Consider the following 72,089-nt stretch of genomic DNA (forward strand, 5'->3'; position numbering starts at 1 on the left):
AGTCACAAAGCCAGTAAGTGGCAGAGCTGGAATTAAAACCTAGTTCCTCTGACACTAAAACCAATGCTCTCTTCCTGTCACTGTCACGTGTCTGGTCCAGTTGCAAATTTTAGCAAAGATTATTTAAGGCAGGAAGAAGTGGCCTCTGTGACATGTATGAAAATCAAGACAAACAGCTCGACTCTTTCACTTCCCTGGGGAAATGCATCAAAACAGACATTCAACATCAACATAATTCCTGATTGACATAATATATATATTTTTTTTAATATTTGAACCCATTTAGAGCATTATTTGGCTGCCATCTTCCAACTCCCAGAGTCTTCCCATAATGCAGGCAGCTACATGCGGTGCTGAGGGTAAGGCAGAAGCCCAAGAATCCTGACTTGGAGGGCTCCCACGCCTCTCCTCATCAGCAGCTACAAGTCGCTGGCTTTGAGCAGGAAAACATTCATTAGCTTTTAGTTACCAATTCAAACCAGGGACCTCCTCCTTCTGCCCACACAACTCCAGGGAAGTCTGAGACAGGAACGGAGAGACCAGATTGATGGGGCTAATCCAAAACACAAATAATGTATTTCCTCCCAAATATGAAAACAACACTTGAAGCTAGGGTGTAATAATAGGTTTCCCCAGTATGACTGCTTCCATAGAAGAGTTACAAGTGTCCCTTGATTATACTTCTAAGAATATCGAGTCTGGATTTCTTCCTTCCTTTCCTTTTTCTCTTGCTTTTCTTCCTTCCTTCTTTCCTCCTCCAACAGTCACATCCTGACCTCCTCCTTTGCCCTAGCCCCTGTGCTGGGAACTGGGGATACTGAGATGAATGAAACCCAGACCCTGTCTTGTCTTAAAGCCTGGTGGGAAAGACTGGCAAATAATCCCAAAGGTGTATGCCAGGCACTGGCATGAACAGACTTATGCTACTGCCCCCTCAGAAAGATAAGGAACATTCAAAATAGTGTGGGGAAATCATTCGTTTGTTTGAAATATTGGAGGTCAGGGTCAAAAGAAGCATCCCAGTAGGTATGATATTTGTATACAACCCTGCAAATCTGGGCCTCAAAACTTGTTGGGAAAACATGCCTTTGATGGGATCCTATGGTATGAAATCCTAATAAAAAGAGATGAGAACAAAGCTATTTTCTTTTTCCCTTAGAGAGCAGAGTGGGGAAAGATAAAGACTCTGGTTAATGATTGCTGCTTTTCTTATTCATTAAATTCGTTAATATTTTTATCGTTGTAATTTTCAAATTACTTTTGAATGCATTATCTTAATTTTGCCTGACAACAACCCCATGAGATAGATATTATTACTTCCATTGCACTGGTAAGAAAATGGAGGAGCAGAGAAGTAAATGGCTCTCTTAAGGGCTCACAGTTAGCTGAGAGAAGAATGGGCCTCTCAAATCCACCTCTGCCTGCCTGCAAAGCCCGTGTCCTTTCCTCTAGCCCTGCAACGCCTCCATACATGCCAGGAGTCCTGGGAAAGGAGGAATGTTATTCAACTGCAGTCTCCCAGGCATCACACGTAGACTGGAAGGTGTGTTCAAGAGGCTCTGGGGTGTTGAGAAGACAGTAAAGTGAGTTTTAATGGAAAAGATTGTTCTACTTATAGTGGCTCCAAAAAAAAAAAAAAAAAGTGATTCACTCTTCAGGCCTGACATGTTTTGAGAGACAGACATGCCTGTAAATTTGGCCAGACTCGTGGGTGCCAGATGATAATTGACAAAGACCCTAGGGCTTGGCGATCAAGCCAGGACTTCCTCGTGTTCTTCACTGGGCTCTCCAGGGGCCAAGTGCAGTGCATAATTAAGTCAGATGGTTGCAGAGGGGAAGAGATGGGTCATTTTCTCTATGGAGAGGTTTTCTTCTTGGCAAGGTGCAGAATGACACACTTCAGGCAGCAGGAAGATCATTTCCATAAAAGTCGGCAAGGAGGGAGGGAAATCGCACAGTTACTGAAAGACAAACAAAGCCCAAATACCATAAACAGAGTATGGAGTTCCCAACCAGAGGCACAATTATCTCTTACCTCAAACTTGGACAGAACTCAAGAGGGCATTATAAGAGATTTTCTCATGCACATGAGTAATTGCCCCACTCATTAAAATGTTATAGATGAGCCTCACTTGGAAAGCAACAAAGCGTGAATTCCAATGCTGGACCTGGAGGAGGCTTAAAGGGGCCCAAGGAAGTCCTAGCAAAGAATTTCAAGGCAGCCCAACAATCTTCTAGGAGACAAAACAGTGGCCACAGCGAGAAGAAAGATGCGAAGAAGAAAAGATATCACCCATCAAACACCAATAGATGCCTGCCATTTCACTACCTTCTATTTAATGAAAACACAAATCCATAAATAAACACGGGGTTATTTATGTCCATTGCAATGAAGGAAAATGCATTTTTCAATCTCACTCAGTGTTTATTTAACCACCTGGGACTCTTTCTTCTTGGACCAAAGTCAATACCTTTCAAAAAGAAAGAGCTGATGGGATCAATAACAATGTAATTTAAGGAAAATGTGATTCCCATGGGATTTAATAGCATGCTGGAAGACCACACTGATATTCTTAACCCATAAGTTTGGGGGTGCCATCTTCTCATCATAGAAGTTTTCATGATATTTTGAGGCTGCTGAGCCACCCAAGAAGGGCACAAACATGAACTTCAAGTCTTAGAAGGTCTATTCCAGTAGCTCGATAGATCACATTGTGAGCTGATCCTGGAATTTAAATAATCAGATTTGAATTTTTTTTTTTAAAGATTTTATTTATTTATTTGAGAGAGAGAGTGAGAGAGACAGAGAGCACATGAGAGGGGGGAGGGTCAGAGGGAGAAGCAGGCTCCCCGCCGAGCGGGGAGCCCGATGCAGGACTCGATCCCGGGACTCCAGGATCATGACCTGAGCCGAAGGCAGTCGCTTAACCGACTGAGCCACCCAGGCGCCCTCAGATTTGAATTTTTAACTTTATGTATCATCCTGAAAGCACTGTGACTTGGTTGATAATAGTAACATTCACCATGATAGGGTAAGAGTAGCATGGATAGAGAGAAACAAAAATTAATGAGTTCAATAGAAGACCTGCTAAAACTGAGACATCCACTGGACATGTCTAGGTGGGGGGCCATCCCAATCCCATAGACAACTGATTACCAACATTTCAAAGAGCAGGAACAGAAAAAATACAGTCACAAATTAGAAATGATAATTACTTTCCTCTGCTTTCCTATGTGAATGTGTTACTTGATTCCTGCTTCTTTGCTGTTATATGTGCCATTTGTCATCAGATGTAGTAAGTTTACTCCTTTGTACCACAGCACAAAGACTTTTGAGTTGGAGCAAGCGTCCACCCTGGAAAATTTTAGGCATGTGACACAGACTCACCTTATCCTTAAAGGGCTAAACAAAGTAAATATTATAAAGAGGTAACACATCTCCATGGGATCTGGTGGGGTAAGAGACATCCATTCAGTTACTTTGTATAAAGGACTGATGACTTTTTACCAACAGTGATGACTCACCTGAATATAAACCAAATATACCTATGGCAACCCTCAAAATATGACAGAATGCCCACAAGTGATCGTTCCAGATCACAAGTAGTTCTATTTTGTTTTTTATAATGTTTCTTCTGATTTTAAAGTAATAATGTCCATTGTGTCATGTTTGGCAAATGTAAAAAGAACAGCAAGAAAACAAAATTACCTTCAACCAAGCCAGAGATAACTACTTGTAATAATTGGCTGTATTTTCTCCCTGTTGATTTCTACTCATTATAAACATATGTATTTGGGGGTATATGACACCATTCTGTACATACCATTTATATCGCTTTTTCCCCTTAGCATTATATATTGGGTATTATCCCATGATATTAAATATTTTAATAACATGATTTTTATTGGCTAAACAACACCTTATGATATATCATAACTAATTTAGCCAATTTTTCAGCAATGGAAATTTGGTTTGTTTCCAGTTTTTTGTTAGTACAAATAACAAAACAAAAATCCCTTTTCTTAAATCTGGTTATGCTCCTGTGTTAGTTGGATCCAGACAGGATGGCAGATGCAAGAGGAGTTTATGAAAAGAATATTTATAAAGGCATTGGTGGGTTTAAGGGAAACCAACAAAGATGGTGAGGCAAAAAGGGGTGGAGCCGAGAAACAGTGGGGAAGCCACCACTGACCAGGCTTAAATAAGCAAAGGAAGGGGGTTCTGGAGCTACCAGAACCCAGTTAGATCTGTAGCAGAAGGAAGAGCCACCTGACAGGGGATATGGCCTCCGGTGAGGAAGGCAGCCATTCCCAAACCATGTCTCAGCCGGGAGGGAGCCAGCCTACCCTCTCTTTCCACCTGCTCTCTGACTGCCCTGGCTTGCCAACAGGAGAATCCAGCAAGCAGACAGAGGGCAAAGGAGCTGGGCTGATGTCCACTGAGTTCAACCTCCCTGGACAGAGAGCAGGGTGGAGAAGGTGTTGGACATAATCAAAGAGACAAATAGAGAATACCCAGTTCAACAACTTTGCTTATGCCTTTCTAAGTTAGAGCTGTGAAGGTTTAAAAGACAGACTATGTGGCCCGTACCTCTGGAGTCTCACTGTCTGAGTTCCAGATGGCTGCAGAGCAGCTCAGCTCATCTAAGTCTGTTTGTTCCAGGTCTAGGACTGGGTCAACCCCTCCTCCAAGCCTTATTCTGCTGCAGCCTCCACGGGGACTTCTAACACTTGGTCCCTGAGCTAGTGCTTACTGGGGCAGCCATTATATTAGCACATTCAGGAAGTTCTGGAATTAGGCTGCTCCTAGGCCAATTATACAATGCATCTACAGGGTGATCCCTATCACAATTATTACACAGTTATTAAGCTTAGATGACCAAGCTTCTTGCCTGGGTCCCAATTTTTAGTGCATATTCACTGTTATAGAGTGGAGCCCTTCTCTTAACACTAGCTAGTGGTCAGTGGCCTTGATGCCCTGCCTAATTTTGGCCAGCACCATCTTCCTGGAGGCTGGTCCCTGCTTCCTTTCTAAGCAGTTGGCTGATGTCCTGTCCCAAAATCAACAGACCACCCATAACCATAACTGTACCCATGAACTAGTAAAATCACTACTTGCTACAAACACTTGCTGTTACACTCTGCTACCAGGTTGAATATCTTTGGCTATGAAGTCTAGCCCAGATGGAAGCAAGCGTAAATTATTTTTAGGTAATGTGTTTGGGGTCAGTCTTACAGTCTGGTTATGATTCTAGCCATAGCTCAACACAGCCTGAATCTTCTACCCACTGAGGTTCCATTATGTCTGGTAGTCGATTGTGTAATAACTGGTTAAACCCTAAGGTTTACTAACTGTGAGAAAAGACAGTAAAAATCCAGGTAGTGTGGCTGCTGACTTTTGGCAATGACATCATCTCCTTTCCATGGCCTCTAACCCTCAGGTTCAGCAGATGGGGTTTGAAGGTTCTGCTTTAGGACCTGGCAAGTCATGTGGAAAACTGTCTTCCCCACTGCAGAAAAATACTTCATTTTTCTCGTCTGATCTATAGCAATGAACTCTTTTCCTAGTTCCTTGGCCATGAAATATGCCTCCTGTATTATTATAGGAAGATTTGCCTCATTGGGGTCTACATCCTGATTGCCTTTGAAGTCAGCAACATCAGAAGTTAATTCCAAGCAGGTCCTTTAGGTCCTGTGCATGGTTTGGTGCTTTATAAATTGCATTAGAGGTTAGTTTAAGCTCTTGCAGCCCAACAGACATTATACTGTGTCTATTTCTTTGTCTCTTTATTTCCAACAGTACATGTTCAAGTCCTGTCTTTGTTTTGTCAGGTGGGTCCCATTAAAATCTTGTATTAAACTTTGCCTCTTTTGAAGTCCAGACCTCATCCATCTGTTTTGTTTTTTTAATGATTTTGTTTAGAATTTTTTCAAAGTTAATGGAAATGTTTGAGGGATGGAAAGTCTGGTTAATTGATCTTTCAGTTAACTGAAGGTTATTGTCAACCAATATTTTTAGATTTTTGTGTTTCATTTCATCTCACTTCAAATATTCCTCCTGTTTGTTTCAGCTATCCATCCTCCATTGACCAAATTTCCAAATTTCTCTCTTTCTTAAATCCTATTTTAGTCCCTTCTGCTCCCAAAATTGGGATTAGATGCCCAGAAATTAGATTCAAGGGGGACTGGCTGAGGAAGGGAAACTATAGAAGAGAGGCAAACAAGGAAGAACCCCAGAAAGAACATATGCCCAAACCTGTGAATCACACCTGATAATCATGGACCATATATAAGTGTCAAATCTAAAAGTATACGACTAAGATTATAAATAAACAGCAAGAGTTTAAGGCTAAAGACAATGGATCATAGAGAAAGCAAATGGAAATGAGCAAAAAGGATTCCAAAATACTGCTGCCAACATTGATAGGTATTTGACCACCCTTACCAGGATGCTTCTCAAAGGTTAACTTGTACAAACAACATAAAACTCAAGCTTGCTGAATGTACTGAGAAATATCCTTTGCTCACAAATTTTACACAATGCTCTTTACCACCGTATATAATTTATCTAGAAAATGCCAATTCCAGCATTGCTGCTTAAAAAGAAATGTTCAACTATACATAAAAGAAACTTTTGGTAAGTTCCTAAACAGATGAGGCAGTGAAGTAGAACTAGTTCCAGCATTTGAAGGTTGGAGGCATGGGTGGTTATACCCAATTCCTGAAAATAATTTACTGAGTTCAGTGGGACCCCTGAGTCAATACTAAACATGAACCAAAGTATATCCTACCTTAAATTTGGAATGAAGTAATTTAAAAATAGTGCTCGGAAGTTCACATTATCTAGAGGATGCTTAAAGTATTATGGAGGAACTGTCAAGGTGTGGGGGAATGCAAATGAGGGAATGGATATTCAGTTCCAATACCAGAGAGAGAGAGAGAGAGAGAGAGACAGGTTTAACCAAAGGAATTTTAAAACCTCAATGTGATCAGAACAGAGATTATCCAGCCACCCAAGGAAAAAAAAATTGAGGGTAGAAAGACAAAAGCAAACTTGATGAAGACATTCAAGATTAACAAGATAAAAGGGAGGGGGGGATGGGTTAAATAGGTGATGGGGATGAAGGAGTGCCCTTTCTGTGATGAGCACCGGGTGATGTATGGAAGTGTGGAATCACTCTATTATACACCTGAAACTAATATAACACTGTGGGTTAACTAACTGGAATTTAAATAAAAACTTTAAAAAAAAGATAAAATGACTGCGAATCCAAATGGAACAGAAGTGTACAACTAACCAATCTGGGACATGTTGGAGGAAAATCCAGATGAAACCAGAATGATTTCCTAAGCACCTTCAGTGCCGAAGAATCAAATGCATATTGAACCTCTGGGTTCTTTGAAGTATATTGGTTGTACTCTGTATTTACGAACTGTCCTTATTTCAGAATGAAGGTTAGGTCATCGTCAACAAATCTTTTTGTCTCCTTCATAAAGCACTGCTCTAAATATCATTTATGTACAGATACTCGAACAGGACACACCTGGCTGTGATCATCAAGATTCTGGTGCTCAGAAAAGAACAAAACCAGATAGAGAACACTTATTATAAAACACTCTCTTAAGACTCTTATTTTTAAGTTAGTTAAATAAATTCTGTCTCAAGAGGGAAAAATCAAATGGGATAAACATCCCTTCTTTCAGATCATATGAGCAGTTACATGATCACATTCTCTCCTCTGTTCTTTCTAGATTGCTGGGAAATACAACCAGATGATCTTGGTCTTGACAAATATATGTACCCTGTATTTATCCACAAACTTGAGCACAAGTGTGGTCACATGTTTATGTCCCCAGTTAATTGTTTGAGCTCCATCTGCCCTGGTTAGTACCAGTTCCAGCATCTACCACCATAGGGACCCATACCCATCATTCCCTTTCTTTCCCAGAGATCAATCCCAAGGGATTAGGCAGTCTTTTCATGGAAACACCCAAAAACACTCAAAATCATATTATATTCCTTATTCCTAGACAGCCTTGTAAGGGAGGCTACCTCCTTCTAAGTAATATTTCCCCAATAATTCCAATATCAACCCTTCTAGAGGGACTACTCACAATGACTCACTAGAGAAAAAATATATAAACTTAATCTCTTGAAAAACCTTCTTTAAACACAACTCTGATTATGTCACTCAGGTTTAAAGGCTTCATCCCAGTTGTCTACAGAATACAGTTCAAGATATTAGCTTGATGTACACACTCCTCTACAGTCCAGTCCCTGTCTATCTTTTCAATGACAGGTTCTGCCTTTCACATATAAGAAATCTTCAGTTCAACCATGCTGAACTTCTTGCAGAGCCTCAGGGAAGGAAAGGCTTTCTCATGCCTCTGTGTTTTTCTGCTTGGTGTTCCTTCTTAATAAAAATGCCTCACCACCACCTTCTACACCCCTACTACCATCTTCTGCTCCTTCTCCAACTGGAAAATATCTATTCATCCTTCATGACTGAGCTAAACAGCAGTTTAGGAAGTGTTTCCTGGTCATCGGAGGCAGAGTCTACATGATATACAACTATTAGACAACTCAGTATCATATTTATTCTACTTACTGTAAGCACCACAAGGTATTAATATTGTGTAACTGAAGCCCAGTGGAATGTCTGATCCAAAGACCATGTTCCATTAGTATTTGGGGAAGTGAAAGGATTCTGAAAATTATGACATATGAAAAAGAAGTGAACAAAGTGGGCCTGAAGAAAACTCAAGGAAGACATCAAAGCTGTTAATAATACAAACAACCGCAGGTAGGTTACTATTTGGGTGTCTGGTATGAGTTAGGCACCCTACTAGCCATTTCAGAAACATCTCATTTAATTCCCTACAAGTCCCCTGTGAAAGACATGTTTATCATCCTCATCCCCATCTCAAAGAGGTAGAGGAAATACTCAAAATCACAGAGCTTATCAGTTGCATGGCTAGTGTTCAAAGCTGGGTGCCTACTGCCAAAGTCCAGTTCCTTCACACTGTAGCATCCTCTCCCACATCCTGGCTTTAGGGTCACTGGTCTTGGCCTCTTTGTTCTGCTTTGCAATTAGCTAGCTACGTGGTCATAGACAAGTCATTTCCCCTCTACCTGGATCTCTTGACCACTCCTTTCTTAAAACCCTCTCTTACCCTAGAGAGCCAATCTACAACAAGTTTTACTTCTTCTACTTCCTGACTATATCTCAAATCTGACCAGTCCTCTCCATCTCCATTACCAAAACCCTAGTCCTCTCACCTGAACTTGTGCACTAAGTTCTGAATTCATCACTGGTGTCCACAGCCACTCAGTCTGGCCTCTAATCCAAGAATTGTGCTATAGCCAGATTGAGCCTTAAAAACACAAGCTTATCACAGCCCCCCATTTGTCCTTCTAATGAAACCAAATCCTTACCATGGCACACAAGACCCCTGGCCCCCACTCCAGTTTCATCCCACCTCCCTCCCCACTGTTCCCTGAGCTCCAGCCTTTCATTTTCTCAGTCTCCTGCACTCCCTATGCATAGCCTTTGCAGGTGTGGTTCCTCAGCCTGAGAGGCTCCTCCCCCCCCCCCCCATCTGCTCTCAACTCTTTTGACCATCTCAGGGATTGCTTCACTGGGGATGCTTTCCCTGACCCCCAGGTCAGATAGGCCCCCGTCACACTTCCTCATTGTCCACTCTTTTTTCCTCCATAGCATGTATCAGTGGGTTGATGAATGACATGCTGCTGTGGTAATATGGCCAGGATCTGTCTGTCTCCCTCACAGGCTGTAACCTCTAAGATGGCAACGCCCGTCCAAGTCCACTTTTGTTCCTGTGTCCCCAGTACATGGTATGGGGCTTGCCAAAGGTTAAGTGCACAATAACAATTTGTTAACTGAATGTTGAATAAAATGTATGTCAGTTTCCTCACCTGAACAAGGAGAAAATTCAACCATGTGATCTCTAAGGTCAGGACAGCCAACTCCTTAGGTCACTATGTTACATTCCTTGTTACTCTGCAAGTCCTAACCAGACCAAGATGGAGGTAGATTTTAGCTCAGGAGAAGAAAGTGCTTTCTAATAGGAGAAACAGCCCAGCAATGGAATAATTCCCCACCGAGTAATGGAGCTAATCAATTAACAGTTACTTGACCCTCTGCCAGGGATGCTGATAATTCCTGTGTCCAGTGAGAATGAGAATAAATGACCTCAACATCCCTTTTAACCCAGAGTCTGTGACTTTGAACCTGTGTGAAATAACCAGACCCGATTCTAAATCCCAGGAGATTAAATAGTAAGCTCTTTAAGATTAAATAGTAAAATCATTTAACCAACCAGGTGATTAAATAGTAAGATATTTTATGCAAGATCCTCATATATTAAAATGAGGCTCTTAACCTCACAGGGAATTGACACATTCTATTTTAACATATAGTAAACCACCTTGGGCACTCGGTAAAAATACAAATTTCTCAGACTCCCAATCTATAGATTTTGATTCAGCCAGTCTGGCTATTTTTAATAAGAGCGTCCAGGTGAACCAGGTGAGTTAGAAAATTCTTTCATAATGAAAGAGCCCTGAGATTGAAGTTAGAAGACCAGGGTTCCAACCAGAGTTGATGGCTAATTAGCTCTAGGACTCTAGAGAGCTATGTGATCTTTCTAAGTCCCATGACTTTAGCATCATCTTGGAAAGAGGACCAATAGTTTTAAATGGCCTAACATGAGTTCTTAATGATGGCATATACTACACATTGATCCTAATCTCACTACCTCTGCAAAGGATTCTAAAGCCCTTGTCTCAAAAGCTTAGAATGAATCCATTTAATGTTTGGCTTCCTTCAGAGAAGGGAGGCATATTTTACTTCCCTCAAAAATTATGAGAATTTTGGCAAAGATAAACTCAGCTACCTCAGTGACCAACTGTCAAAACAATGTTCGGGATTTCAAAAGCTTCTCCCCACAAATGAGCCTCTCACAACAGATGTGGGATTATAAATGACATCCATCTAAGGTAAAAACCTGCCTTTATTTTCCCTTCCAGTCACTATTTTGTTCAAGAGTCTATCACATTTGGGAAATGCACTTAAGAGGCATTCTTAAAGTAGGAATGCAAGAGCCTATCAAAATCATCTTTTTCTGCTTCTATTCTGGAAATTTGTACATTTTATTCATTTTGGGACATTGGAAGGGAATAAAAGTTGGCATTTTTCTTGAAAAGCCGAGGCAGTGGGGGGCTCCTGGGTGGCTCAGTCGGTTAAGGGTCCGACTCTTGATTTTGTCTCAGGTCATGATCCCAGGGTTCTGAGATCAAGCCCCACATGGGGCTCTGTGCTCAGTGCAGAGTCCGCTTGTCCCTCTCCCTCTACTCCTCCCCCCTCTTGCGTGCACACACACACACTCTCTCTCAAATAAATAAATGAAACCCTAAAAAAAAAAAAGAAAGAAAGAAAAACCTAGGCACTGGGAATTCAAATCCACTTATCAGAGTCCACAATCTTAGCTAAGTTTCATTCATTCTCTCAAGCCTTCATTGACCTCCAGACAAGTGGCTGGTTGCCACAGATGGAGAAGTGATGTTGACATGGTCCTGGCCTTCAAGGAGCTTATACTCTAGCATAGCTTCATTCAATGGAACTTTGTGCAATAACGGAAATATTCAATGTCTGCACTCTCCAACACAGTAGCCGCTAGCCAAATGTAGCTATTGAACATTTGAAATGTGACTGAGGAATGGAAATTTTATTTCATTTTAACTAATGGAGATTTAAAGTTAAAGAGCCACACAGGGCTGATTCTAGAATAAAGACAGATATTAGAAGAAGAAAAAGAAGGAGAGGAGAAAGAAAGAAGAGGAGGAGGAGGAAGAAGATGATGAAGAATAGGGTATGCTGAGTATGATTATCAGTGTATATATAATAAGCTATTGATTATCAATCATGTGATGACTAACTTTTCATTGAAATATTTGAGGGTCGGGGTGAAGGTGTTTAGGAAAAGATGCAGAGTGAAGATTTCATTTGAAGAGTGAGGGGTGTTCACCAGGTAGAAATAGGGAGAAGGAGCCTTTGGAATAGAAGTCACAACTTCATGGAAGCTTGAAAGCACACAGCGAGTTTTTAGGATAATGGTTTGGTTTGGTTGTAGCACCAGAAACTTGGAAAGGGGGGGAGTGAGGAGGGAGGGCTAATCATGGGACATGAGCATGTGGGGCCAAATCACAAAGGGCCTGATGTATATTTCTGAGGAGTCTGGGTTTTGTCCATAAGCAAACATTTCTCTTGGGCATACTCTAAAGCTTTCTGGGGTGGTTAATATACTTGTTGCTTATTTGTTTTCCCAGGGATGGGACAAGAGCTGGTGTTTTCATTGTCTTTAACTTCCTGCTTCAGCTTCATGCTTGTATTTTCTCATTGCACAACATTTTGGGTTTCTATTTTCACAATGTCCCAGAAAAACATAAATAGCAAAGTTAAGTTTAATTCAGCGGCAGTCTGTTTACTCATCACAACTACTTCAACCTAAAGCTTTCCAGGCTACAGATGAGCCTCATTTTTCCAGTAGGCATTATCATGCTTGCAGACCTGCCAAGAGCCACCAAGAAGGCTCCAGCTGCTGAAAAATAAACAAGTGCTCCAGCTCTTTGCAATGTGTAGAAATGAAGGAAGTGTATGCATGGTTCAGTCAAAAACAGCACAACTCCAGAAGGACCTGGGAAAGTAAGGGAACAGGGCAACAGTCTAGGATCCACAGAAGCACTGAGGCAGATAGTCACTGTTAGTATAAAGTCCTTTCCTTTTAGAGCAGCACTGAAACACTGTTACTTATTAATTACAAAAAAAAGAAAACCACCCCTTATTAAGTATCAACTCTGTGTCAAAGTAGTATGCTGAGCACTCTGTCTACAGTATCCTACGTAGTCCTCATAACCCTCTGTAAGGGAAGTCTCCTTGTCCCTTGCTCACATACAGGTAAGGTGAAGCTCAGAGACACTGTAGAGCATGTTATTCGCCCACAGTCACAGAGCTAGTGAGCAACAGTGTCAGGCTCAACCCAGGGGAGGCCACGTGAGACTTGTGCTCCTGACAGGCGCTGCTGTAACCTAACTGGTGTGGCAAGTCAAGCTGCTGGCATTCCCACCTCCTCCACTCACTCTGCCTGGTGATCGTGGCTAAATCCCTCAACACTTCAGCCTCTGTTACCTAGCCCATATCATGGGGATAATGAGATCATTGCTCCATTTCTTAAAGGGAGGGAAAAAAAAAAGTTTTGAAAATTTACTTTTAAGTGGGAGGTATTTGGAAGTCACTCCATCATCAAACCAACACATGCCAAGCACCTACAATTTAACAAAGCCCTCAGCCAAGACCTACGGGTATTAAAAGAATATTAAGACCTCAAGAGACTTTCCATTTAGCAGTTAAAAATTACAATGTTTATAACATGCCACTCACCCAGACAGAAATAATACTCATTCCCAGACTTCAGGAAAGCGGGAAGGGGTACTCCTCCGGGTTGCCCACTCCAGGCACTGGGATCTTTAAGGTTTTAGGCAGAGGAGCATAACAAGTCCAGGGACCTATATACCTGTGCCCTCCATTTAACCTCCTTGCTAAGTTAATCACACTCTCCAATCTTTCTGCAAAGCATATGGACAGACACCCAAAGCACACAGAACAGACAGCAGGTTACTCCCCCAAACACTCTGCCAGTCTGCTGTTGGCTTACCAAGAGTCATTTGGGTTTGCATCCAAGTGTGTTTATGCCAACTGTACTTACCAGTAAAATGACATAATTTAATTATTTTTGGAATCTAATAAAATATGAATACATAAAGAGTTGCTTTTATGAAAAATAATTTGAATACCTTGAAAAGACTCAATAAGGATGAGTCACTAAGTAAATGGCTTTGGAAATAGGTGTTGGTGAGATGACAATAATTGGGGTAAAAATCATAAAAGTCTAGAAAGATTTTATGCCTAAGTTGCTTCACAAATGTTTTTAAGTTCTTTCTCCACATTGAAGAAAGCAGAAGTGCAACTGTAGATTGTGCATCATGGCTGTGGTTTATGAAGGACAAATGACTAGTCAGTGAACCATCCCCCCTCAAAAAAGAGCTCTGGCCTAACATCAAAAGATTGGCAAAGGCATGTACATATATGTCATCTACGTTAAAGTAAAATGCTTATGGTATACATGTATCATCTTATCCCTGCTTTAACCGACTTTTCAAAAACACCAACCCACTGCTGGTCTCAATCGTATCTGATAAGAGGACTTCTACTGTATTACAAGAGCAGAATTGTTTTGTTTTGTTTTTAGGTTATAATTTTATGAAGATCGCAAGGTATTTGTGAGTATGGCCAAGCCTATGCTCTGAAATGAGCTACATTTGGTTGCTGTATTATGGGACATATAATAGGTCCCCAAGGCCCTTGCATAGGCCTGGAGAGAACCCCACCCAGACTGGCTGCAGGGACATCACAATGTCTAGATTGCTGAGCCCTGCAGGTGTAGATGCTCTTCCATGTCAGCTCTTTGGCTGACACTGATTGTGCCTCTCACATGATTTGACCTAGGTTGGAGGAGTCTTTTTAATCTCTGGGACTCTCATTTCTAAGTCTTACTGCTAATACTCTTGATCAAATTATTGAGTCTTTACAATCGATTTCTATGATGGCAGCAGTTCCCTCTAAACTGCTGTAAAAAAAAAAAATGCTGGCAGCAGGTCTCACTCCAAAGTGGCCCCTAATGAGCAATGAATGAACTCTTTCTACTTGGCAAATATTAAACTATTCCACAGATTTTCATATCCACATATATCTAAGGACTACGTTACTGGTTACTTTCTAAGCTATGGAAGATTACTAAAATTGAGTTTAAAAATTTAATACATTGCTAAAATGTACTGAACTCTTCAATTCAGTGGTCACCAAAGAAGTCTGGCTATTTCTACAAAACACAAAACTCTTACTGTATGTGTACAATCCCCAATGGCTGGAATTCCAGCAATTTTCAGAAAGAATGCATTGCTCCCGGTGCTTTATCATTGGGGCCTAAGGTTAAATATGGTCTTGAGCTGCCTCTGCTCTTGTTTTAACTAACAGATGTATAGAACTGCTATTAGGTTTTATTCCTGCTACTTGGTTCTTGAGAAACCAACTGCACTGTTACCATTTTGACTATTTCTATCAAGTTTTTACTGATGATGTCAAGCCAAGTTTTGAGAACCACTGCTCAGCTTGTTAATCAGAATGGCTGGGTGAAATTAAAGCCAGCTCTGTGTCTCTCTGACCTGAAAATTCTTTATTCTTGTTCCTTAGAGCCGCTACCATCTCTCTGCCCTTATCTGTGCTTTCCACACTGTGGATTTTATGGGAGCTTAATCCCCTTTTGCCTCCTACTCAGAGGTCAAACTGAAAAAGATCCCTATTTACAGCTCCGTAATATTTCCTGGGTCACACCATTACACTTAATAATGCCATGCCCTGTATTTCATGGTCCATGTGTATATAAACAAAAATTGCAATACCCTGCAAAATATGAAATTGGGATTAATTTTACTATTATCTTTTTATAGATAGATTTCCTTACTGAGACAACACACTCAACAACACTCTAACCCTTGAGCTGAGGGAGACACCCACTAAACTACCAGATTTGATCATTTAATTCTCCTGCTACAAACAGAAATAGATAAATTAAGTAATGTATCTTACATATATATCTGCTATAAACAGAGTAAAATGTAAGGTTTTGTTTTGTTCAGTATGCATCCATCCATGATGTAAACCCAACCAAATAGTCTCACCTTACTTTACCCCCACTCCCTTTTATACAGTCTTTATTTTAATAAAATTGAACTCCTCCTAGCACCTGATTTTAAGATGTCCTACCTTGCTTTTGGTGACCTGACAGTCCTTTCCCCTGTTGTGTATGGGCTCCCATCCTACCAAAGTTAGTCCTAAGGCTGCCTCCTATAAGAAACTCATCCAAATTATTGTAAGCAGGAAGCAGTCTGTCTCGCCAAGTCCCAGTGATGCATCCCCGATGAGTCCCTTAAACTGTGCACTTTCAGCCTGGCATCTCAATGAATTGCATCTGCCCTTGGGAGCTCAAGCTTCTTTTTTTCTCCCCCCAAGTTTTCATTTAAATTTCAGTTAGTTAACATACAAATATCTTTGTTCCTTTTTATTCATTTTATTTTTTAAGTAAGCTCTACACCCAACGTGGGGCTTAAATTCTCAACCCTGAGATTAAGAGTTGCATGCTCTATCGACTGAGCCAGTCAGGTGCCCCACCCCCCCATCCCCTACCCACCCCCCAAGAAGCTTCTTGATGACAAGATTTGTGTGCTGTTCAACTTCTTATACTCCCACTCTCGTATCTGCCACTGGGCCTTGCAGATAGTAAGCAGTCAGTAAATGAGAAGATGAATGAAATATGTGAATGAATGAATGAATGAATGAATCCAACAAATGTCTAACCAATAGTTCTCTCCTACTATAGCTTCATTTCTTGACCTTTATTCTTAAATGAACTGGCCTTGCTAAGAGTATCCTAGGCTGGGCTCAGCAGATTAGCAGGGACCCTCTCTCCTGCTTTTGAGGCAGAAGAGTACAGTCTAGTTGCAGGGGCAGAGCTAGAACACAAAAATTGTACCAAGGAAATCCTTCCCACCTACACCTGCAAAGGAAGGCAGGATTTTACCCTACCAAGGCCCTTACCTTCACACAGGATGACCATATAATCTGTATTCCAAATTTTTGAGAGTGAAAAAATAAACATTTATTAATGATTATTATTGGACAGTAGGTATGACCCAGGACCATCCCAAGCAAAAAAGACAAAAGATCACCCCACCCCTGGATATGTTTCATCACCTATCAAGTTGGGATAATAATGCTAACTCAGAATTTTCCACAAGATGAAACATGACCATGGAAGTGAAGCACCAAGGGTGACATCTGACACGCCAACGGCAGTCAACAAAAAACTGTTCCCTCCCCTCACTGTTCAAGAAAAGCACTTTATCTTGCACAACACTTTTTATGTTCACTGACCGGTGTAATCCACTCAATGAACCTATGTGGTAACCAAGGTAGACACCATCTTCTCCTTTTACTGAGAAGCATACCAACCCACAAGTCAAACGAGTCTCCACTAGAAGCTCAGGTCATTCATGATGAAGCCAGAACTCAAACGCAGGCGCATCCATCTCCAAACTGAAAGTCTTCCTACTGCAACACCCAGGCTTTATGAGCTTCACAGATAAGGCTTTAAATCTGACCGGACACCTTGGGACATGTGGCTGAAATCATGGGACAGTGGGAAGAGTGCTCGGAAAAGGACAATTGGAAGTCCACACTCTTCTCAGTCCTAGGGGAGACAGAGATTCCAGCCTGAAAACACCAGTTTCATCCGCCTTGTCCTTTCCAGAAGGAGACAATTTCCTGGCTCTGTCATAAGCAGTTTCATGCTACATCTCAGAGGTGGCTGCATTTCAGTAGAGGGTGGGAAGAGAGCCGGAATACACTGCAATGGTCTAAACAGATTAGGAGCCCAAGATTGATCAGCGAATGGTAACGATCCAGCAGGAGGCAGTTTTCTGGTAGGTTTGACAAGCATGCAAAAACATCAGTTTTGTGTAAACATCCATAAGCAACCTGGCTAAAGACCAACTACCCACTTCTGTTCCCAAATGAGACCCAACAATTAGAAAAGCCAGGCATTATCCCTTCTGTTCATGCTTCACTTCCAAAAGACAAATGGTGATTTGTCTAACTCATATATTATTCCTTATCTTTATGTTCTTATGTGAAAGTGTTGTCTGATCTTGATGCCTCTATGAGTGATGCAAAACTTATTAAAGTCCGACCCAATTTATCAATGAATATTTCCTACTTCACAGAGAATATGAAAGGCTTTCAGCACAAGTACCATATGCCCCTCCTCCTCTAAATTTAAGAGTACTCATGCTTTCTTACTTCCTTTGCTCACATTCTTTCTCCTTACCTCCAAAGCTAGTCCATTGCCCTGTGGACTGGATTTCTTCCCCCTCATCTTCTTCCAAGACTGTGCTCTATTAGCCATCCATTCCCTCTAATACCTGTTCTCAATTACCTCCACTCTGGCTTCTTCCCCTAAGCCTACAAAGAAGTGTAAATTCTAAATATCCTTAAAAACAAACAAACTCTTAATTTCTCCTTCCAATTCCCACCTTACTTCCTGGGTTTCCCCTTCACCAAATATACTGACAGTGTAACCTATCCTAGCTGTCTCTACTACCTCAATTCTCATTCGTCTTCAAAGCATTACAATATGGCTACCCTAAAGACTCCACTGAAACAACACCATTGAAACACAGCTTGGCAATAAAAACTAATACCTCACTAGCTGCATGATTAAATTTGTCAAATACAATACTCTTCTTTTTCTCCTTCCCCCAGCATTGCAGCCAGAAGCTTGGGGGCTATCCTCAGGGTGTTCTCATCACCCCCCACAGCCAATCAATCACAAATCTTATATGAAAAGAACCCTACAAGGAGAATGAAAGAGTCTGAGTCCCAGCCTAGGACTTCCTACCAATTTGTTTTATGATTTTCTATTAGCCACTCTCATATCCAAGCCTCAGCATCCTCAACTATACAACTGAGGATTAAAAGTGAGTGAGCTCAACCCTTCCTTTGGGTACAATCCACCTAAGCCATTGCCTTCCAGGCCCTATTTGCCTATTGAGTGCCCAAGGATTGGTTACTTTAGAGTCTCATTCCCCTCCAAACATCGTTCATCTCACCTCTCCCTACAATTCTTTTCAATTACTGATAGCACAGCTAAATATCTATCGTGCTCCCCACAGCCCCGGTTCTGAATGTTCCCAATTGGCAGAGAACTGGGGTTTCCATTTCATCAAAGCCTGTTTTCTTTAACAATTCAATTATCATTGCATTACTGGGACCTTGTTCTGCTATGGACGAGTGAAATCATAACATTGAGCAGTTTCCCGATGAAGAGCCCAAAAAACGCAAAGGAAGTAATATCTGATGACATCCAGTGATTGAGAAGAAACTAAGCAACTTTAGAAACTACATTCAGTCGAGACCTGGCACCAAGCTGCAACTGAACCAAGGTCCAGGTTTCTAGCCACTCATCTTCTTACCTACCTAGAAGGAGGAGAAATGGCCAACACAGGATTAGCTCCATTTAAATCAGCTTGCATTCATCACAGCACACACTGGGCTTGGTGTCAGGCACTGTGCTTGAGGAATATAAAAATGAAGATACAATCCTTGTCACCAGAGCCCTTATAGTCAAAGAAACAACAATCCATCTTTTCTTCTGGAAGATGGTAACAAGAATTAGTGTGTTGGAACAACAAGGATTTTGGTCTCAAGCAGACCTGGTTCTAAATTCTGATAACTGCATTATTTAGTCATGGGCATTGAGGCAAGTTAACTCCTCTAAGCCTCACTTTTGCCATCTGTAAAATGGGTTTAATATCTTATAGACTTGCTAAGAGGGTTAGAGTTAACATTAAAAAACTTAGCATGCTGCTTGGCACATGGCAAGCACTATGAAAATGATAATAATTAACAGTACTAGTGGGAAAGTAGTCATTTGCTAGACATACGAGATTAAACAAAGTACTTTGCCTCTCCGCCCCTCAGCATGTTTACCTTAAAAAGGAGCTAATAGAACCCAGCTCACAGAATTCTGAGCAGGCCAAATTATATAATGCACATAAAATTATTTGATAAGCCGTCCAATACCCAGGCCCTATACAGTGCTGTTACTGATGACAAAAATAGGGTAAGGAATAAGAACATTCTAATCTCACAGACCCATGTGTCATTTTCTCTTCTAGCAAAAGTTCATTTTCATTTTTAAACAAACATTCATACACTACTTAACATGTGCTAGTTACTGTCCCAGCTTTATAACAGCAATCTCTCTGGTCTTCATAACAAACCATTTTAAGATGGGGACACAGAGGCTTAAAGAAGCTACGTAATTCACCCGGGGTTGTATGGATGGTGGCTGCTCTTATATACTATGCTTTACTGACTGAATTCTCTCTAAAACCTACACTGTGCCTATAGTGACATGTCCAAATTTGGGGCTCCTAAGCAAATTTCCCCCAAAGGATCCAAAAGCTAGCTACAAGGTCCTGTTCTATGCCTCAGTTTCCTTCCCTATAGAAATCACAGAGAAGTGCTAGATGGTTCTGACTATGGTACGCGGGCTTTTGAAGAATAAATCACACAAACCAATAATATTTCCAACTAGCTTCATTATTTTAATGAAGAAGTTTCCTACACATTTCCCTGTTAACTGCTATTAATTTTTATAAACCACTTGGTCGGAATAGAGAGCATTTTGACAAGTGCAATGATGATCAACAAAAGGCAAAGGGCATAAGTTCCATTAGTGTCAATAAAGAACACAATAAAAATAGGTATATGAAGGCAGCTGGGTGATGCAGGAGGCTCACCTTCATCATCCCCACTGGTGGGAAGAGTTTCCCCAGCCTTCAAGTCTCCACAAAGCTGTTGGTAATAGTACCTGACTGAGCTGCCCTTCAAGAAGTTCCCACTGGCATTCCTATACATGGGTTGAGACCCACTATGGCCCTCTCTACTGTTTGGGGGACTCTGGCTCCTGTCTGCCTGCTCACCTGTACGGGGAATTGGCAAAAGGAGCGCACCTTCTCTGTACCTACCCCAAGTCTGGGGGAGGGGAAGGTCAAATCCCAGGTGCATCAGTCTTACTTGAAGTCTCTTCCTGAGGTAGGTAGGGAATGAGTCCTATTTTGTAGCTGAGGAAACCAAGCATCCTCAGAATGGAGTGACCAAGAAGATGGACCAGCAAGGCATGGTGGAAAAATACAGTCTGGTCCCCAAACAGATCAGGACCAAATTCTGCCTGAAGTTTGGCTGAGAGTAGGAACTTAAGAGAGGTGACTTGTGAAAGTAACCTCCATGAATCTGGGTCCTTACTTTAAAAATATAATGAATATCAGTCTCCTCACAGGGTTGCTGTCAAGGCTGAAATAAGAGAATGTATATGAAAGCCCTAGCATTGTATCCAACACATAATAAGCCCCACAAAAAATGTTATTCTCCTTCTTAATCCTTTCCTCAAATCGTGTCATTTGGGGAAACAGTTGAAGAAGTATAAAGGCTTTCCAGTCTAGAAAAATGAAGCCTCAGAAAAGAACAGAAAGATGGTGAGCAGAGGAGAGAAGAGAAGAATTGTTTAAGGTAGTCCTCAAAAGACAACTAAAATTATATGGATAAAAGTTCTGGGTCGGGGGATCAGGGTAAGTATGGGGGTGGTATAAAAGTTGACTCCTCACTGTAGTAAACTTCCTGGCATTCAGCTGCTCTGCAAGTTTTCTGAGAAAAATCATTCTTCATCTACAAGTTATGACCTTATGAATAATTTTGTTCATTAGCATGAACAGAAAAATCTGATCATTCCAAAAGGACAACTCAAAACTCTTCTGCAAGCATAACAGGCTCTAAGAATCAATGCAGAGGCACAGGATAAGCCTGCAGATAGTCTTTTTCCCAAATACCTCACAAGGGCTTGTTCTAATTAAAGGGCATGCTTTTACCTTTCGAGAGAGACAAAGATCTCCAGGAATCTGTGTAGAGTCTAGAGTCTTCCCTTTATCCCCAGGACTGGCACACCCAGGGGCCTATTAAATGATGAATGAATAAAGGAGGTGAATAGCTAAGTGAATGGTCACTAGTTTCTGCCCCTGGTGACATGTGTTCTGTGCAGGCTGCTTCTGTCCATTTTCAAAACCACTTGCAAGCTTCCTTGGCAAAGATGCCAGTCACTTCCCAAAATCTGTTCTCCTCCCATCTCCTTAGTAACAAAACCCTGAATTCCTGAACTTATTCAGAGAGACCACATACCCAGTTAAAGAAGTCTATTCCCCAGCCTCCCTTAAAGGGAGGTATGGCCTTGTGACTAAGGCTGACCAATAAAATTTAAGAACTGTGTGGTACTTCCAGCAAGTTTCCTTAAAAGGAAGAGGAAAGGTCCTTCTTCTGTCCTCCCTCCCTCCCACTTTTGGAATGTAGAGGTAGAGTTCCAGTCACCATCTTGGACTGCCGATACAAGACTTGGGATTACAAAGGCTATAAGCCGGAACTAGTCCAAGCTCCTGATGATTTTTGGGGCTGCCAAACCAGCTCTGGGCAACCTACTCCCAGACTTCATTTACACAAAAAAATAAACTCTTGGATGTCTGAGATACTTTATAGGGTCTCTACTAATTCTAAGGGATCCAGCTCCTAAAGCCCATTCTGGTTTTTCTGGTTGTAACAACCAAATCCCCCATGACTCACAGTGCTGCCTCTAACTTGCAAGTCTGGATAAACAGACAACCTTCCCATGAAAAATTAGTAGCTTGATACCTTAATCACAAAGCTGATGCTTTCTGCAAGGCCATCTTTTGACTTTTATGGCTTTTTAAATATTTTTCTCTAACAAAGCCTACCCATTAACCCTCTTCTGACCCCTATTCAAGGGCTGCTTTTCACTTTCAGAACACAACTCAACACGGTGTCTGCCATCTCATTCCAGTCAGCTCCAGTTCAAATCCCCTCCCCTCCATATTTACCCACCTCAGCCCCTGTTTCCAGTTGGAAAATCTCACAAATAGCCAGTTCACACTTGCTTCTGATCCTGCCCCCCCCCCCCAAATGCCACAGTTCTTGGATGGACAGTCATCATGACAGTGACTCAGTACAAACTCGAAAGCAAACTTCTACTGCCATAGGACCAAACTTGATGGGAATTTGGGGTGTTGGCCTGACATACCAACCCCAGGAACGTGACTTTTTACTCAGGCCTAATCACTAACATCACACACAAGACACCAAAATAATTTTATGATGTTCCCAGCTATTTATGGCGAGGTGTAATTAAGTGACATTTCAGAAAATGTCTGTCCCACATCTTGGTGCTTGACTTTGTTTTTAAATTGAAGCTGCAGAAGACATTTCACACACAGGGCAGCTCACATGCCTGCAGATCCCTACATGGTTTGTGGGTCTGACTTTTCACTTGAGTATAAATCCATATAAGGTCTTCTTGGCTTTCTAAAAGTCAGAAAACTGTCTTATTCATGGAATCTCTAAAGACTAATTCTGGCTCTAGTTACCGCATTCTGTCTGGTATGTGTGTACCTGTCTGTTGGCTTCCCTCAACTCTGTCCCCACCCACCGCTCTGCCAGCCCAACCCCAACCCCACAGTCCCAGACCATAAGAGCCCTCAGGGAAGGAACACTCCTTTTTCCGTCTCTATGATGTGTGCATAGTAGGCGTTCAACTCACATTATTTATTTATTTAAATGATTCATGTTCTTTACTTTGGAAAGAATATAAAGATTAAAAGGTCAACCTAATTATAAGATTACATATACCATAGTATTAGTACATATATAAATATAAAATTAATCTAAGGTGCTAGGAAACCTCTGACATAAATCTTCCAGAAAATCCCACCTCATTTTAGGAAAGAATACACACACACAAATCCACCCATAAATTTCATTTTATCTTTTTTTTAAGCATTTTCCCTTTCATAAACTCATTTTTGCTTCCTTAATTCTTATCACTAGAAATGTGAAGGTCAAGCTACAGTCAAACAAGAAGGAGTCCCTTTCCTGGAAAGGGCAGGAGGGCACCAGGGATAAGGGACGACAAATGATTTTGCGTCGCGCTCAGTTCAGGCCCGTCCTTATGAGCTAATGAAGGAGGTTTTGATTCAGGACTTTTAAAAACGAGTGGGAACTCAAGAGAAAGGAACCTCATCCTCATCCTATAAAATAAACTGTGCACAGTTCATTATGTCCTTAAGCATAAATACCAGAAAACAAGTTGCAAATAATTTACCAGTCAAGCCACACCATGGTTCTAGCATTAACTATCAATCCCTCCTTATTAGAAAATTTATAAAGCCCTTAATTAGCCCTGGCTTTGCTTCTCCACTTCTGTTGAGTCCTGTGTCTTTTCATCTGCTGACCCTCCTCTTTGCCCCACGCTTATATACTTCCAGATACTCGGCCTCCTTACAGTAGAGCCAACAGAAGTCTTGTAGAGAAGTCTGTCTCCTGTCTGCAGTTGTATGCAGCTCAGTCTCTCTCTCTTTCCCTCTGTCTTTTTTTAATAACTCAGTAATTCTGCCATAGCATTTTCTGGGCTCCTCTATATCAAATGTTTGGAAATGTCTCCAGGCAGTAAACTGGGACATTCACAGGGCTCACCTCGTTTGTTTCTCAGCTCCTAGGCATCAAAGATACTTCACTGCCTAATGTCTGGTGTCTTGAAACTGTTGTTTCATAGAGTATGGTTAGGGAGGGTTACTTCAGGGAGGATGTATCTAGTCCTTTTACTCCACCGTGGTGAGAAGCAGAAGCCCTGTGCTCACTTTTAAAATAAAATCCCAGACAAGATAAAACTAAACAAATAAACTAGATGTTTGATTGACTGACAGACAGACAAGCAGAATGAAAGAACTGAGGTCAGATAAACTTGCCAAGATACCCTTAGAACATATTTTGATATTAATTTGGGCAAATAATTACTAAGTCACTTCTTGCTTGAAAGCAACTTCCTCCTTAAATACAACAAAGCATCAATTGTTTTAACAAAGTAAACCATCCTTAAGTTTGTTGTCTTCCACTTGACAGCTAACACTCAACCAACTTTTCCAACCTAAGTAAGTCACGAACATCCTCACCAAGACCAAAATATACTAGCAACCACTCTGTGGTAGTCTCACCTAATCCTCCACCTCCTCCTCATTCTTTCAGGTGTTTTTGTGCCTCTCTGGGTGTTCCCCTTCCTTGGCAGAGAATAACCACTTCTAAGACTGATTGTAAGGGTGAGTTTTGTGCTTCTTGGTTTTGGTTTTGATTTTCCTTTCAGGTTTTCACTTGGAAAATATTTTTTATTGTCCTACCTTTGCTTGTGTTCTGGCTTTATTTGAACAGTAATGATGTGTTCTTAGCTGTATTACTATAAAGTCTCTCTTATGCAGAGGAGTGGAAATGTCACCCATTCTATTGATCCTATCATCTCAGCTCTCTTCTCCTGTGCCCCACTCCTTAGGAGGTCTTATACTTCTTCCTTCTCCAGCAAACTGTCCTCATCCACCTCTGGTTGATTTCTGAATTCCTTGGCTCTAGGATGACTCAGGAAATCTCTATATTCCCAAGTGGGCAAATGGGCTCAAAAGGAGTAGAGAAGGGGGGACAGGGGAGTAGAACTATACCAAAAGGCTGGGCCTTTGCTGGTCTACTCTGAGTCACTCAAAGTTCACCATTTAAATTAGTCTGTAATCCTAATTATTTCTTTTTCCTGTCCACTGCCGCACTGACCCTTGCAAATGCTAAAGACACAGGAAATATGTTTTACCTTCGAGACCAAAGACAGCTCTTCAAAATGCCTTCAAGTCTTCTAGGTAAGAGGGTTATATTACTCCCCAGCTTTTGAAGGAAAAAGATCTAACGGAATGGCCACCCATCCTGGTTTGCCTGGGACTGAAGGAGGTTGCCCAGGACTCAAAAGGTATCTGCTCTGCTGTGGGACTTTTAGTTTTAAAACTACACAGTCCCACATAAATGAGGATGTTAGCCTATCTGGCACTTTCGGGTTGAAAGCCATGTCACTTCTGGTTCACCCTAACAACTATCCCCAGCTATGAGATGATTTAAAAAGATGATCAATGCAAAAGCATTGAACAATCATGTGCAAGAGTAAATATCCCCAATCACTGATTCTCCAAGTATTGCCAATTCAATGCACAATATGGCAGTTTGGCAAATATTCTAGGTGCTTTTAAACATATTTATCTGTTTTTGAAATGTTCCACATTTTCAAAAATAGTTCCCTGCTCTATTTATTTATATTTCATTTTTTAAGATTTTTATTTATTTACTTTAGAGAGAGAGAGAGCACAAGTGGGAGACGCCAAGGGAGAGAGAGAGGGAATCCCAAGCAGACTCCGTACTGAGCGTGGAGCCTGACGTGGGGCTCAATCTCATGACCCTGAGATCATGACCTGATCTGAAATCAAGAGTCTGACACCTACCCAACAGAGCCACCCAGGCATCCCTATTTCTATTTCCGTTTTAAGTATTACACCTTTCCCTCCATGATTTTAAGAAATCGTGGAGTCACTTTAATGGCCAATGTGATGGAACACTTAAAAAATTATTGTCTGAATTATAAACATTTTTTGCTTTATACTAAAAATAACATAAATCCCTTGTGGAGAAAAATACCAACATGTACATGTTACTTGGAGAAATATTTATATGCCTCTATGTACATGTGTGTAGATGTTAGTGGTTTTCTAAATAACACATATGTGCTTGTTGGTATTCTTCTCCAGAAAGGATTTATGTTTGGCAATGACTTTATTTTTGTGGACAGTGTAAAGGACATTTAATTTATTTCAGTTAATTTCCTATTTTTGCCCCTTAGGTTCTTCCAACCAATCCTCTATTACTGGTTATTTAATTTTTCCAATGAATCACCTATTATCAGACATACAGGTTATTTCAGTTCTTCTTTGTGACAAACAGGGAAGCACGGGAAGTACAAAATACCCTCATTATGCACCAATATTAGACTTATTTGAAAAAAAAAAGATTGTAAAATTTTCATTTCTTATTATATCATCATTTCAGCCACATCACTGTACTGGCCAATTCTTCTTCATCAAACTGCTTTGGCCAAAATGTTTTCAGCAAAAAAATCACCCAGAATCCTGAAGTATGAGTTACACACTCATTTTGAGGAGAAAACCAGAGGCCAGGATAAAGGGCTTGGAGAGGGAAAGAATAGGGATGTGCTGAGATGATTGTTACTTTAAAGCCATCTGAATTTACTGTAGGCATTCTCAAGGGTGTGAGGGACCATGGCCATTACAGAGAAGTCCCCACAATCTCACTTCTGTCTTCCTATACCTCCCTTTCCAGACAGCATCCCAGATAAAAACGGATACCATTATGTCTCCCAATATCCTATAGACTTAGAACATTTACTTCTGGTTTTTATGTTCAAAGTTTATAAATCCCAAACATTCTCCTTTATATTGTAGTGCCCATTCAGCCAGTTACAAAGCTCTTGGCTCCCTGTTACCCTGACTCGAACTGGCCCAAGCAATATGGAAATTGGCTATTTCACATAACAAAGTCCAGAAGTCATGCAGACTTCTGGGTTCCTTGATTCAAGGACAAATCTGTACCATCAAGAGCTTCCTTCCATCTCCTCACTCCGCAGCCTCAGCCTATCAGCTTTGTGCAGAGATTGCCTGTTTGTGTGGTCAAAAAATGGCCACCATTGCACCAGGCACATTTCCATGTTCATGCTCAAGGAAAGAGACGGAGAGGGCTGCCCTCCCAGCCATGAAATATAAGGCTTCCATTTAGTCTGATGTGGCCAATTTAGGACATACATCCTACCTAGAATCCATAACAGTTGCCAGGAAAATGCTGTGTGCTGACAGACCTAGATGCAGAGTAAATAAATTTTACCCCCTAAGCTGGGAAAGTGGTATCTGAATAAAATCAGGGTTCTCTTAGGAAAAATCAAAAGGAGGGAACCAACTAGATCTAATACACCCGTGCTGCATTTTCCTTATATGATCCCTTCATTCCCCTTGATTAAATTGCCCCATCAGCTGCTGCCTCTCCACCTCTCTGGGTTTTGTAATTGAATTACAGTACGGTGGTGAAGAACTCTAGAATCCCAAGGTCATGGTTCACCCTCCAGCTCTGTGACTTTCTTGCTTTGTGAAGAAGCTTTATAAGCTTTAGGACATTATTTGATCTCTGTGTGCTTATTCCCACTACTGTAAAATGGGATAATCATGACTGCTATTTCATGGAGCTGTTATATAGATTCCATAAGAAAGTCCATGCAGTACCTTATGTATAGTGATGGCATAGCAAATGTTAGCTTTTCTTATTAATATCGGTAAGCTAATTAGATATAAACTGTCCATCCTTCCAGTGGTCCTCAGAGCGTGGTCCCTGAACCAGCAGCATCAGTATCACCTCGCAACTTAGAAATGCAAGAGTTCAGGACTCACAGCGGACCAACTGCTTCAGAAACTCTGGGTGTGGGGCCCAGCAGCTGGGTTTTAACAAGCTCTCCTGGTGATTACGAAGCACACTCAAGTCTGAGAATCATGGCTCTACGTCATCGCTACCTCCAGCCAAACTACACCCTTCACAAAAAGTGCTTCCCAATCATTAGTCAATAAATCTTTACTTTTGGTTTTCCCTCTCCCTCCTACACTCCTTCCACTATCTCTCTGCCTTCGAGGCTCAGCCCAAATGTTACCTTACCCTGGTGTTACCTCTGCCTGGAATGCTCTTCCTTTAAACCTTGCTGGGCTGAGTCCTTCTCATTTCTGAGGCCTCCGATCAAATGGCACCTCTTTAGAGAAACTTTCCCAGACCACTGAGCCTAGAGTAGCCTGAGGCTCTCTCCACTTCATCACACCGTTCTGTTGTTTCCATAGCACTTACTGCTATCTGAATTTGTTATTTGTTTATTTGTTAATTAAGTGGCCTCTACTCACAGACTAAAGAGCAGTAAAGGCAGGGGCCTTCTCTACTCACCACGACATAGATCCTTAGCACCTAACAGAGTACCTGGAAAGTAGTAGGCACTCAGTAAATATTTGTCGCATGAAAGAAGAAATGAAATGATAGAGAGCTTTTTGTAACACCAACATAAGGGCTGAGCTATGTCAGGGCTCTCACATGATTCAAGTCATCATATTATGAAGCTAACCAGTAGACGCAGAAGTCGCTGTTCTGAGGTCAAAGAATTACAGCTCCCACATGGTACAGAGGGCAGGAGGTCACCGGTTCCTTCCCTTCTCCATGAAAGCAGGTAGAAAACTGGCCAGACAGTTGTATTCATTTTTATCTGTAAAGCTAGTCAAGCCTTTCCTCATGGTCTTGGTGGTTTATTTGTTTGATTACCCTGACAACGGAGAAAGTTCTTCTGCCTCCACATTAAGCCCTATTTCCTGACATCCTGATGTTTCTGGAGATGGAGAGCAATTTGTCCACCTCTACCTCATAATAACCCCTTGTGGCTGTAAAGCGAGTAATGAAATCAATCCTCAGCTTTCTCTTTTCCAAAATGAGTGACTCCAACTCCCTTCAGAGCTCCTCCCAGGGCCCATTTAAAAATGTCTGGTGCTTTTCTGTGGAGCCTCTCCAGATTTCTTCCATTATTTATAAAATGAGGACATCCAAACTGGGAGCAATGATAAGAAAGATTCTGAACCTTTCTTTTTCATCAAATTAGAGGTACATGTGAGCTCTGTCCTGCCGTGACAAAAGCTGGAAATACTACGGTATGGGTTCATGTCCCCACTTAGCCACTTATGAGCCTTGTGCTTTGGACACGTTGTTTAACCTTTTTGATCTGTATTTTGATCCCTCTAAAATGGGAGTTCTGGCTCCTCAAGGCTTTTGTGACAATCACATGAGAAAACATATATATGGAGTGTATAAAATGTAAAGTGCTTTACAAGCATAAGTAAGTGTTTAAAGAGAAAGTGCTTTTAATTTTTCTGTAAAAAGTCAATGGATGGGGGCACCTGGGTGGCTCAGTTGTTAAGCATCTGCCTTCAGCTCAGGTCATGATCTCAGGGTCCTGGGATCGAGCCCCACATCTGGCTCCCTGCTCAGTGAGGAGCCTGCTTCCCCCTCTCCGGCTCTCTCTCGCTCTCTCTCCCTCTCTCTCAAATAAATAAAATCTTTAAAAATAAAGTCAATGGATGCAGAGGTCACTATCAATAAATTCTATTTTGTATCAAGAAAGAAAAGGTACCAGCTCTAAAAAAGAACACCAACCCCATCCCCATTAGCTCTTCCAAGGATCCACAGGATAAAATCAGTCCCCAGGCTCACAGTTCTTTAGCTCATTATCAGAGCACCACATGCTAGTTTTGACCTTCACTGGAAGACCGCCTGCATCAGACTTGTTAAAAAGAGCTCTCTTACAGGGGAAGAATGAAGCGGGGGAAATCAGGAGGGGTAGACGAACCATGAGAGACGATGGACTCTGAAAAACAAACTGAGGGTTCTAGAGGGGAGGGGGGTGGGAGGATGGGTTAGCCTGGTGGTGGGTATTGAGGAGGGCACATTCTGCATGGAGCACTGGGTGTTATGCACAAACAATGAATCATGGAACACTTCATCTAAAACTAATGATGTAATGTAGGGGATTAACATAAGAATAAAAAAAAAAGCTCTCTTACATATTAAGCATATTAAGAGGAATCAGAATAAACAGTTTTAGCTGCAACCAGTTTATTCTCCTATTTAGAAAACAGATTCTTCCTCATGGTCAATGTAGTGGTTGTGAGAATGTACCAGCTACAAGGAGCAGAACTGACCAGTGGCCTCAGCTGCCACACTGACATCAAGCACTTCTTTGTGCTGAGGCCACATCCCCCATGAGCTCTTCCCAGCCAACTGCTGAGCTCTGCAGGGATAGAGCTGGGATTGGCTACCCCATCCCTGAAAGATGCAACATGCGGATTGCTGAATTGACTGACTTTGGTCCAGGGTTGTCGCCCCTTGCCAAGCCTTCCTTGAATGGCATAGCTTCCACCCAATGACCCTACCTCTTTCCTTCCTCAGGGCAGACCTCCATCGTTGTCTGACAGCTCTGGCAGCTTCTCTAGCTCCCACCCCATTTTCTCTCACAAGTGTTTCCCCTAATAAAATCCTTGGCATTGCTTTCTTAGAGGACCCAGACTAACGTTGTAAACAAAGCAAAAAAAAGTTTTCAAAGAAATTTTATAATCATATCTATTCCTTATAAATATCCAATAAATTACCCAAAAGGGAAATTGTAGTCCTCACTGTTTGGATGAGGAAGTGGGGTAAGTGACTTGGCCAAGATCAATTACCTCATTTTTTTTTTTCAGTAGATTCCCTATATCTTAGTCTTCCATGCTCCGTGTTCAGAAAAGGATTTTGAATTTGCTTTCCCTTTTGATTACTTTCCTACTATGAATAGCACCTACAATTTGTTAAGCAGACACTGTGTAAGCACTTCACACATATTCCAGGTTTCCTTTAATCCTCACAACGACTCAAGAAGGTAGGTACTTTCTCCTTTACACATGTGAGGAAACAGCTCCAAGAAGTAACCTGCCCAACCTATGAAGTAGAGGACCCAGGACCAGCCCCTGAATCTAAATCTACTGCTACTAGGGCCACCCGGGTGGCTCAGTCCCTTATGCATCTGCCTTCAGCTCAAGTCATGATCCCTGAGTCGCCAGATTAGGCCCCACATCCGACTCCCTGCTCAGTGGGGAGTCTGCTTCTCCCTCTCCCTCGGCCCCTCCCCTTGCTTGTGTGCTTGCTCTCTCTCTCTCTAATAAATAAAATCTCTAAAAAATAAATCTAGTGCTATTAGCACTAATAATAAATACCTCATATCTATGGACCATTTTACTAAGCACATCTACATGCATTAGAAAGTGGGATGGGCACCCAGCAGTAACTCTCCCTGCAGAGGTCTAGAGAAGGCAAGAGCTAGGGAAAAGAGCAGGGGAGTCGACAGGAGCTGACAAGGTACTGGCAGGAGTGAGGATGATTAACCTTCAGTCAACTGCTTTATCTGAGGTTCCAAAAGAGTCATTCGTGGCCGTCTCTACTCTAAGGGCTCTATTTGAAAGAAAGTATGGAGTGGGGAGTAAGTTTTTATTTAAGAGATTGCCAGCCAATATTTTCCCAAACAATTGTCCTAAATCATTAGGAGATGGAACCCAGCTCCCTCCTACCTCCCAGCCATGTAATGGGGAAGAAAGCATTAGGCATTCAAGGTTCTCCATGATCCAATTCTTAGCCTCTTTTCCAGCTTCATCTCCCCTCATGCGCTCTTTTAATTGATGCTTCAATACAACAGCGTCCATGTTGTGAAGCTCTACACCTTTGTACATTCGGCTGTGCAGTCCATGATCTAGTTCACCCGTCCTTCCCTTTCTCCAGCGAACTCTTACTCAATCTTCAACAACTCAGCTCAGCCACCATATGGCATGGTCCTGACCTTCTCTCCAAACACCCTCTTTTGCCCTTGCTTACTAACTGAACTACCACCATGCGTGTTCAGATCCGTTACTGTATCAATTCTTTCACGGGTTCACACTCGTGTCCTCAGCGCTAGCAGAGTTGTTCCTTCTTATTCTCCAAATCTTTGCTTGAATGCTGCCTTCTTACGGGCACCTTCCACCTCCACCTCTAGGATTGTCATTATTCTCTCCCACTGCTCCCTATTCCTTTTCTTCGTTGCAATCTCAGAATTTCATAAGTAAGGGTATTCATTTATCCATTTATTCATTTTTTTCTTATTTAAATCTTGAATTTGGTGAAATCACATCCTCAACTCCTCATGCTACTTGAGGGCAAGGATCCAGGCTTATTAAATTGTATCCTTCCAGGGTGTTTGGTGCACTAATATGTCTTCAAATTTGTTGAATAATGAGTAAACAAGTAAAGTTCAGAAAGCACACAAAAGGGCGGGGAATTACAAAATAGCACAGTTTTGGGGCATCTGGCTGGCTCATCAGTGGAGCATATGACTCTTGATCTCAGGATTATGGGTTTGAGCCCCACATTGTGTATAGAGCTTACTTAAAAAAAAAAACATAAAACCTTTAAAAAAATAGCAGAGATTTATAAAAAACTGAAATATTACTGTTAGTTTCCATAATTATTTACATTGAGGGAACTCTAAGTGCTTTATAAACATTAATTTACACTTTACTCACAGGAAGAACTCATTATCTCTAACTTACAAGCAAAGAAAGTAAAGCCAAGTAAAGTGACTTTACCAAAAGCAATATAATGAGTTAAATAGCAAAGTTGGTCTTGACTCTGACTAGCTTTATTTTATACCCTGTCTTGTTCCCAAAGGATTTGAGGTGGCTTTGAAAGACACAGACAGTTACACAATTTAGAGTGTCCACAAAAACAAAGTACAAGCTAGCTGCTCAGGAGAAATACAACTATTTCTGGTACAAGGACTGAAAGAAACTTCTCCCTTGGGTCCTCACAAAGGGTAGCAAACCACATCCTCAAACACATCCTCCTGGATATACAGCAGTGGGGCTCACAGGGTTGTTTGCTAGCATTCCTCAATGTGGGCTGAGGGCACAAGGCCAAGGCTCAGATCCACGGAGTAATTCTCCAAGAAGCCAAATCAAGACAGGCCAGGTGTGCAATTCTCCGATGGTCTGTCTTAATCCAAAAAGGACATCTGGAGATTCTGGAGGAATCATTTAACTGCACACCCTTCATATGCTGGGCTCTGTGAATTTTACTTCTCATGGGAAAACTTCTAATAAATATTAAGTAATAGTGAACTGAAAGTGACAAGCATCCAGAACACAGTCAATACTGTGGAACTATGAAAAGTTCCATATGATTTATCAGTCAGGTGACCTGCAGGAGTATATATTAGTTAGAATGTACATTCAGCTGCTGTAACAAAGAGGCCCCAATATATAGTGACTTAGATAAAACCAAAGTTTATTTCCCTGTAAGGTAACAGTCTAGGTATAGGAGGATCATCCAAGGTAGATGGACAGCTCTGCTCCACAAGGTCATGTAGGAACCCTGGCTGGGAGCATGCCCCTACCATCTTCAACAAGCAGCTTCCTCTGAGTCCAAGGCAGCCACTCTGGCTGTCACCATTTGAAAGCCAAAGGAAAGAAATGAAGAGAGTGAAAGGCAAACAGCTTCCTTATAAAAATGTGATCTAAAAGCTGCACATATCAATTCTTTTGCATCCCATTGACCAAAATTTAGTGATATGGACAAACTCAGGTACAAGGAAGACTGGAAATGGAATTTTCTTGGGCAGCTTCAAATCTACCTACAACTCAAGGAGAGTAATATTACTTCCAGGAAGAATGGAAGAGTGGATAAGGGAAACCATATAAATCTGCAAAAGGGAATTCACATCTGTATAAACAGAAGTATCCCTGGATTAAAGGCCAATGCACTACTTGCCAAAGAAAAATACAGGCAGACATCTATTACAGGTTCAATTTTTCTGCATTCACATGTTCTGTCCAGTGCACAGACAATGAAGGATCGCAACCCCAAAGTTCTACATCATATACATGATTATGCTCATTTATCCAGGAAAAGTTTTAAAGTTGTTTCTAAATGCCAACTATGACCATAAAAGAATCAATAGAGCCTCTGTATAATATCAGGTACTAAGAAATGTCATTTCCTCGTTCATTACCCTCCAAGATAAACTAGCTGCAAACTGTAAGTGGAGGTAAACAATACAATAACAATTGTATAGAATTCTTAACTATAAGCCAGTTAAATGTCAGAGGTTTCGGGACTAGTTGATATTCAGTGATCTTTCCCTGGCAGGCATTAGATGATAGCCTCAGTTTGTCTTGTTGAGGTATTCTTACTTTGAAACAATAAAAACCATGATGAAATCAGGATATTGTTATTCTCTCTGTCAAGGGAGGTAGAGAGCATATGCCTTGTCACCCAAGTGCCATGTTACATTATCACCACACAAGTTTATAAAAATGGCGCAGCAGGATGTATTACTTACCCCATGAGAGCGCATCTCCTCCCTCAGGAGACTCCTATCTCTGCTGACTTCCATGGTAGTATTAACATTTAGATTCTATATTAGCATTAGTCTACTGGGGACATAGATTTTCTCCCATAAGCAATTCTTTCTCCATGGCGTGAAAGTTTAAAATTCAGTGAAAGGTAAAATTCTTAGTTTGTTCTGGTTTTCTCCACAAGGTGGTAAAGAATATAACGTTGTCAACAGTGTTTAAAGCTGACCTACTTGGGGCACCTGGGTGGCTCAGTCAGTTAAGCATCTGCCTTCAGCCCAGCTCATGATCTCAGGGTTGTGGGATAAAGCCCCACGGCAGGCTCCCTGCTCAGTGGGGAGTCTGCTTCTCCCTCTCCCTCTGATCCACCTCCCCGCTTGGGCTCTGTCTCAAAAAAATAAATAAAATTAAAAAAAAAAAAAAAGCTGACCTACTCCTCATATAATAGATTTGGTTAAAGACATCACATGTGCAATTTGTCAGAAGCAAACAGGGACACAGTGTAGACATCAGGCTGGTAAACATACAGGTCTATAGTTTGGAAGAAGGAGGTGGTTGCTCTATTAAATATGGAGGGGACTACACACTATCAGTAGGCAGACCTCCAAGTATACCCTCACTACTAGAACAAACAGCCCATGTCAACCCTGAGTAATATGCCTTAAGCATCAATCAATGAATGTCCCTCTAGCTATGGCTGATGTGTCCATATGTACATACGTATGTGTATGTATGTGTAAAGAACAATGAACCCAACAGTGCTAGGTTCTCTTCAGGCACAATCTGGTAAGAGGAGAAAAAAGGGCTAACATCTGTTGAGTACCTCTTTGTACCAGGGATATTGCTGTATCCTTTTCTTTGTTTTTATATTTATTTCTCACAAGAATGCTGTGAGGCAGGGATTGTTATCCCAATTCTAGAGATGAAGAACCTGAATTACAGACATGTGAAATGACCTGCTCACAGCCACATAACTCATGCACGGAGAAGCTGAAATTCAACCCATATGACTGTACAGTGCATGTTCTTCCAAATAAACCACACTGCTGATCTAAGACTCCACATACTCCCTACTTACTCTGGTCACCACAATGTTAACCATAAATGGGGCTTGGATCTACCCAGTTCATGTAGTGATACCTAAAAGGGGCTTTTAATTCCACCAGAACTTTGCTAGTAGGCTCTATGAGAATAAAAACCTTGTCTCTCTTATCGACTGCTATATACATCACCTAAAATGGTGACTGTAACCTCCCCTCAAAAGACATTTTTTATTTTATTATTTTTTAAGAAGTTATTTATTTATTTAGAGAGACAGAGAAAGAGAGAGAAAACAAAAGCAGGGGGTGGGACAAAAGGAGAGAGATATTCTCAAGCAGACTCCATGCTGAGTGTGGAGCCCAACACGGGGCTCGATCCCACAACCCTGAGATCATGACCTGAGCCAAAATCAAGAGTCGGACACTTAATGACTGAGCCACCCAGGTGCCCCAAGACATTTTTTAAATGAACGAACGAGAATACTCACTTCCCTGTAACAAGAACAGCATACTATATCCAGAGAGGTCTCAGTGTCTCTACCTATAATTATTTACATCTCAGCTTGAATCTCTTTAACATGCAAAGCCTTTCTGCAATGAATATCACAAAATGCAATAACTATTTCTATTATTATTATTATTATCAAACTGTCATTTATTGAGCATTTGCTATGTTCCTGTTATTGTTCTAGGTGGTTACATGCATTATCCCATTTAATCGCACAATAACTCTACAAAGGATATGCCTTTTTCATTCATGAGAAAGTTTAGGTTTAAAATGATTCAGTAACTCAATAGGACTTGATCCAAAACTGCCCAATTCAGTGGGGGACCTAGAAATTGTAACATCTAAAACAGATAATGTTTTAAAACTGCCACTTCTATACAACCAAATTATTTTCAGTAATTATCATAAAAGAATCACAATTTTCTTTGTTCTTTAGTTTTAAAACAGTCCACTCAAAAGAAGAATAAATTTTGATTTTAAATGTTATTACTCAAGGTCTACAGACTATTTCACATGTGCATTAGAACTTGCACTTAAACAGAATTGTGCCTCACAAGTTCATACATGATCGCACTGTTTTAAATTTTAAGCACAGAGAAAACCTGTCAGTGGTCACACAGACTAACAGTAATGGAACTTACATTCTATCTCTTCATCTTCATAATCAGTGTGCTATCACTGTTCATTTCAAGTCTTCAGTTTAAACACAGGCAAAGGTGTGCCACAGGTATTGGAGGTGCAAAGTGCATATGAAAGGAGCAGTACAAATTCCAAACCATTATGACCTGATCCTCAAAACCAACACATGTAGCTGAGCCCATGTGTACTGTGCACCAGCTCTATAACATGGAGTTTCCTGAAATAGCTTCCATGTGCAAGACAATGTTCATTAAAGGATAAAATATTAAAATTGGGCTGCTGTGAAGCTTACATGTACATTATTAATAGCTACCTTACTAAACGTTCTAAAACTTAGAACAAAAGATTTTCTCAAGGTGTATCTTATCACTGGCATCATTGGGAATCATGAGAGCATGTAATAATTAAAAGAAACCCCACTTTTTTTCTCTTTATCATTGTTTTTCAATTCTCTATACGTAATACACCTCAAGTCACCTGCAACTGAGGCTGACCCCTCCCAGCGCCACCCAGCCTGGTAAAGCCACTCCCAAAGGCTGCTCTCAGTCTCCCAGTCACCTTTGTACTATGTATTACTCGAGCTCAGTGATGCTCTTTCCTAGTCATCCTTTAAACCCATGCAAATCTCTGCAGGGTAGGAAGACCAGTTCTTCTTTAACACAGAACCCCATGAAGACCTCCCTGCTTTTAGAAGAAAATAAGAGGTCCTAGTCCCAGCTTTCTTCAAGACGCACCTGTTACTCAGTAAAGCTCCCTGTTGCATTGCTTCCCGTGCACTACACAGAAAAAACTGCCTCCTTGGGGCACCTGGGTGGTATGGTTGGTTGAGTGTCCAAATTGGTTTCAGCTCAGGTTGTGATCTCAGGGTTATGAGATCAAGCCCCATGCCAGGCTCCATGCTCAGCATTCAGTCTATTTGAGGCTCTCTCTCCCTCTCCCCCTCCCACTCATGTTCATTCTCATTCTCTCTCTCTCTCTCTCTCTCAAGTAAATAAATCCTTAAAAAAAAGAAAAAACTGCCTCCTTGCAGCCACTGCAGTGATAACCTCCCTTCTTCTTGTCTTTGTTAGTGTTCTCTCTGCTTTATGCCCTCTTTCTTGTAAGTTATGTGCATAAACTAGCACAATCTGGAAAAGCACAAAATCATTAAAACAAGATTACTATCTTTAGTGTCCCTTTTCAATTGCTGAACATATCCAAGAATCCCTCTGAAAAAAGAGCCTAAAATAAAACACTAACTGGACTATAAGTTGGAGATAAGAGGGGGGAAATAAGAATAAGAGATTTAGAATAATTCTAAAGTCAGAAAGATTTTGTAGGGAAAAAAATTGTGTTTAATTACTTTTTGTGCACTGTACACTGTTAGATACATATGCTGCATATGGGAGAGGACATTCTTAGTGCTGATATCATCCCAATAGATATTTCATGAATGAATGAGTTTGTAAAATAATTGTTATTTATACTGAGTCAGAATGTTTTGTCATCTGTAGCTATTTCTCCTAAAATGATTCACCTACATTGCAGCCAAATTATTTGTCCTTAGGGAAACTGAATCTCTTGACAATTCTTTTTTACTAATCTTCATTAATCCCTATGGTAAACTGAGATAGTTAATAATAAGTCATTAACTTCCCTATTTTGGTCATGGCGATATTGAGACATGGTGACAGGGAATAATTCTCTTGAGTGCCTCAGGGTGGGTGACAAGAAAGGAGGTGAGGGTGGATCCCTGAGACCTGCTGTCACCAACTAGGAATAAAGCTCCAGGAAGAGTCACGGAATCTCAGGGGTGGAAGGCATCTCAAGGACCTCCCCTACCTTTGCCATCCCCTACCTCAGCCAATACCATGTCCCCACTAGAGCCTTCAGCTTCTCCAAGGTGGGCAATACCTCCAAGAACAGTGAGCTCACCACCTCCCGAGTTGAACCCTCCTGCTTTGGGACATCTGTGACTGTTAAAAAATTCTTCCTCATATTGGGCTGAACTCTGTCACTTGGTATCTTCGACTCATTGTCCTGAGGCTGATCAGAACAAGTCCACTCTCTTCTGCTTGACCTACCTTCAAAAACATGAAGGTGGCAAGCATTTCACAGTCACTGACCCAGTTATGTCAATCAGTCCTGGCGGGACTCAGTCTCAAGCCTTGTCACAACCCTAGTCACTGGCCTTGTACTAACCTGCCCAGGCAGGAGGGAAGCCTTTGTGGCCACCGACACATCCCCTGCAAAACTGGACTCTGCTAACTCACCCTTGCTCTTCTTTGTTTATTTCCTTTGTCAGAAGCAAAGAAAACACATGACATCAGAGAGTTTCTGCTCTAAATCTTTCCAACCATGCCAACTTTCAAATCATTTTTTAAGCAACCAAAGTGATCTTGTGGCTAAGGTTCCACTGATTTAGACAATGTCCTGCAGAGCATAAAATATAACGTGGCTCTTCAGGTAGTGAAGGGTGAAACTTCAGTCAGAGGTCACTGCCTTACTGAAGAGAAGAGACGAAATTTCTTTTTTAAATAAAAACATTTTATGTGGGGCGCCTGGGTGGCTCAGTTGGTTAAGCGACTGCCTTCGGCTCAGGTCATGATCCTGGAGTCCCTGGATCGAGTCCCACATCGGGCTCCCTGCTCGGCAGGGAGTCTGCTTCTCCCTCTGACCCTCCCCCCTCTCATGTGCTTGCTCTCTCTCATTCTCTCTCTCTCAAATAAATAAATAAAATCTTTTAAAAAGAAAAAAACATTTTATGTGACTACTTATTTTATAAATAACCCTAGAGGGACGGTAAGAAAAATGAAAATGAAAAAAATATATACCCAGAATTTCATTAATCCCCAAAAGTTCCTCTTCATTTTTCTGTTTTTGCCCACCAATTCCTGCCCGCATGCATAAATATATTTACATTTTTATAATCATAATGTAAATGCAATTTTGGATTCAGCACGTTAAATCTAACATTGTCTTCATTGTTATTGCAATGATGCATCTTGTATCCCTCAGAATAGACAGTAATTTACTTAACTCACTCTCTGTTATAAGACATTTTAAGTGATTTCCAAAATATTCTTATTACAAATAATAGCACTACAAACTTCTTAATGCTTATAGCTCTTTCGTTCTTTAGACAAAGTATCATTGTCCCCATTTTACACAGTACTAGATCAAAAGACATAAGCATTTTATGGCTCAAAAAATTAGTCTGAACATGAAACTTATTTTTTAGTGGACTGGTTAGCCCTATAAGGTAAGAATATCTATCCTTTCCTGTGGGTCCAGTATGCACAGATCCCTCTGAGGGATTTAAGAAGAGGCTTCAGTTTAACTTTCAGTGGAACTAAAGAAGACTTTGCTTTATGCTGCTGGTGACAGAAATGAGGAAACAGGTCTCTAGAAATTAGGCAGTTTGTCTGAGGTCATTTAGCTAGAAACAGTGAGAGACAGAATCATCAACTTAGAGATTGAAGGTTTGAACCCAAATCTTCCTGGCTTTAAAACCTAGAGACTCTGCACCCCAGTTTGTTCATCTGTAAAACGTGGGGTTGTCGCAGTTGAAGTAGGTTTCTGCAGCTTCCCGATCACCACGACCCTCTCTGAGCACTAACACTCTGTTAAATTGCCCTCAGGGATTATGTGGGAGCTGTTTTAGCACTTCTTTGCTTATAAAAGGTGCTGATCGCAGGTATTTGCAACTGAAGCGCCCTCATTAGCACTGGTAGCTCCAGGTGTTACCTTCATATCAAGAACTTTTTATAATGATTGCTTATATTATGTGAATTCCCTCCTTCTACTATTGCATGGTAATTTTACAATTTTCCTCAGTCACTATTATAAAGTCTCTTGACAAAGTACTTCACTTTTCGAGACATACCTACACCATCTTCCTAATTCTGCCAGGAACTTATTTTTGGTTTGGTTTGGTTTCTAAATGCTCTCCTGTCATCAAGTAAGTTTTACTTAAGCATCTGTGTCTACTACATAGCATTTACTCTTTAATCATTTGTGGAAATAATCTATAAGACATGAGTTTTTTTTGCTCAGTGCGATCTATAATCTCAGATTATGTGGTTTGGAGGAACAGACTTCCTATCTTTGTAACTTTGGCTGTGGTTGACCATTCATCTGATGTCAATAGCTCACGTATTTTAATTAATTTTTTTTATTACATCCAGTTAGCCACTGTATAGTACATCATTAGTTTCTGACGTAGTATTCAATGATTCATCAGTTACGCACAACACCCAGTGCACATCACAACACGTGCCCTCCTTAATACCCATCACCCTCCTCCCCCACCCCCCTCCCCTCTGAGACCCGCAGTTCATTTCCCGGGGTCCGTAGTCTCTCATGGTTCATCTCCCTCTCTGATTTCTACCCCCCTCAGATTTCCCTCCCTTCCCCTAAGGTCCTCCATACTATTGCTTCTGTTCTCATGTATTTAAAACCCATACTCTTAACCACCATCCCAAGCTGTCTTCCTGGGTGAACTGCCACTCATCAGAAGTATCCAGAACTGACAGAAATGACCATCAGCCCAGTAAACTAGAGAGGGAATAGCAGTACAAGTATTTCCTATATCACAGAGTTCAATAAACACTGGCTAGACTGAAAAAGTGGGAGTTCCAACTCTTTAGACCACTTTGATCACTTTCAACCTAGAGTTTCTCTTAGTCCTTGCTATTTGCATTTTCAATCTATAATTGATAGTATTGGGGTTTTTTGATGGTTCTGCATGTCACGAGCAAGGTGTGAAATCTGGTGTTCTGCAACAGATACAGAGAAGATATACAAAAGCCAGGGTAGAGGCAGGAGATGGGAGATGGAGCACATTCCCATCCTACCTTTAAGCTCACTTCTACCTGCTTTCTTTTCCCACAGAATCCACTGGCTGACACAGAGGCTGTTCAGACGGTGAGGAAGTAGGCCAGGGAGTGGAGTGGGGGCAGGAGGAAATGCCTGTGTATTTGCTTAAACTGAACATAAACCAGGCGTGCAATATCTTTGCATAACTCTGTTACTAATAATCACATAAGCAATCAGATTGCATCCGGGATTCTGCAAAATAGAACAACAGAGACAGTTCCTGCCCTCAAGGGGTTCCTGGTCTGAATTCTAGAGAAACAATGCAAACCTGGACTACAGAGCATAATTTACAATAACCAAGATATGGAAACAACCTAAGTGTCCATCGATACATGAATGGATGACGAAGATGTGGTAAATGTATATGTATGTGTACACATGTACACACACACACACACACAGGAATATTAAGCGGCCACAAAAAAGGATGAGATCTTGCCATTTGTGACAGCATAGATGGGCCTAGAAGATATTATGCCAAGTGAAGTAAGTCAGACTGAAAAAGACAAATACCATGATTTCATTCATATATAGATCTTAAAAACAAAACAAATAAAAAGCAGAAGCAGACCTATAAATAATAGAGAAAAAAACTGATCGTTGCCAGAGGCAAGGGGGCTGGGGGATGGGAAAAATGGGTGAAGGGGAATGGGAGATGCCGGCTTCCAGTTATGGAATGAATAAGTCCTAGGGATGAAAGGTACAGCATAGGGAATACAGTCAATGCTATTGTAACAGCTTTGCATGGTGACAGAGAGTAGTTACACTGTGGTGAGCAGAGCATAACATGTAGATGCTGAATCACCAGGTTGCACACCCGACACTGATGTAACACTGTGTGTCAATTATAATAAAAAAAATTTTTCTTTTTAATTGATTAATTAAAAGTGGGCTGGAGGGGCGCCTGGGTGGCTCAGTCGTTAAGCGTCTGCCTTCAGCTCGGGTCATGATCCCAGGGTCCTGGGATCAAGCCCTGCATCGGGCTCCCTGCTCAGCGGGGAGCTTGCTTCTCCCTCTCCCACTCCCCCTGCTTGTGTTCCCTCTCTCACTGTGTCTCTCTCTGTCATATTAAAAAAAAAAAAATCTTTAAAAGTGGGCTGGAGAGGCAAGCCTGGCCAGGTCAGCAAGAGGAGGTGCCCATGACCAGAGGAGATGGTCCCTCAGGAAGCTCAGGGTCTGCCCCTGAAAGGAAAGTTTGGAAAGCCCCAAACTTCAATCCGGCCCCGCACCTGACTCCCATCTGTAAAACCGAACTAACTTTAACCACTAGGCAAGACTGTGGTGACTGAGAATTAGGTGAAATAAAGCATGGAGAAAGAGCTCTGCGAATTCTGAAGAAACATGCAACCCAAAGCTTGCAAGCAGAATTCCCATGAAAATGGCATGTTCAGTCTATGGACTGATAATCCTCACACCTTCCTTTGCCTCCCCTGTTACCTGTATATCAATATTCATTACACATCTACCTACATGCTACCCACAGTACATGAATTAACTTTAATCTTCCCCAAAATTTGCCAGGTAACTACCATCATTCTCAACTTACAGAGAAGGAAACATGATCTGATGAAGAAGATAAAAGATTTAGAATTTGTTTTGCCATCTAATCATCTTTCCACAATTTTCTTAGTCTGTTTTTAGTACTTCTTTCAACATATTTCCACCAGAAAATCAAGTTGGGGTTTCAAGATCCTAGTCCCATCCAATAAATTACTTTATTTCATTAGCTCATTCATGGAGATAACATTTATGGAGTCCCTACCACATACCAGGGAGTGCCCTCAGGTACTGCAGGTACTGTGTTAAACAGAAAAGAGAAGGGCTCTGCTTATTTCACAGATCATATTCTAGATGGAGGAGATGGATTATAAATAGGTAAACAAATACATCAACACAATATTCTCGCATGCTGACAGGTGCTATGAAAAACATTTAAACAGACATTTGAACAATGACTAAGTGAACAAACAAAACTGTCATTTACCCTATTAAAAAGCTTATATATCCTCAACAAAACATCAGATGGAATCTGTATAATGCCATATATCTTGTTCTTCTGCCAAAGACAAATGATCCAAGGGCCATGATAAAAGCTTCCTGTTATCAACATACAGGTATCAATACAGAGGAGCTAGGTACACTGGAGGAGTGCAATTTCATCCAACAATCCTCTTTAAAATATCCTGAGCTGTTTACACCTCCTTTCAGGTTGCCCACCAGCCCAAGGCTTTGGAATAAAATGGGGATGTCTCTGAAGACACTTCTGTTTGAAAATTCCATAGCTCCACCGTAGTAACGGTCCAATCTTGTCAGCCTCATGGAATCCAGAATCTGCATGTTTCCTACAAGGAACACAGAGGAGGTAGGTACTGCTAATGTCAGAAATAAAACGATGGGCCCTTTAAGCCCATACAAGAGGGAGAGAAAGACCATTTAAGAACAATTTGAGGAAGTGTCCTACAAAATCCATATGGATTCTTCGTCAGGCCTTCTTAGTTTATTACCACCAAAATTTAGTCTGGGTTGTTTCATTACATTGTAAATCAAAATATGTACCACAATCCTGTGGTTTTCTAACGATCAGAATAAATTCCAAAACATTGAGCCTAGCTCAATGTAAATCTTCCTGGTATATTACCAATGGAGTGCCCAAGATAATGTGATTAGTGCCTTCAACAAGAATAATTCAACTTCCTCATTTTAAAAAGCACTCTTGGTAAGTAACTCTTATTGACAGTTTACTACTCCCTGGGTGGAGAAGTAAAACAGCAAGAGCACAATATTTGGAGATTAGTACCTAGTTTGAGACATATCTCTGCTATTTCCTGGGTGAGTCATATTCTATAAGCTACTTATCCTGAGACTCTGCTTCCCGTCTGTAAAACGAGAATAGTAATACCTATCAATCAACATTTTTGTGAGGATTAAGTAAAAGAATGTGCATCCACACACATCATAAAGGGCAAAACATCATATACATGGTTATGGGTATTCCTCGGGAGCCCTGCTACAACCTGGATAAGATAAGACATGTGTCCATCCAGGAGCCTCAGCAACTATTCGTAAATTTTTTTCATCATGAAAAGCAGGTTATTTAGGCCTTCTAATATTAAAATGTACAGCAGAAATGACAGTGCCTTATCTGAGCTCCGCTATGTCACTGTTACTCAGGGCACCTCAACTCCAAGTTAGGTGCTCTAAGAATCATCATAAGCACTGAGCAAATATCTCATTTATCTCCTCATTCATTCATTCATTTCCCACCCATCATTAAACATCAGGCATTCATTCAACAAGTCTATTGTGAGCCCAGTGCTGTGCTGGGGGCTGTTCAATGGCTGGGTTCACAGTGCAGAAGGCAGGTAAGTCCATCAGTGATCCCACCACACTGTGATGAGGGCAGTAACCACTACAACAACAATAAAATTTAACTCTGTTGATCAAGTTTCTGATTATAAGCAACAAACACCAACTCTGGCTTATTTAAGCAGAAAGGGAATTTATTGGGGTGGGGGGTAGCAGGGAATTACTCACAGAATTTCTGGGAACTTTGCAGAACCAGATGCTAAAAATGGGCAGAAACTAAGAGAGGCCACACCACGGGACCACAGCCAAAATCCCACCACAGGGTAGATCCAGTGAGGACACAGTGGCTGGTCCTGTTTCCGCAGGTACTCTGGAAAACAGGCTACGCTTGCCGCTGCCCAGTTCAACAGGATAAATCCCCACGTAACACGGGAAGATGCAACACTAACTCTGAGTCTAGGGTGTCCAATGAACCAAGCCCAGGCCCTGGGTCCCAATGGAGAGGAGAGAGCAGCAGCTGGTCATTCAGCTTGAAAGGTAGATGCAGATGGACACCATCTTTCCAGGACTCGCCCTGAGAGAATCCTCCGAATGTAAGGATGGGTTTCAGGTGCCAGGCAGCCAAATGTTTACTGAGAACTTCCAGCGTGCCAGACATGGTGCTAAGCAACTCACAGGCCCTATCTCATTTAATTCTCACAGCGGTCCTGTAAGACAGGTACTCTGCTATCAGAATCACTGGTTAACTGAGACTTGACAAGAGGAAGAAACCTGCCAAGGCTGCACGGCTGGTAAGGGGCAGAGCCCTGACTCAGACTTGGTTTTTGACGACTGCACTATGCAACAACCAAAGAAGTACAAAAGTTCTCAGGATCATAGACCAGAAGCCCCCAAACTGGACTGGGAATTGAGGGAAGGCACCCCAGAGGAAGAGAGGTTGCAATGAGATTTAAAAAATAAGTTGGTTAAATATTGCAGGGAGGTGTGTGGGAACCTAGGGTAGGGGCAGTGTGAGTTGAGAGACCCCAAGGAGAGGGAACAATATATGAAAAGAAAAAGTGGCATGAAACAAATTCAGATTTCTTGGAACCAAAGGTCTTTTTTTTTTTTTTTTTTTTTTTATGCAGTACAGTTAAAGAAAAAAAGTACAAAAGGAAGGGGTGTAAATGGGAAATGTGGTGCCCCACCCTCAGGCATGTTTGTCCCTAGAATAGAATGCCAGAAGAGATTCCAGATCATTCCATTATTAAAGAGCAGCCATATCTAAATTCAGGCATTAGAGAATGACACTGGGATTGTTTAATTCCTTTGTCTTCACTGAAGAACTAGAGGGAATGAAGTGAGCAGAACATCCTGACAACCCTCAGCACCATTTTCCTAAAGTGAGCCCACCATCCCAACTCTACAATCCACAGAGGAAGGAATTTTCCAGGAATTCCAAGGATAGAGTGCTCAAGTTGGAGTGATCCTGACAACTGGGCCGTGATCCAAGTATTTGCTGAGAGTGCTGAGTGACCAACTAAGCCAAGGTCAGAATTTCCTGAGACCTTCCCCCAGGCAAGGTCAGCAAGGTACAAAGCTTAATGCCTTACTCACTCAGCCTGGGCCCTTGCCCCAGAGTCTCATCTCACAATTAGCATTCGTACCAACTCAGTGGGTAGGCATGACTGGTTCAAGGGTGCTTCGTCAGATTAAATTTTCAAGCACCTCACGTTTTCTAAACAGAGAAAGTTATATTTTTAATTTTATATAGGAGTATATCAGCAACTGTTAAATGTCCCCCCAAATCCGCTCTCCTTCTTCTATTTCGTCTAAGAATACACACATGCATGTGTACACATACTTCTACCCTGAGTTTTAGCAGGATACATCCAGAAATGCATTCCCCAGACTCCCTTGCAACAAGGTGTATCCATGTGACTATGTTTCCCTAATAGTGTGTAGGTAGAAAGTGATGTGTACAACTTCTGATCACTTTCTTCACAGTAAATCTCTTGCCTTCCTACCATTCTTTCTCCCTTCCCAAAGGTCAAAACATGGACATGCTGTTGGCAAAAAATCAACTACGAAGATAAAGAAAGCATTCTAGGAGATAGTACAGCAGCAATAAAAAAGGAACCTAGGTCCCTGAATGACCTCATGGAGCTGCCCAGCCATCCTGGGCCCTCCATCTACAATAGAGCTGTTAACATGAAAGAGAAATAAGTTTCTGTTTTATATAATAGTATATTAATAATATACATATTATTAGTGTTTTATATATTAATATCCATACTAAAGCATATTCATATATAGTATATTAACAGTATAACATTAATATTTGTAAAATTAATATGGTATATTAACAGTATAAATGAATAATACGTATTTATTTAATCCACTGTGTATTTGGGTTACTGTGTTACAGCTTAGCCTTTCCTTAACTATATGGATTTCATCCGAAGGTAAAAACAAAGCATGTGTGTTTTTTGAAGGCCTATAGATCTAGGTTCTAATTCTAGCTTTACCAATAATTAGTCATCTACAGTTAATCATCCTAGGTCTCATTTTTCTCACATGAAAAAAGGGCAAATAATATCAAATTCTCACACTGTTAAAAGAATTATAAATAAAGGACCATGTATGATTCTGGTTCGCAGTGAGTGCTATAATTGCTACTATTTTTATCATCTTATTTCCGAACACGATAAGGCCTGTTGCAAATCCCACAGTGCCCTGAGGCATCCAACTCGGAACCTCCTAAATACGTTAGAATTCTCAGGCTTCAATATCCTATGAACAGTCATGTTCATCTGATGGAATATGATAGGAGTCCCAACAGCTGGCCCTGGACTTCATCCCACTTCTGAACACCTACAGCCTTTCAACTTGGCACTTTGCACATCAACTCAGCAACTAGAATGTGAGGGCAGCCTTCACCACCGAGCAATAGAGAGTGGGTCTACACCTACTGAACCCTGCAGGTGGGCAGGTACTCTCTGTCCTCAGTCAGTATTTTAGTTAGAAGCTGCTCCTTTCATTTCTATGGTCTGACTGATTCCATCTCATCAGATACGGCTTTCTGAGACCAGCTGAAGTGATAAACTTGGGTCCTAAAAGGAGACACATGGAAGGACTTTGTCATTGGCTCTACTGCCTTCTTGCATTTTATCAAAGGAGTTTCCAGATTTGCAGTGTGGAAGCAACAATTATACCTTGCAATACGAGCAGCACGCCCTGGCCAAGTTGGTAATTCCATTCATGAAATTAAAGCTCTGAACCACGTCAGGGCTGAGGAGAAGAGGTAATTGCCAATTCTTGAGAGTTCTCCAAGTATCCTCATATTGTGTGAAGCACAAGCAGCGAAGAGTCCTCTTATGGACTCCCTCACCCACCCACTCCCAGAGAGACAACAGACTCTTCCATCTGGAGCCCTGTGTCTATCAGGTTGGGTTTTTTTTTTTAAACCACTTTATTGAGATATGATTGACATGGAAAAAGTGGTACATATTTAATATATATAACTTGATGAGTTTAGAGATAAGTATAAATGCATGACATCAGCCTTAAAAAGGAACATATTTTCCTCAGCTCAAAAATCCTAGGTAACATCCTAAGAAATTAATTTTTTCTTTAGACCTCAGAGAAGCCAGTTTTGTCTGCTCTGATGCCAGGATAGATACGATAGCTCATTGTTTGCCATCGGATCTCCAGAGCCAATTTATGCTGCCTATTGTTGGCCAACATTTTGAGCAAAACTTCCTTGACCTCATGGCTAGAAAATATTGCACGGGGTATCAAGACCCAGGCAAGGCTGTGGGCAAGCTTTCAACAGAGGTTCAACAGCCCTTTAACAGCTGAAAACACTGTTCTGATTAAACTGCACTCCATATTGCTGAAGTCTGAAAGCATGTGAGCTTACAGAGAAACAAAACCCCAAATGCTAAACCCCTGCACCCTCTGGCATGCAGAGCAGTACACTCCTACTGGGCCACTATCTTCCCCTTCCAGTTTCTCTTTTATACACAAAAAGACCCAAAGGTCATTCCTGGAACCTCCCTAAGGCAGGAATGAGGCCATCACCCTGACAATGAAAGGGGTCAGTTCCGGCTCTTGCCCAAGGTCAGTTGGCAGGTCAGTGGTAGAGCCACGATCTCGCAGCCTACTATCCAAAAGGGCCAGTGTGCAGGGGGGTTGCACTGCTCCAGCTGACAGATCCTCTGTCACATTCCCCCTTGGCTCACTCACTTTCAAGGGCCAGAACTATACCTTCCATGCCAAGGGTAAGAAATGTCGGCTCCCACGAAAGGAGAAGCCTGCACACAGCCCAGCTCACCCTAGAGTCGTGCATGCCGTGGGGGTCAGAGGCCAGGAGTCTTCTCGGGAAGGTGTGTTTTCCGTGTGGAATGTCTGCACTTGCCAGCTCTCAGGGAAGTTGGACTTCCACCAAGGAGAGTTTTGCCCTGACTCTTGATAACTGTCAGCACGTCTCACAAAAACAGGAACTCCTGAGGCGGAGATGCCAAGCAGCCGGGAACCATTAAGAAGAAAACCTGAGCTGCTGAAGGAAACCGGAAACTGCTTGATCCCTCTTCCCAGGGCTGCAGCCTGCAAGCTTTAAGAATGAAGTGTCATTTGTCGTGGACCTGCTCTGGGCCTGGCTCTTAGCACACTTGGCTTCACTGAGGCAGGATGGGATAGGGCAAGGGTTCTCGATCAAGACACTATGAACAGAGAATCCTGTCTTGGGGGGCTGTCTCATGCACTGTAGGATGCTCACCAGCATCCCCGCTCTCCACGCACTTCCTCTCGCCACTTGTGGTGATCCACATTGTCTCCAGACATTGCCAAATGTCCCCCAAGAGGCAGGGTCACCCCAAGTTAAAAACCTCTACTACGGTACATAATTCTGTAGGTTGTGGTATCAGACGTCCAGAATCCAAATCCTGACACTCTCACCCCATTTATCAGATATCCTGAGAAAATCCCATAGCTTCTCTGTTCCTCAGTGCTCTTAACCAAAAATGTTAATTCCCACACATGGTGGTGAAGATTAAATGAGACGGCACACATGAAGCATGTACAATCAGGCCTGGCACAGAGAAAGCCAACGTTCAGCTACACAGTATCATCCTCATTTTTCAGAAAAGGAGAGTGAGGCTCAGGGAAGTGACTGAGAGATCACAGGGCCAGCAAGCAGCCCCGCTAGGATGCTAACTACACCAGACTCTGACTCCTCATGAGTTCAGTGGCCATGAAGTGGGCTGCTAGCAGACAGCAGGTCCTGTTCTGGGTTCTGCAGTGAAAGCAGAAACCAGAGATGATCCCTGTGTTCAAGAAACTCCAAGTCCAGCAAAGGAGACAGACAGGTGGCCTGGCTATTTCAGTAATGCCTATTGTAGGCCACGGTAGAAGGGCAGAGAAGCCCAGGGGTTGCTTGTGTGCAGAGGTGAGGTACCTGACTCAGCCAAGGTCATGGGGGAGGTGACACCCAGAGGGATCCTGGAAGCTTCCAAACTCTTTCCACCTGACCACACTGCTTATGTCATCAGATGACAGACAGCTTTCCAGAGTGACCGCAGATGTACTTCTGAAGGGTGAAGTCTACGGTACGTTGAGGCAGGGACACCAGCCTCCAAGTATTTGTGGAAAGGGAAAAAAGCATGGTCTCGTGGAGACTGAATCGGACCTCCTCCCTCAGGACTGCAGGGTGAGTCGGCTGAAAGCTGCCCCTCGCCTGGAGTCCGTGCGTGCTTGAGCAGTTCCGTGAGAGAGGTTAGCACAGCCCGGTCACCTGCACTGGGCTCTTTGCTCAATTTCGAAGACAATTAAAACTTACTCAGCATGAATAGGCAGTGATGATGAATAAGTAAAAACCCAAATTGCACGAGAGCAGGTCCTTTTCCTTGAAGAAGCTGATTGCGTAAGAAGGGACCATGATGCTTGTGATAGACAAAAAGGTTTCACAAGCAGAGATATTTTAATAGCCCTATATTTCACTTAATGAGCTGACTGCTGAAGGCGCACATTCATATTTCCACTCATTGGCTTAAACACCTGCATCATGGCTGTGTTATTGTACATCTGTATAGAACCCTATTCACTTGGACCTGTCCCATGTGACAGCCCTGGGCCCCTGCTAAGAAGGTGGGGAGGGCCAAACCCCACGGCAGTCCTATGAGAATAGGCTCCAACGCCATTTCTTATCTTCGGTCTCTGACAGGGAAGAAGACGCCCCAGGCCAGTGCTCCCCAAAGCATGGCCCTGACAGCAGCAAGAGCGGCACCTGGGAGCCTGGGAGAGATGCGCATTCTCAGGCTCCACCCCAGAATCTATAGCTCAACCAGCTCTTCACATGATTCTTTTGTTAAAGCTTGAGTACCCATTCCATAGACTATCTTCCCTTCACCTGCCTTTTTATTAATTCATTCAACAAATATTTACTGAGTATCTACTCTTTAATAACCTTGCAACTAGATGCTGGGTGTAGAGTACCGAATAAAATTGACATAGTTTTTGCATTTGCAGAATTTAAATTCTCCCCTGGGGAACAATTGGGAGTTCGTGGCTACTTTTGATGAGAAACCCATGAGGAAGTTAAGAACAAACTCTTATTCCTGACAGATATGCAAGTACAGTCATTTCACATCATAAATGTGAGCAGGCTGACCCAGAATGAACACTTAGTAGGCGCCAGAGTTGGATGAAAAAAATGACAAAAAATGTTGGATGAAAAAAATGACAAAAACAATGAATGAGATGAGGCGATCCCTACTCCGCCTTTTTATAGCCCCCTTGCCTTTGCTGCCCTAGGACTTTGCACTCAGCTGCTTATTTACATTTCTATTTCTCCTACATGAGACTGAGCCCTTGAGAATGGGTCAATGTGCCATTCAGCCTGGCTTACCCAGGGCTCAGCATGGTACCTGGAACTCACTCAATATTTGCTGAATGAATGAGGAAAGAAATAAACCCCAATTAGCCTGGGAGGTTGCTCAGTGCCCCCAGTGTTCAGAAACCCCCAAGACAGCCTGCAGCCTGCCCTGCAAGCTAGGAAAGCACCCCCCTCCCCACCCTGTTGCTCACAGTAACTTGCATGTCCACCAAAATTCTGCAAGCAGGACCCTAACTCTACTTACAAGCCAGGTCCTCACCTAGAGGGTTGTGGAGCAGAGCTTCCTTCAAGGAAGTCAAATCTCTCTGGAAGCACCTCCCTCTGTGCTTGAGAACTACAAGACAAACTGAGAAGGAAGGGCTGGAGTGATGGGCATCCCTGGGGAGCTGCCCCAAGAGCAAAATTAGGTATAAGCCTGGGAGGGGGCGGGCAGGACACAGGGAAGTACTGTGCCCTATCCAGCCTTCCTGGAAAATAGGAACATCAACCAGTTAACAGTAACAATAAGCAGCTCAGATCTCAGAGATTTCATTCAACTGGAAATCCTTAGGCAAGCTCATCATGGCAGATTTTTGCCTCATTTGGATACTTGATGGACTTAAGCCAGTCTGTGTATTTACTTAGGAAGGAGAAGAATAAAACATTCAAACATACTCTTCACGCTAAAATTGCATTATCCAAAAGCAAGGTAAAAAAAATAGACATTTCATATAATTTTTCAGCTCTCAAGGAATAAAATCCCCTCTAAATATGTAGATATATGTTTAGGTTTGAGTCATGCACTTTTTTAGAAGAAGAACATGATATATGAAAGTTCTCATTCATACCTAATGAGAATAAAGATACTCAGGGGCTACAGGATAGAAGAATAAGAGGTGAGAAGAGCTGACAGAGCCTCCATGGCTGAAGCCACCGATGAGCAGCAGTTAAAGGAAGGGGGCTTTCTGCTTTCCATCTCGTGCCCCAACAGGATCCTCCTCTGGCTTAAAAGTTGATACAAATCTTGCTCACGGCTCAGGTGTGATGAGAAAGGGCCCAAGCAAGGCTTATTCTTACCCTCAGTGTACAGAAGCTTCTAAGGCAAAGCATGAGTGAAAGGTTGCAGATCTTCCTCACTGTGTGCAGAAGGAAAGGATTGGAAGATGAGGAAGGTAAGGGGCCGAAGGGTTCCCAGCCAACCCCCACTACTGCCTGGTGCAAGAGTCCTGGGTCTGAATTCACAGCAGGGATGCTCAGGAGGGCTCTGGGGAAGAGAATCCCTGGGCCACACTGGAGATGACACCAAGACCCAGACAGCTCCTACAGGCCTGGGGGACGTGGGTCTCCTAGGGGAGCCCAGAGACCTCATGGGCCCGGAGCAGGTGCTCGAGACCCTTCTGCCTGCCTGGCACCATCCTCCCTTATGGTGAGTCAAGCAGGGGCAGACAGAGGCCTGTGAACTCCTAGACCCAGGACCCAGAGGGAGAGGGAAAGAAAAAAAAGCTGAGAATGAGAAAAAGGGAATAAATGAGACCCAAAGAGAGAGAGGGGAGATAGATGGCAAAAGAAAAGTAAAAACAAGAGTTACCGGGGTTGACTGAACAGTTTTAAGAGTTTCACGTACATTAACTCATTTAATTAATTCCTTACAACATCCCCTAGTACAGGCATTATTATCCCCCATTTTATACATGAAGACATTGAGGTTTAGAGCTAGTAAATGAAGTGAAAATTTAAACCTAAAGAGTCTGGTTCCAGAATATGAAAAGGAAAGAGAAGGGATGGAAAGGGATGAGAATGGAAGGGAGGAAAGGGAAAGAAAATCTTAATAGGGAAGACGTTTCATGCAGTGGATAGACGAATGGATGGATGGACGGACGGACGGACGGTAGGAAACAGAGATAAGTGGAGCAAGTCCATCATCTCGCTATTAAATATGACCAGCATGACTCTGAAAACTACCAGTCACTGCACAGAGGCTGCTCCCAGGCTGGTCTAGCTTTCTTTCTATTCTGTCCAGAGTCTACTGTTTCACAAATGTCATTCCCCAAAGCAAACATTTCCAGAAAGTAAGAACTGGCAGAACACATGGAGCCTACAAGGGGTCAGTTAGTACTACCCTCCAAGAAAGGAGTCTGAAAATGTGTTCCCTAGATTATTGCACTCGGAGAAAGTTAAATGACTCAAGGTTTTTTAAATTCTGCTCAACAGATGGTTGCTGCATCCTAGGTCAGGCCCTCTCTCAGGCAGGAGAGAAGAATGAAGAGGACTCTGGGCTCTTTGGTGGCTCGACAACTGCCTCCACAGCCCCCAGTAGATGCAGTGAGTCCTATGTGCATCATAGGAGTAAAGCCCACATGAGCACAGAGCAGGTGAGCAAACGACTTTGCCCAAGAGGGTTGAGGAAAGCTTTACATAAGTGGCATTTGAGCTAGACCTTGAAGATGAGCTGGAGTTTCCCCAGTGAGGAAGAAGACAGCAGGTAGGACCAGCAGAGGAAACCACAAAAGTGCAGGCCAGGTAGTGAGAGTGCAAAGAACCTTCCAGAAAACTGTCAGAAGTTCCAAACAACAGAACTACACAGGGAGGAATTGGCGGGGAATAACCCCAGTGACAAATGTGGAGGGCTGACAATGATGAGTCTTAACTGCCTCTCTAAGGCCTTTGAAGTCAGGGACCCTTTGAGAATCTGGCCAAGCCCCGAATCCTCTCCCCAGAAAATACACTCACACAAATGCAAAATTTTACATTCAGCATCACAGTGCTGAATACCCTTAGATACCCTCGCTGTACACAATACAGAGCTACAGACTGGTTTCGGCAAGAGAGTGATATGATCAGATCCCTGTATTAAGAGATGGCAGGAGAACAGAAAGTAAAAGCCCCCATTTTAGGGTCAAACAGACCTGGATTTGAGACCCTGCTCTGCCCCTTCCGAACTGTAAGACCTCAGGCATGTTGATTTAAGAGGTAGCAACTCCGTTTCTCATTATAAAATGGTCATAGGTATAGTTCCTATTTCACAAGGCTGTAGGAAAGATTGAGAAAAAGTACTCCAGGTGCTCACCGCAGAGCCCAGAGCACAAGGTGAGCACAGGCCCCACAGAAGCTTTTTAAACAATGGACACGGTTCTGGTAAGGGAGCGGGAAGGCCCCAGGGAACGAGCCAGGGAAATTAGCTCACCTCCCACCCCTGGGGGTACCCGGTCCCAGGTCCCTGCTGTGTGGATACCTGGCTATGTTATGCGCATTTAGAATCAGTTCTGGACAAAACAGGCCCGCACAGGTGTGTACCCCTACTTTATTTGTGAATAAAGGATGCCCGAGCCTCCTGAAGCCAGAAACACGGGACTGGAGAACGACTGAGCAAAGGAACTCACTCATGGTGTTTCCAAACAGATTTCATAGCCAGATTATGCCTAAGAGTTAAACTTGGCAACCACAGGTCTATTCTTCAGATTGTGAAACCAATATTCACAAAGCTGATGAGGCAGATTCCCAATCAAACAACACAGGTTCCATTGAAGAAGCCGACCACAGATATATCAGGGGCACTTTGCTCTGTCTCCTTCAGCAGGAAGGGCACGAACCATTGGAGAGAACTCTGCTTAAAGAGCACCAATGGAACCTGCCACATAGTAAGCACTCAAGAAATACATGTGAAATGAACAAATGAAAGTTACCGTTGGACTTTCCAAAGTGAAAAGAGAACATGTTAGAAATGGGGCCTTAGGGTTTCTCTAGCTAGTCCAGTCTCCCTTCTACAGACATGGAAAGGGACACTCAGGGAGGCAAAGTCATGTTCTCAATGACATGGTACGTGTTATGAGTCAAACTGTGCCCCCCCCTCCCAAAAAAAGTCATATACTGAAATCCTAACCCCCGGTTCCTCAGTGTGACCTCATTTGGGTCTTTACAGAGGTAATCAAGTTAAAATGAAGTCATTAGGGTGGACCCTCGTCCAATATGACGAGTGCCCTACTAAAGAAAATGTGGACACACAGGAAGAACGCACCATGTAAAGATAAAGTCAAAAATTGGCTTCTCCAAGCCAAAGACCTCCAAAGATTGCCAGCAAGCCACCAGAAGCTAGGAGAAGAGCGTGGAACACATTCTCTCTCACAGTCTTTAAAGAAAACCAACCTTGCCAACACCTTGATCTCAGACTTTGTCTCCAGAACCATGAGGTGATACATTTCTGTTGCTTAAGCCACTCAGTTTGTGATCCTGTTACAATAGCCCTTAGCAAGGGAATACAGTGCTCTCTCTGCTGCAGATCAATAGTTCTGAAGAAAATGGGAGGCCATTTCTGCTGACTTCTAAAGGGCAAGCCTAATATCATGCTTCTTTACAAGATAATCACAAGGTCAGTGAATTATAGGCTAGGGATTTGATTATTCATTCATGTGACTAGTATTTCCTGAGCACACACAAAGTGCCACCATAAGCGCAGCTCTGTCCCTGCACTTGGGGGGCACACACGTGAGCCACAGGAGGACTACCACCAGGCAACTGAAACACAGCACAGTCTGGCTCAGAGGACTCCAAGCAGCCGGGCAAAACTCTCTCACTCTGTCTGGGAGAGTCAAGGAAGAGGTCACTGAGAACGTGACATTTGAAAAGGTCTTAAGTGAGGAGTTTCCCAAGCAGAAAAGGTGGATTGGGGCATTCTGAAAAACCAAACCACATAAGCAAAACTCTGGAGTCACCACAGCACAGTTATAGGGAGGGTACAGTAAGAAGGGGCTCCTGCATGAACAGGAGGCAGAGGAGGGTGCACATCACATCACAAAGGGCTGAGCGTGAGTCGTCATCTTGTGTGCAGAGAACACGATGCAATCACATCAGTTTTCAGGGTGTTCACTCTACAGAGAGAGTCTAGAGGCCAGGAAAGCCAACAGCAAGATGCTCTTGTCACTGTCCTGGGTGACAGAGAAAATGCAGAGGGAACAAATGGATCCCCAGGCCATTCCTGAGGCCAAATTAGCAGATTGTGTTGATCCAGGCTCCACAGGATGCAAGGCTGCCAACAGGAGGTGACCCTGGCCTATGAAGGACAGTGCCCAGTGTCTTCTTCCTACCTTCAGGGAAGGAAAAGGTGCCCACAGGTTCTCAGATATCATACATTTCTTAATGACTCAAGGAAGAAAGTCATAAGGAAAACATCCAGAAAAGAGGAGCCCACTGAGGGCAAAAGGTAATGTGGGTGCTGTTTCCCTTCAAAGCTCGTGCACACCTAGCTAAATCTGCCTCAACTATGGCAGGTGGTGGTCTACCAGGGCTCTCTGCCACACCAAAGGTGCTCCACATCAACCGACCCTGTTAGTCCATGATCTCCTAAAAGGAGGCAGCCCCATGCCTGCAGAAAGAAGTAGAGATGTCAGAACTCCAAGCATGACTCCATGAGGGAGTCACAGGGGATCAGGTGGAACTGTCCTCCCAGTCAACATCCCACTCTGTCCTGGAGCTCAGAATACTGGGATTCAGCCTTCTGGCCTAGTGGGGCTCTATAGCCTTCCATCAGTGGCTTGCCTAATTCACACTTAAAATCCTCCAGCAATGGGAAAGCCTGGCTCTCACAGTTGCCAGTCTTTAGAGAGCTGTGACTATTTTCCTTATATTGAGCCCATGAGATTTCCCTGATTTACCTCTGAGCACCCCATCTGCTTAACTCCCTTTGAGCATCCAAAATAGTACTCATGCCCCAGCCCCTCTTCTCCTGGTTAAAGCCATCCAGTGACTGAAGCCTCTCCCCCCAGAGGGCCTTTACACCCATCCACACTCTGTTCATGCTCCTCTGAACTCAGGCCAAGGCCAGATCACTTCCAGTTTGTCGCTTGAGGTTTTGACATTGGAAGGAATCTTATTTCAAAGATTTCTCCTTACTTTTCTGGCACCCAAAATCACAATTACCTCTTCAGCATGTCACCACACCTCTGTGCATTCCAAAGACATCTCTGGTCTTTTAAGATAAAATGCAAAAAGGATGCAGAGTAGAAGACAGATGAAGCCATTGGGAAAAAGGAAAGTTGGGGTATATGTGTGGAGAAAGCAAAATAAGGGTGGTGAATGGGGCTGGTGGGTAGCGATGACCCCCTTTTTCTCTGCTCTGATTCTTCTGGGTGCATACCCAGGCAGGTCACTGTCATTCTCTGGGAAGTCTGAGAAACAGTAAATTTAAGCATGGTGCTAGGGTGACCATAACTGGGAGTTCAGTTCTTTCATACAGAGATTTGCTTTGTTTAGCAGAAGGACACTGCATAGTCTGCATTCTGGGGGTAAATATCCCCAGGAGGTGTGCAAGACGATCCAATAAGGTGAGGGTGGATATATTAGAAATTTTTTTCTGATTGATTTATCTCATACTTTAAAATTTCTGATGTTTGCATGTGTAAATTATATGTTATATAATTTATAAGTAAATAAACATGCACGCGGTAGAGATGCCTGCTCAATACATTTTTACTGAGACACTTGCATAATCAAAAAGGTTTAAAGAATTCTGCTCAGGATGGCAGTCACTGAGCCCACAGATGCCTTCTACTGGCTTCGGGGTGGACAGATAAGAGTATGGCTACTCATAGCAAAGCATCCGCACTGCTGTAAAAACAAGTCATTCTGCACAGGACCCACTGATTCTTGATAGATACATTATTAAGAGGGCATTATTTAAGCTGCATTAATAGTAGCATATCTAGAATGAGGGAGGCGGACAGTCACATTTAACCTTACTTGTCCAGATTACACATGGAGGATTGTGTTATAAAATAAATAAAATTGTGTTTATAAAATAAATAAAATTTATTTTATTTTTATTATTTGGGTAGGGGGCAGAGGGAGGGAGAGAGAGAATCTTATCTCAAGCAGGCTCCATGCCTAGTGTGGAGCTCAATGTGGGGCTCGATCTCACAACCCTGAGATCATGACCTGAGCTGAAATCAATAATGGGATGCTCAACCGACTGAGCCACTCAGGCACCGCTGAAAGTTATATTTTTAAAAAATAACTCCAAAATTAGAGTCCTGTCAAAGAACAGCGACAAAATATGTCAAGAACACTTGAAACCATGTCATCTGGATGAACTGGATGGAAATCATGTCACTGGATAGAACTGTGGGTGTCTAGCCTGGCTGGAGTATAGGGTACCTGAGAGCTGGCTTCATATTTCTAAAGAGCTGTGCAGGGAAGTGAAAATAGACATAGTCTATGTGACACAAGAGTTAAAGCCAATGGGTAGAATTACAGGTAAGAAATGTTGGGTGCAATCTACAGAAGAACTTTCTGTCATTGCTGCCCCAAGAAAGTGAGCTCCCTGTTACTAGAGATATGCAAACAGACACAAGGTGACTACTTATTGAAGATGTTACAGAGCAGACTCTATCTTCAGATTGGTGGGCGGGGGGGGCGGGGTTCATCTGAAACACAGGTTTCTAACAAAGTCAGTGCATGGACAACTGGTGGTCCATAGGGTGATTTTAGGTGGTACATGAACAGGTATTTTTTATTTTAATAGTTATAAGGTGATCTCACAGGTATCTTTGATTTAGATGAGGTTGGATTTACTTAAGTCAGTCAATTAATGTAAAGAAATCCATCAAGTAAAATCCAGTGGAGGAGACATGAAGACATGGCAAAATTCTTGAATGACTAAAGACAAGAAAGCAATGTGATGACTAGAAGACCAAGAAAGCTCATCCCTGCCTCAAGATTCTCGGATGTTCCATACTCACCCTCCAACCAGGGATCACTTTTGATTTCTGCCTTTCTCCTTCCAGCAAAGTGCAGGCCCCAAGGCTGGAGTCACCAGAGCCCTTGTGTTCACCTGGCCTCCCAGAACATCCAGTCTTGGCAACCCTTCCCTGCCTCCTCCCCAGCCAAATAAACCTGTCCTGGATCCTGAACAGCCCACTTTCCTGTTATGAGACTAGATGAAACTGATAAATGGGCCCCCCACTTATACCTGGGTTACCCTTCCCCACCTCCATCTCAGGGAATACAGGTTTATTTGAGCAACAGGCTCCTATAGGGTGTATTTGAATCCTGAGAGGAAACTCCAGAGTCAAGGAGGGTAATCATTAAGAGAGCTTTGAGGGAAATGATGTTTTAGGCAGAAAGGGCTTTAGGATCCCTGTTACTAGAGATATTCTGCTAACCCAATTATGCTATTGGATAATTGCTATTGGATAATTATGCTATTCCAATTATGCTATTGGATAATTGCTATTGAATAACCCCCCCATTATGCTATTCCAATCACATTAGAATCATGCATTCAGCTCTTCACAGTTAACAAAGCATTTCCCACATCTATTCTTCATCTGATCCTTACAACAGTCTGGTGAGGTATGGATTATAGTGATTATCCCCATTTGGGGACAAGGAAATTGAGGCTCAGGGAGGTTGCTTAAGTTGCTCAAGGCGACACAGCTTTCAACCCCACACCCAAATCCCCCTAGGCCAAATCCCAAGCTCAAACCATTGTACAACACTGCCCTCCGGTGTCCCGGAAGAGGGATTCTAGGCCATCTACCTAAGCAGCAAGAGCAGTTGCCATCCTTACATTCTCAACAAACAAGGGCTCTTTTTCATTTGTGGACTGTCTGGATTGTGATGTGGGTGGTTAGCCTAGGAATGATTCTAGCATAGCTCACTTCTGCCCCTCAAAGAGCCAAGCAATTTCCTCATCAGCTTAATATACATGACTGACACCTACCTGTCTCCTAGGATGGTTCTAAATGGAATAACTTCAGTGAAAGGGTCTGGCATACAGTAGGGGCTCAATAATTGCACACTGGGTCTGTTGGCACTCCTTTTCTACCCGAGATCCTGGTTAAAAAAAAAAAAGGGCAGTCTGAAACTAGCAAAACCTATAAACTAAACTGGAACCGAAACCCTAGATTTCCAGATCTCACATTTCTAATCGAACTAAAGGCATGCCTCTTCTTGTTTGGCCTGCAGGAATTTTACAAAATGAATCATTTCAGGAAAATGCATCTTCATATTAGGGAGGGCAGAAACCCAGGAATTTGGAGGGAAAGGCAATAAAATGAATACTATTAAATTCCACTGACTTGGTGCACAGGGCGCTGTAAGCACGTTTTTACCATGTATCCCGGATTTTCCAAGATGGTCCTCATTTCAGATGCTCTGGGCCTTGGCTCAGACCACGTGGTGCACACCGTGCCAGGCCACACGACTCAATTTTGGGTTAGGAAAAGATGGTCAGTGTCAGGGCATGCCAGACTGCAGCCCTTTGAGTGCTCACAGTCTAGAAGAGAAGGCGATGGGGAAGGAAGGGATGAGTGTGTGGAATGACATGGTGGAGTAGGGAACTGAGGGATGCCAGCAAGTCAGAGCGCACCTTAGAAGTCAGAGAAGGTTTCACAAGGAAGAGGCATTCCACTTGGATCCTCAAAGCTGACTAGGAGTTCACCCGTGGAGAAGGGTTACGTAAAATGCAGCCATCTGTGACCCACTCTGCCTGCCGAAAACCTTATCTGACTCTAGCTGCACACACATTTCCCACGTCCCTTTCTTCCCGATCCCCATCCAGCCCATATCTCCTTCCTCCTCCGCATCTTCCTTTCACCATGAATCATGAGGCCCACTCAGACCTTCCTTGCCTCCGAAAGACTCAGAATGGCTTATTTCTCTGAGTCTCTTCCTCCACCCCCAGGCCTCTGTCCTCATAGGACAGCAAAGTGAGGAAAATGCCAGACCCAACAGAGAACAGTGTGGAGGTGCTCCTGGCTCATGACTCATGATTCAACAGAGATGAGTGAGAGGCTGTGGTGGGTGTGGGAGCAGCAAAGACACAAAGAGAAGGAGAAGGATTAATTGAACCAAGCCAAGCTCAACCTTACAGATCCTGGTTTGGTTTGTTCCCAAAATAGGGTTGAGCTTATGGCTGGTTCTTACTTGTTAGTAACCAGTTCACCCATCCCTTCTCTTAAGTCCTCGTTCATTAATCTACTTAAGGAAAGCAACTTGACTCTGTTGGGTTTACTGGCTGTGCGTCAAAAACCTGTTCTTCCACTAAGAGATTTCAGAGGTGAAGTACGCATAGAGAAATCTTGAGAAAACTTCCATATAGTAGGAACATCATGCTCCTGACCCAGCATTGTGAGCTACATACTGGTGAAGATCCATATGCTTAAGCACCAAGAAGCTGCATTTACTTACTCATTCGCTCACTCATTCATTTAAATTCATTTCTTTAAAAATATGTATTGACTGTGATCCAGACATGAACTAGGTATTGTGAACGTGAGCAACAATGAACAAATCAGGTGTGGTCTCTGTCCTCATAGAAGGATGAGGAAGTTATACACACAAATAACTGCAACATATTGTAATCGGTGGTGTAATAGAGACCCTAAGAGCATGCTTTGGGAATTACCAAAGGGATTAAAGATATTTTCAAAGAGAAAGTAATACTTGTGGTCTCTTTGAGGTCAAGGACTGTGTCCTACTCATCACTGTGCCCCCTAGGCACAGCACAGGGTTTTGCTCATCAGAGGTGCTCAGAGACATGTGCCAAGTAAATAATCAAGATCTCAAAGAATGAGTGGGAGTCACCAGACAAAAAAGAGAAAGGAGGTACAGTAGGGAGAGCGGGCACCATGATGAAAAGGCTCACTGGACGGGCCTCTGCAGGAAGGACAAGGATTTCAGCATGGTTGTGGCATTGCTAACAGCAAAAGATGACGCTGGAAAAGGAAGCTGGGCTCAAATTGGGAAATGCTCAGTATGCCATGCAAAGAAGTTGGAACTTCATCCTGGGAATAGAGGGTACATTTATTAGTGTGGGCTTGCCATGGGTAGATCCATGTGGACATACTTTCTCAATTAAAAACACTGTGTCTTGGACGTCAGTAAATTGGAGGCTTTTTTTTTTTTTTTTAATAGCAAAGGCATTCATTTAGTAGCTGTGGTGTAGCCCAGCAAGTGAACGCTTAAGGATTTCAATCCAAGTCTGGCCAAGTATGTGCCTGATCTCTCTCACCCAGAGGCCCCCTTCACGTGGAGGGTCCAAATCCTCCACCTTATCCTTCAGGTGGCGTCAGCAGTGTCCCTGCTGACCAGCTGCTGCTCCTGTGAATCACAGCGGGCAGCAGAGGGAGAGAGCAAGAACCAGAGGGCACGTGGACACTCCTAAGCACCAAAAAGAGCCCCGGTACACTGAGGCATTAAGTACAAATCAGCATTCTCTAATGCTTCATCCATTAAAAAAAAAAAAATACAAGGTTGCTCAGTTTTCTTTTTCTCTTTTAACTTTTTTCTTTTTAGACAACACTCGTGTGTGTGTGTGTGTGTGTGTGTGTATAGCCATCAGAAAACCCAGGTACCATCCTAGCTCTCCAACCCACCGTGAGACATCGATCAAGTCGCTTAAAGTCTGTGACTCTCAGTGACATCATCTATGAATGCGAATAATGCATTCACACAGCTACTGTGGGGACTAACAGACAGGAGGTCTCTAAAGCCCCTGTCAAAGGGTCTGGTGCTTAGGACACACCCCACGAGACACCTGCCACCCCTCTTGGGCTCTCCACCCCTCCTGGTAGAGCAGCACATCATGCCAGGTTTACAGTGCTCAGTTTTGCCTCCCTCATAACTTCAGGTTGCAGGTACCCCAAAAGGAAAACCTCACTGCTGTTTGCTTTACCAGACAGTGATGTGTCATTTCCTAGTGACTAGGGACCAGTAAATCAATAACCAGGAAATTGATATGCATCAAGTGTGTGCTCTTTAGCTGGGGTCACAGGGCCACTGTGTATGCTTCCTCTGCCCTTTGAACCAGCACCAGCGCCCCCCTCCCCCAGCCCCACACTCACGCACCTACGGCCTGTAGACACTGCATGTACACCAGCGCCCTGCTATTCCTTGCACTGTGCTCTCACCTGGGAACGCCTTTCCCACATTGCCTCTGCCGGACTGATTCCTCAGCGTTCAAGTCTCAGCTCAGGGGCCATATCCTCTAGGAAGCCCTGCATGAGCTCCTCTTTCAGAACGAGCACCCCTTCCCCATGCTCCTTTCACACCTTGTGCTCGCTATCTCATCATCCACCTCAACACACTGAAAATCTCTGGTTTTGAGTCTGTCATCCCAAAGAGCTTCCAAGACCCTCAAAAACAGGAGCCATGACTTAGGCCTCATTTTATCCAGTGTCTCTCACAGAGATGGGGACAAAGTGTGCATTGAGCAGAGAGTCTTTGAAAGGAGCTGACGATAAGCATAAAAAGAGTCTTGGACTACTGTTTCCATGAGTACCCTGTCAACAAACCTCTGGTTTCCAAAGGTGACTCCCCCGCCTCTCCCAGTGAACCATATCTCCCTATATCGTGCCTTTGTAGAGTCCTTCCCCCTTGAATCGGGGCTGGCCTCGGGGCTCCCACTGGACCGGCAGAATGCAGAGACACTACCTCTGCCTAACTTCCAAGGCTAGGTCATAAGAAGCCTAGCAACTTCCACCTGGATTTCCTTCAATACTAGGACAGTGGTTCTCAGCCCAAGGCGATTTTGCTTCCCAGATGACATTTGGCAATGTCTGGACACGTTTTTTCGTTGTCACAAATTGGCAGGGGAAGAGGGGTTGCTACTAGCATCTAATGGATAGGGGCCAGGAATGTTGCTAAACGTCCTACAGTGCACAGAGAACCCCCCACAACAGAATGGCCCAGAATGTTACTAGTGCCGAGTTGAGAAACCCTGCTCTAAGGGAAGCCAGATGCCACGTAAGAAGTCCTATTCCCCTCAGACGGCCACGCTAGAAAGAAGTCGCAGCTAGTCATGTGGAGAGCCACCTGGACAGCCTCTAACTATGCCAGCCACGCAGCTGGATGTTTTAGACAAATTCCCTGACAGTTGCTCTGATCCTCCCAGTCGGGGCAGTGGGAATCCTGTAACACTTTGTAAATGGGAAGCCGAGGCCATTTTCATTTTACTGGGAACATTCTCCCTGGGAAAAGGGGGACAGGAAAGTCAGGCTGCTGCTGTCGCTTGCCCACATGACAGGCCTCAGGGACAGCACTGACCAAGGTGAGAAGGTTCTGCCAGAGAAACAGGAGTGCGCTCTGGCTGAGAATTAGAGGCAGCCCAAGGGGAGATCTGTGTATGGTGTCAGGACACACGGCGGTATCTGTGGCTTCCAAACCATACTAATTTACCACCCAATTCAATTCAACTCAGCAAGCATTTGTTGAACACCCACTGGGTATAGAAACTGAGCTTACTCCCATTGGAAGATTCAGAGATAAGATGATCTAGTTCCTGCACAAAGGGGTTAATATTTTAGTCAGAAGGACTAACATATCAACAGCAAGCTATAAAACAAAATGACCAAATGAAATCGATGCTCAAGTGAGATGCAAGCAGGTGAAAGAACTGTGGGTTTACACTACTGTGTTAATGAAGGGACACTCATTTACCCTACCATTTGCCAAGCACCCATTATATTCTAGGCACAATACTGTAACCAAAAGCCAACAGTCAGAGGTTTATGACCCAATGTAAATTTATCATTCACGCTTTCAGAACAGTATGTTGTCCTGGTCATTTAGTAAATAAATAACTGGGGAAAGAGTGATACACTCCAAAAATTCACAAGTGACAGGTTGATTTTAGTCTATATATTGAGACTCTAAATCTGAGAATGACTCACAAATCTCATACTATCTGCTGTATTTTAAAGATTAAGAATAATAATCTTTCTGGGAAAGTGGGGGGTGGCAGGGAACCAGTATTTGAAATTTTTCATTTCTCATCTGTGTTCCTCATCTTCTGAAATGTGTGATTCTAAACAAGATGCTCAAGGCCACACTTTCAAAATGGAAGACAGGCTCCCCTTCAGAAACTTGATGGGCACCGAAAGGGAGGAGAATAACGTCAGTTAGGATGGGCTTTGTCATACAATGATGACAAACTCACTGGCTAGTAACAACAGCATTTATTTCTTATTTACCCAGCCTGTCCAGCCCAGTCCAGTAGAAGAGCTTGGCTCATCAGTCATATGGTGACCCAGCTAGCTGATGGAGGCTTCCTCGTAGCCCATGCTTCTACCTCTCCACAGCAAAGCAATGTGGCCAGCTGCACATTGGTCAGAACTGATGCGCTTCCCTTGGTCAGGCTAGTCACACGGTCAGTCACACCTGACATCAGGCAGACGGGGACATGCAGTCCTATTATATGCCTTGAAAGAAAAAGGGACATAGATACTTGATGAGCAGCACTAATAGCTATCTAAGGAGTCATAAATACAGAGAATCACCTTCCCAGAATATCAGTCCTACTTAAAGATTGATAATTCAAAACACTGACTGAACAATAAAACAAACATAGGTATGTAATGGGCTGACGTTCAAGACATGTATAGATTTTCAAGTTAAAGTACAAAATTTGAGGGCGCTGGGTGGCTCAGTCATTAAGCGTCTGCCTTCAGCTCAGGTCATGATCCCAGGGTCCTGGGATCGAGTCCCACATCGGGCTCCCTCCTCGGGGGGGAAGCCTGCTTCTCCCTCTCCCACTCTCCCTGCTTGTGTTCCCTCTCTCTCTCTCTCTCTCTGTCAAATAAATAAATAAAAATAAAATAAAGGACAAAATTTGGAAGAGAATTCGGGCTTCTGGATTCCAAAGATAAAATCTCCAAATTCCCTTCAGTCACTATACTTGGCTATTTTTAGTGGTTCCGTTAAAAAATTCAGAAGCACTAGTTGAGGATAAATATTCCATTTGAAGGAAATGGAAGAAATAGATGCTTTGGAGCACTCAAGATAGGCAGTGGGTAACGTTCTAGATTTCCTGACAGTTTAGGCAGAAAGAAAACACAGTAACATCACTCATTTTTTGTCAACAGAAAACAAACATATCCGCAGACAGAGGTAGGTGGCTCTCTGGGAATGCACTATATGGGTAATGAAGCTATCTCCAACTGTCATTTGTAAAAGAATAGAAATGCTATCCTTGCATCACCTGCTAATAACTAAAGGAATCGTGTCAAAGATGGGTCAGTAAAAGTCAGTTGCTCTCTGTAGATCAGATTTAATCCAGAGGTAGGCTTGAGGGGGTGGATCTCAAAAGATTGGTAATAGCTACACACACGGAGTGCTTATAATGTGCTCCGTTCTAAGCCACTATGTGTAATAGCTAATTAAATCCTCAGAAATACCCTATGCAGTAGGTGTTATTATTATCCCCATTTTACAGGTAAGGAAACTGAGGCACAAAGACATTAACATGCCCAAAGTCACAGAGCTTAGAAGTGGTGGAACCGGATTCTAACCCAGGCAGCCTGACTTCAAACCCTCACTCTTTCTTACACATCAGGAGACTCCACCTCAACTGATTGATTGTGGCCCACTGGACATCTTCTGTAGTCAGTGAGCTCTGGACAAGCACTGGAACTCACTCAGCTCCTTATTAGGTCACCCAAGTGGGAACGGGGCAGACAGGTTGTGCTCTCAGTTACAGCACAGTCAGTGGGCCTTCCTTCCTAATGGGAAGCCCTGCCACCTCCAAGGACACTTCTAGACCAGATTCCACTCCTGCCCCGACCCGAAGCAGTCCAAGTCACGCCTAGCATGGACCTCCAAGGCCAATGTGAGTTTTCTGGAGGGAGATTGATGTTTTCTCCAGCTCACTTCCCAGTGATTGATGGAGACCCCAAAGCTCCCACACTACATTAAATGGAAGGGATGACCTCAGCATGGAAACATTTTAGAGAATACCAGCTACCCACCCTTTCCGTTAGAGAACTACCAAAAGTGAACTGAAGAGAGCCCTAGGAAGGCTTACTTTGAAAAGAAGGGGGAAAAAAAAACAACAACTCTTTTTTTAATTGGAGCTCTTGGAAGAGACTAGCTTCAGAATGTTTTTCTTTTACGTAGGACACGCTGACCAAGCATCTAGTGTGCCAGGTCTGTGCTATACAAGGTCCCCACTACCAACAGCACCACCATCGTCCCTGCCCCCAGAACACTCCAGAACTATAGCAGAATCTGTGCTCGCCACAAGTAATTTGGGTCTATTCAATCCCAAGCTGACAGTCAGCCCACACGGTTGAACAAACTGTAACAGGGATCGTGGTGACCGGGGCGCTGGGTCAGAAAAGACCTGGAGAGATGTGTAACGCGAGTGTGGGCCCTTCCAGAGGCAGGCAGCGTATCTGTAAGGGCCCCAGAAAGAGCAGCCCGTGTGGGGACAGTGCATCTGAGCCAGGATGACACACTGAGCAGCTGCACACACTCTGTCTAAAGGCATCCCCATTCCATATTGTCTTGCTCAACTAACAACAGGCAGCCCAAACTAAACGTGTGTTGAGGCGGAGCTGGTCTGTGAGCTGCCCACCGCTGACCTCTGTACCACGTGAGGCACCAGCCTTAGGGCTACAGGGGGGCTGGCCGTGGAGCTTCTCTGAAGTTAGACTTCCTTATCACTCGATGAAGAAAAACACTTTGTTTCGAAGGGGTTATCTGGAGAACTCAGTAATGGTAGTGAAGTTCCTCATATCCACTCAGCTTTGAGCTCCTTGAAGGTAGTGACTTTTCCACCATTCGCTTGTGACATTAGTTCTGGCACGTTCTGGGTGACTGCCTAAATTCTGAATGAATGAAATGCATGCCTGTTATGTGCCAAACATTGCCCTAGATGCTCTACGACAATCTCATTAAAAAAGAAGGGGTTCGACGCAATCCTGTTGGCCACATACCCATGTCTTCCAAGGTCATTCCTTGTCTCTTTTTCATCATGCATGCAGCCAGTTCTTTTTAGGCAGGAATTGGCTAAAAGGGCAACGGGGCTGGGATCATGGCTTATTTTAATTAGCTTTTCTGCCCTTGTACCAATTTCACTGCTAGCCTCGCTCACGTATCCATTTATTCGCCTCAGACTCTCTGAGCCCTTACTTGGTGCTGTGCCTCATGCGGAGCCAGGGGACAAGGAGGCGGTACCCTCGATCCTGCCCTCCAGGAGCTCACCTTCTAGATGCTGCATTTGTAGTACTCTGGACAAGAACACTGCAGCCTGCACCAGGCCTCCAAATTACAGCAATGTTCTAAGGAGCAGCTGTGGCTTTATTTTTTATTTCCTCAGCACACCCGTCTCTCTACATTTAGTTGATATGCTCTAAAGAATAGGCTCTGACACCTGGGGGTATGTTTTTGAGAAATGTGTGCACCACATGCATACCTAACATGCAACAGGGCCACGGAGAAATTGGTACAATGAGGCTTGGCACTGGCCAGTTTTTTGTTTTGTTTTTTTTTTTTTAATTCCTTAACATCTTGCCTACAAATTGCATCCTCAAGCACTTCAGAGAGTTGAATAACCCCCAAATGCTTATAGCTTATTTCATTATGCTTTATTTGGGGCTTTAAAGGAGGGGGGACCAGAGAATGTCAGGAACAGTTTAGCAGCATCAGGGCTGATTAGGTTGAAGAGCATTCAAAGAAATTTATTTCTGTATTCCTTTTGTTACCAAGATCATGTGTTTCGCTGAAAGCGATCTTGTGATTGCCTCACAAGTATGCTTCCTAATCTCTCATGAGCGCATTAGCCATTGCTTGGCTGCCTTTTATTAATTTTTTAAAAAGAAAAAGGGGCAGGGGGCAAGGGGCAGGACCAGAGAGCACTGTTAGGGCAGCAACCAGAGTGAAACAGGCCATGTTCTGGGAATGGGGAAATCCAGCTTCTAGGCCCCTCTATTGCTTCGAATGCTGTGTGGGCTCAAGCTACCCACTGCACTCCTCTGGGCTTTAGTTACCTCCTTTGTCTGAATGCAACAGAAGTGATGAAGTCCATCTCTATGGGGCGGTGCTGTTTACAAACCATGCTCTATGCACTGTCTCAGGGGCATCAAGTCAGGCCTGGCATGGAATCCCTACTCAAACCTGTGAGCTGTGTGGCCTTAGACAAGTTAACTAACCTCTCTGAACTTCAGTTTCCTTGTAAAATAGGGAAAGAAACAAATTAAACAGGGGATCCAAGATTTCTCTTTAAAAAGTTATATAAACATTTAGACTCAACTCTCCATTGGCCCCACCTCCCTCTCCATTCTCTTCACCAATATTTCCCCTAGCTGCCCCAAATGAAAAAATGCATGATGCATGTAAACACAGTGTTATGCTATGCAAGGGCAGCTTCCAGACAGGTCTCTTAGCATCTACTTCCAGTCCAATTGTTTTTTTTGTAATTCCTCCTATATAGCAACTGCCACTTTGAGTTATGCAAATGTTGTCATAATCATCCTCCTCCTCATCATCATCGTCATCCACTGAATGATGCACCCAGTTACTCTGGATTCTCATGACTTTGTGATTTAAAGACATCTTTCAATAATAACCATAGGGAGGTTCTAACTCAGGTGGGCTGTAATAGGACACAGTATTCCAATAAATAGCTAACATTGACACAGTAATTTACAAGAACGTTCCTATGCATTCATTATCCCACTCATAACAGCCCTATGTTATGTTTTATTTTGTTATGCCCACTTTACAGATAATGAAACAAGTTCAGAAAGATAAAGTGACTTACTCCAAGTCACACAGGTATAAGGAATAGATTGCAGATGGGAGCCTAGGTTTTTAGATTCTGTATCTGGTAACTTTCCACCTCTCCACTCTTCCTCTGGTCATATTGCAAAGGCCCCTGCCCTAGCTCTCATTCCAACAGCCACCCTCACTTGAAGTGGGGGATCCCGCATGCCTAGCACTTTGCTTCCCTTCCCAGGAAAAGTAAGAGATGGAAGGGAGTGGGATGGTTCTAGCTAGAAGTTTTCTGCGTACCCTTCCCCCTTAATTTTTTTTTTTCTTGTGACCACTTCAAACAGCTTTTTGGCCTACACTGGCAGAATGGCCCTAACATTTATTCACATGAAAGCTTTTTGCTTCCTACTTGTTTTTTAAGAGGTGTGTTTCTCTTTAGACCAACTTCTAAAGCTAGGCCCAAGGCCATTTACCCTTCGCTGTCAGACACAGGATTCATCCGCACTTCTCACTTTCCAAAGCTCAACTGCCACAACCTGGGCAGATACGCATAAACCCTCATCCATGTTTTATATATTGCTATCAGGAACCAAAATTGCTATTAGGATCACTGGAATGGCCGTTGCACACAAGGAAAGGAAGGATCCAATTTATTGAGCCCATCCCATGTGCCAGCCCCTGTAAGAGGTCATCAGTCCTCACAACATAAGAGAAAGAGACCATTACCCCATTTTACAGATGAGGAGAATCACTCACAGAAGCAGGCCCAGAGTCCCACAGGAAAAGGAGCACAGAATTAGACGCCAAACTTGGTTGAGTCCAAAGCCTAAGCTTTTAGCTGCAACACATGCGTGCGCACCAGCTATGTGTCTCCCCCAAAGGCATCTCCATTTTTAGCTGGTTATCCCTAAGGGTGCAAGGAAGCATTCTGTTCTCTGGTAAAGGCAGTTTAGGTAAGTTAAGAATTGGGGAGGGGAAAAGGTGAGAGAAGTCAAGGAAACCACAGAAATCTCACTAGACCAAGCCACAAATACCATGTGGAAGGTACAGTAGAGGTTCCGCTGAAGAAGAGAGTGAAGGCCCCAGCAATGGTCCTCTCCAGCCCCGCTGAGCAGCAGAGTCACCACTTCTACTGCAGCTCCGGCTGCTGGGCAGAAGTGGGGGGCAGTGGCCAGCAAGCCCCATCGCTCTAGACTTGCCCAGGCTTGGCCCTCCTTTCCACTAACTTGACTATAAAACGCATGGTCTTCCCCCTCCCTGCCCAGCCTTCCAAAGGCATGTGTCACAACATGTTGATTTAGTTGGTCTTCATGAATGTTCTCATCCACAAAGATGCCCTGGAAAGCATCCCTTCTCCCTATGTCCCTTGTGCCTCTGAGAGATTACCTGGTAATCTCTAATGAGACTCACGAAAAGATGCATCTCCTAGGAATGCCCCCTCTCAGTTTGTAAAAAGTATCACTGTTTTACTACATCTTGCAAAATATCAACACAGTAGTTTCTAAGCACCAACTCTGTTCCAGGCATTATGTTTTTAGGCACAATTTCATTTTTTTTTAAAGATTTTATTTATTTATTTGAGAGAGAGAGAATGAGAGACAGAGAGCATGAGAGGGAGGAGAGTCAGAAGGAGAAGCAGACTCCCTGCCGAGCAGGGAGCCCGATGCGGGACTCGATCCAGGGACTCCAGGATCATGACCTGAGCCGAAGGCAGTCGCTTAACCAACTGAGCCACCC

The sequence above is a fragment of the Leptonychotes weddellii genome, chromosome 14, assembly GCF_054177405.1.
Source record: "Leptonychotes weddellii isolate Sample4059 chromosome 14, ASM5417740v2, whole genome shotgun sequence".
NCBI classification, from domain to species: domain Eukaryota; kingdom Metazoa; phylum Chordata; class Mammalia; order Carnivora; family Phocidae; genus Leptonychotes; species Leptonychotes weddellii.